At 38.3% G+C, this 71483-nt stretch overlaps 4 protein-coding genes and 1 pseudogene across 5 annotated transcripts; 2 read left to right on the top strand and 3 right to left on the bottom strand.

Moving 5' to 3' along the window:
* The first annotated feature begins 2877 nt into the window (after nt 1–2877).
* LOC126630992 (kinesin-like protein KIN-7N) lies at nt 2878–8016 on the top strand. The gene is made up of 18 exons (XM_050301153.1): nt 2878–3128; nt 3227–3316; nt 3398–3516; nt 3616–3729; nt 3808–3889; nt 3996–4063; nt 4169–4234; nt 4373–4515; nt 4590–4692; nt 4790–4870; nt 4984–5052; nt 5136–5195; nt 5313–5465; nt 5614–5910; nt 6068–6151; nt 6266–6424; nt 6505–6777; nt 7463–8016. The coding sequence occupies exons 1-18, from the start codon at nt 2984–2986 to the stop codon at nt 7898–7900; spliced, it is 2544 nt and encodes an 847-aa protein (XP_050157110.1). The 5' UTR covers nt 2878–2983; the 3' UTR covers nt 7901–8016.
* A 3581-nt stretch (nt 8017–11597) lies between these two features.
* Nucleotides 11598–13538, top strand: LOC126631246 (uncharacterized). The gene is made up of 3 exons (XM_050301419.1): nt 11598–12256; nt 12402–12516; nt 12696–13538. Exons 1-3 carry the CDS (start codon nt 11753–11755, stop codon nt 13238–13240), a joined length of 1164 nt encoding a protein of 387 aa, XP_050157376.1. The 5' UTR covers nt 11598–11752; the 3' UTR covers nt 13241–13538.
* Nucleotides 13539–16230: 2692 nt separating this feature from the next.
* On the bottom strand, nt 16231–27034 carry LOC126632212 (pre-mRNA-processing protein 40A-like). The gene is made up of 29 exons (XM_050302509.1): nt 26869–27034; nt 26418–26476; nt 26044–26106; nt 25634–25945; nt 25349–25540; nt 24901–24974; nt 24610–24679; nt 23011–23063; nt 22830–22887; nt 22384–22751; nt 22203–22278; nt 21939–22037; nt 21766–21834; nt 21609–21686; nt 21335–21421; nt 21192–21226; nt 20972–21077; nt 20047–20127; nt 19839–19931; nt 19717–19770; nt 19532–19648; nt 19309–19407; nt 18523–18570; nt 18348–18440; nt 17534–17641; nt 17387–17451; nt 17193–17286; nt 16623–16925; nt 16231–16527 (listed from the first exon to the last, which is right to left on the bottom strand). The coding sequence occupies exons 2-29, from the start codon at nt 26448–26450 to the stop codon at nt 16396–16398; spliced, it is 3060 nt and encodes a 1019-aa protein (XP_050158466.1). The 5' UTR covers nt 26451–26476; nt 26869–27034; the 3' UTR covers nt 16231–16395.
* Nucleotides 27035–42309: 15275 nt separating this feature from the next.
* Nucleotides 42310–46273, bottom strand: LOC126630986 (uncharacterized). 2 transcript variants are annotated; one of them, XM_050301149.1, is made up of 8 exons: nt 45960–46265; nt 45320–45841; nt 44013–45224; nt 43558–43882; nt 43177–43438; nt 42837–43085; nt 42633–42689; nt 42310–42504 (listed from the first exon to the last, which is right to left on the bottom strand). In XM_050301149.1, the coding sequence occupies exons 1-7, from the start codon at nt 46083–46085 to the stop codon at nt 42641–42643; spliced, it is 2745 nt and encodes a 914-aa protein (XP_050157106.1). In that variant the 5' UTR covers nt 46086–46265; the 3' UTR covers nt 42310–42504; nt 42633–42640. The 2 variants fall into 2 exon arrangements, with proteins under 2 accessions (XP_050157106.1, XP_050157107.1); XM_050301150.1 differs by lacking the exons at nt 42310–42504; nt 42633–42689; nt 42837–43085 and having other exon boundaries at nt 43291–43438; nt 43546–43882; nt 45960–46273.
* An 18061-nt stretch (nt 46274–64334) lies between these two features.
* Nucleotides 64335–70725, bottom strand: LOC126631160 (uncharacterized; annotated as a pseudogene).
* Between the last annotated feature and the right edge of the window lie 758 nt (nt 70726–71483).

The following is a 71483-nucleotide window of genomic DNA, read 5'->3' as shown; positions in this document are numbered from 1 at the left end:
TTTTCCGGGCTAAAATATTTGGCTTTTATCAAGTTAGAGTTAAATAACTAAACATGGCTTTTGATTTGAGTAAACGTTGCATGATCTTCAATTGTTAACCTAAAAATGATTGATTCTGAGAAATATTGTGAAACTAACCTATTCAAGTGGTTAACAACATATTAAATTATTAACTGATTATCGCATGAGCACTCATGTGCAATTCACATGTACCATATATATATATATATTAGCAGTAATTTCTTTTCATAAAAAACACTAGCATATGGGCACACACAAAATGTGTGAGAAATTTTTTTTATTTTTGTTCTTGAAATAGAAGGAGAGAGGAAGGGACTGATAGAGAATGTGAGAGTGGGAAGTTTTTTATTTTATTTTTATAATTAGAGATATATTAGGATCACATGTAGGTGATGCTATGAAAAAAAATGCCTCATATTTTTTATTCATGTTTTGTTTTAATTAGAGGGTTAAACTGGTAATTTTATAAAATTTTAGTTGACAATGAGTGTTTTATTAATTAGTAGAGATATATGTTATTCAAACAAAAGAAATATAAATATAAATAATTTTAGCCTAATATGGAATTCCGAAGCCATGGGAAGTTGGAAAGTGTAGTCAAGAGAGTTAGGCCACTACCATAAAAATAGATATGTGTGTGTGTGTGATTGATGGATAAAGAAAAGGTGCGTGGACAAAACATACGTCGACCTTGTATTGCATGCAATTAATCTTGTTGTGGACTCTTTCAATCCAGATGCAAGGAATGGATTTGAAATTTTGGATTTGTAGCCCCCATCAAATCACCAAAGCATGTATCATTCCGGAGAGCAAATTAAAAAACAAAGAAAGAAAAAGAAAAGCAAACCCCCTAGCTAGGCCGACCGATTTGATTAATTCAACTACATAAAAAGAAAAAGAGATAATTAACACTCTCTAATGCATGCTTAGTTATCATTAATCACTTTTTGGATGCGTTAATCCTTCAAACTCTTGAAAATGGTAGAATCTAAAAGCACTGTATGTACTGTTTCTGTTGTGTTGTCTCTTTCGTGACACTTAGGGCTGGTTTGGTATTGCTGTGCTTTGAAAAAAAGCTGCTGTGAGAATAAGCGGCTGTGCTGTGAGAATAAGCGGCTGTGAAATAAATCAGCAGAGTGTTTGGTAAACTTTTTTGTAAAAGTGCTTTTGGAAAAAAAAGTAGTCTGGTAGTGGATCTTTTCATTAAAGGAGCACAGCAGTTCTATGTGCTTTGAAAAAAAGCCAGTTTTCCAAAGCTACAAATTGCAGCTTCAGCTTTTTCCTTTGATTTCAGCTTATTCTCACAGCAGCTTCCAAAATAAGCCATTTTTTTTAAGTTTACCAAACACCAAAAACACTCCCAGCTTTTTTTCATAGGAGCTTTTTTTAAAATCACCTCAACCCCAAACTGGGGCTTACTTTCTTTGTAAGTTGTCACAACCAAGTTACGTATCAAACCAAATATTACTGTTCTTAGATGTTGACAACTTAATTAATTAACACATGCACAAATACTTGGTAGTAATTAAAACAAAAGTAGTGAAAAAGGTTGGTGAAAGTAAATTTCTTTTTGACTTCTTGCAAAGTATGCATCGTTCATTGATATATTTTTGGATTGGGAAATGCAAGGCAGGTTATCAATTTAAATTATATTTTATAAATCAAGTAATGTGATTATTGATTATTTGATTATTATTTAAATGTTACTTAATTTGTTTATTTATTTTTATTAATAACATATCACATGATTTATAATATAGCCTAAAAAAATTCGTTTGCTCTTTTGAAATTGTAGTTCATGGTTTGGATAATCATGAATCTGTCATCTGAAAAAGGAAACCAGATTATATTCCATATATATTCAGTCTCTTTGATTCTTCCTTCTTCCTATTGCTTTCTTCCTCCTTTTCTTTTGCAGTCAATCTTACAATTTCTTATAGTGGATAGCAAAGATACTTTTATGACGTCCGACCAAAAAAAGGACACGTTTATGTCGACTTATCTAAAGATACGACACCATAGACATACATTAATTTGAAATGATAATGCAAGTAGCTCAATCGATTAATAACATTTATTCTTGAATATGAGGTTCTAATTCTAAGTTCATTATTTTCTTGCCTAACATCGTTTGTATAACAAGAAAGAAAAAAAGAAAAAAAGAAAAAAACAAACTGCTACTAATTTGTGCCATCTTAAGTGGCCACTCAATCGACCACCTCTCTAACGCAAGAGATTGTAGTATAGATAGGGTTATAAACAACTCGACCCAAATTTAATATCATTATACTGAAGTTTAGCTTGTTTAATTTTATTTCCGACCTTAAATTAGGTTTGGCTTCCTTCTTACACGAAATGAGCTTGAGCGAATTTAAATAATACCAAGCTCAAGTTGTTTCGAGCTTTTGAATATAGTAAGTTGGTCAGCTTTTGTAACAAAATTCGCAACCTAGTGACACATTTTAATAATATCATAGCTAGGTAACAAAGTTTCAAACATAATACTCTAAGGTAGTCATCTAGATGTCTTATCTTTTTTGTTGATTGCAACCTAGTGGGAGGTTAGATCATCACGTTTATAGTTTCTTTTGAAAAAAGAAAAAAAAAAAACGGTGGACATAATATAAATATTCGTCATAGAAAAAAAGTATACAGATGAAGACCACAAAAGGCCAACCTTTGGGGCTTCATTTTTTTATTGAATTTGGGCTTCAAACTAGAGAGCCCAAAATTGTATGGGCTTTTCAGCATGGATCGCGCTAAAAATTATTTTTTATTTTTTGGTTCGTCATCCGACCGTTGAAATCTGCGCTAAAAAATTATCAATAAAGGGCATTTTCGTAAACCGAACGAAATTCAAATTTGAACTGTTCCGAAAGGAAGAGAGCATTTGCCGCCTGCGGAAGTTGAATTCCATCAGTCCCTCTCAGACTCTTCGAGAGAAACAAAATCGACGGCTTCAATGGAGAAGATCTGCGTCGCGGTTCGGGTGAGGCCTCCGGTGACTCACGATTCCTCCAGCGGAGCCTTCTGGAAGGTCGACGACAACCGCATTTCGCTCCACAAGTCCCACGGCACGCCGATCTCCGGCATCTCCTACGCTTTCGGTAAGCGAGCACATGAGAGTTCGCGATTTGATTCTGATTTGTTTTGGTTTGGTTTCGGTGTGATTTGGTTGCGAGAAATGAGGTTTTGTTGTTTGCAGACCATGTGTTCGATGAAGGTTGTACGAATTCTAGGGTTTACGAGCTTCTCACCAAGGACATTATTCATGCCGCAGTTGAAGGATTCAATGGTATGTGAAAAGATTGAGACTTTATTAGCTCCGTTTCGTTGGTGTTTTGCGTTTAATGATGTTTGTGTGGAATGTTTACAGGAACTGCGTTTGCTTATGGGCAGACCAGCAGTGGGAAGACTTTCACCATGAATGGTTCCGAAACAGATCCGGGTATCATTCATCGAGCTGTTAGAGATGTATTTGACAGAATCCAGATGGTAGTGAGCTATAGAGGTTCTCTTAATTTGAAATTTGATTTTTGCTAGATTAAATTTGATGCTTGCTGTATTGATTTGGATGCAACTTTATGTTTCCAGATGTCCCATCGGGAGTTTCTGATTCGAGTATCCTACATGGAATTGTACAATGAGGAAATTAACGACCTTTTTGCAGTAGAGAACCAGAAATTGCAGATTCATGAGAGTTTGGAGGTTGGCTACACTGACCCTTTTCACAAATTTAGTTAGCTTCTTTTAAGTGAACTGAATTCACTGATTTTTCGCGTGCAGCGTGGCATATTTGTTGCTGGCCTCAGGGAGGAAATTGTCAGTAACGCTGAACAGGTGTTGAAGCTCATTGAATCCGGAGAAGGTTTGCACTTGGAAACCAAAACTTGAGTTTCTGGGTTTTTTGTTCCACTATGCTTTTTTACTTGAATATTCGTTCTTACATGCACCTGCAAAAATGTGAATTACAGTTAATAGGCACTTTGGAGAAACAAATATGAATGCTCGGAGTAGTAGATCTCACACAATATTCAGAATGGTATGTCCATATTAATATATTATACTTTTCTATGTAGAGCCTCCAACTAAATTTTGGATTTACTACTAACTCACAAGCAATGGTTTCTGTATCTCATGAGTTTAGGTAATTGAAAGCCATTCGAAGGACACTACTTGTTCAAGTACTGATGCTATTCGTGTCTCAGTCTTGGTTCGTATTCTTTCTGCCATTCTCTATCAAAGTTGATAAACAGATCCAGATGATTTGTTCTCTTATGCTTTGCTGTATCTTAATTATTTATTTCTGACTCTGTGAGTGTTGTCGTTAAATTTTAAATGATGGGTGCAGAATTTGGTAGATTTAGCTGGTTCTGAACGGATTGCCAAAACTGGAGCTGGCGGAGTACGTCTGAAGGAGGGAAAGTACATAAACAAGAGCCTAATGATTCTTGGAAATGTAATTAACAAACTTAGTGATGGCGCTAAAAACAGGTATTTATTTCACTTTTGGTAAATCATTTTTAGCTGAACGTGAGCTATTTTTGCTAATGATAACATCTGTGCAGGGGTCACATTCCTTATCGCGATAGTAAGCTTACCCGTATACTTCAACCTGCCCTTGGAGGCAATGCAAAAACTTCAATTATTTGTACTATAGCACCAGAAGAGGTATCATATTATTGTTCCCCTGGTAATATAATTTAGTTTAGCAGCATAACTGAATGCTATATGTATTATAATCATAATATGTTATGGATGCATTTAGATACACATTGAGGAAACAAAGGGGACCCTTCAATTTGCTAGCAGAGCTAAGCGCATCACTAATTGTGCTCAAGTTAATGAGGTATGTTTCTTCTTGGGTGGTATATTCCACTTTGTTGTGCTAATTAGTTCAGGATTTTAGCATCTCATACAGGAAATTTCTAAGTGCATCACTAATGGTCAAATTTATTGCAGATTTTGACAGATGCAGCCTTACTGAAGCGACAAAAACAAGAGATAGAAGAGCTTCGTATGAAACTTCAGGTAGAACTATCTCTTTTATTTTACATGAAAAGTTAGACACAAGCTCACATAACTATCTTGTCTTGAAAAAAATGAATTATCAGGGATCCCATGCTGGGGTGCTGGAGCAAGAAATACTGAAGTTGCGAAACGACTTGCTTCAGGTATGGTATTTCCCCGCAAAATTTCCATACCTAGAGTTTCATCTGCATCACGCACCAACCATTACTTGTGCTTCTTTTACATTTAGTCAACTTAGGTGCTAACTTTCTATGATTCAGTATGAACTAGAACGCGAGAAGCTTGAAATGGAACTGGAACAGCAGCGGAAATCACATAAACAACGCGAACAATGCATCAGGGATCAACAGATGAAAACTGACAATCTCAGTAGTCTTTCTACTATTTCAGACTTTGAGAGAAGTTCTAGTCAGGTATACCTCTAATGCTTTGTTATATGTTGTGCAAATATGTATTCTAACTTACATGTTTCATGTTGTTTTAGGGTCTTCAGGTAGTTCTGTTTGTTTGTAGTGCATGTGTGTGTATGTGAGGTTCTCATATCCATAAATCTTTTTATAGGCACAAGATTCTGGGAGACAAAGCCTTAAGGAAGTTAGTAGTGACAGCAGTAGTAAATCTCAAGGAGATATCTTCAGTACCCCATCTAATTTCAAGGCAGCTCCCCATTCCTTCGTTGTCAAGCGATCAAATTATTCACAGTTGCCCAGCTTTAGCCCTCTTCCAGATGCTTTTAGCAACGTGGTTGATGAAGACACATGGTTTAAAATGAACAAAGGTTTCATAGCTGACCTTGATTCCCTTCAGATAACTCCTGCTAGAAAAGTTCAATCCTTTCCGCCAAGTGATGAAACTCCAGTGAGTTTAATGTTACCTACTATTCTTCACCTTCCCATTTTTTCCATTTTAAAACTTTGAGAAGCTATCATTCTCATTCTATTTTCTCATTTTGCATTTTGCTTGTCGGACATAAGTTTTATGAGTTTTTTTCACTTATCTCATCAATTTTTTGAAGGGCTCAAATGAGAACTACAAGCACGAGGTCCACAATTTGAAGAGACAGCTAGAAATTACTGTTGAAGAGAGAGATGATCTCAAGGTATGTATATGGTATATGGACTTGGATATTGTAGTCCAACTTTAGAGTTTAAAATGCACAAATTAAACTTCTGCCTAGATTTATGGAATTCTGTTTTGATACTTATCTGTGTAGAGGAAACATGCCGAACAAGCTGTATTGAATGATCAATTAGTTCGGGAAATATCTGAACTCCAAAAAGAAGCACAACTAATTCGAGACATCCCTCAAAGGCTTTGTGAATGTGCGGCAACCTGCAAAGATATTTATGTGGATGTTTTATCAAAGACTCAGGTAATAGCTGTTTTCCATTTTGAGCTCCCAACTTTTGTTTGGTGTTACACAGTTTAGTAACATTACAGTTATCTGGACAGAGCTTTATATCTGATGAAAAATCTTCTGCGGCAACATTGCTTTCGAGCATAAGTGAAATTGGCACAAGCCTCTTTACGACTCTTGAAGCCCAATTCTCAGCGGCATTTGATGAGGACCAAAGATTGTTCTCTAGGAATAGTTCTCTAATTGAAGAACAGCGAAAAATTCTCTCCGAGAGGTTGAACAGCACAATCAAATTGTTCGAATCATCAGAACCATCAAATCTTGAGAATGAGCAAGTGAGAAATTCGCTATGCCGCAGTGAATACAAGGTAGCTGGCAGGTCACTACTAAAAAGATATTTTCCATTAGTTATGATTCTATTCTCTGCCTTTCTGTTGAAGATTTCTTACATGTTTTTGAATCATGTTGATGCATAAAGTATTAGTTACAGGGGAGTTCTAAACGGTATTTTAGAATTTTGTGAATACTTGGGGTTTAAGCCAAGTAGTGACGAAGGGCGGGGAAAGGGGTTAGGATACAAGAATAGGAACGATTGCTTCAAATGTAGGCAAAGAAACTCAATTTTTTGTGATATTTTAGGAAACCATCTATGTATAGGAATGATTCAATCTGCTATAATCACACTATGTTTCATATTTATATATATATAAGTCTGCTTTTCAGAGTCTTTCTTGCAGTTTACTTATGTGCACTCTGGCATGCTAAGTTTTAGCTGAACCCACAGAAATCATGAAAGAAGTTTGGTTTGAGAGAAAAGAGAAATATACATGGACATAACGTTGTACGGATTTTTATCAAAATATATAACTTTTTCACTAAAGGAGCGCTAAAAGGCAATAAAACACATTTCAATGTCCTTTTAGTCCTCATTTAGTGAAAAAAAGTTATGTGTTTCATAGAAGATTCGTAAAAAGTTCTGTCTAGGTATATTTCCCGGGAAAAAATGAGCAATTTAGGGTGGCTTTGTTATAAGTTAAAGTTTTTGTGATAAAGGACTGCACAAGGGGAGGAGAAACTGCCTGTTGGGAGGGAAAACTAAGCAATGAGCTCAGCACTATCAAGGAAAGATACAATGGCCTGGAGGAAGAGCTAGATTCGAATAACCAGCTTCTAGAGGAATCCAAGCAAAGATATGATGCCATGGAAGCTGAGTTTCGGCTTTTGAAAGAAGAAAGAGATTCCTTGCACAAAAAGGTATCTGAATCATCTCAAACACTTGCTCTGGTTACTGACCAAAAGGAAAATGTTGTGAAGGATCTGAATCACGAGTTACTGAGAAGGAAAGATCTTGAAGAAAAAATCAAACAGTTCAGTGTCGCTTTTGGGTGTCGGAAGACATCGCTCATGTCTTTCCACAGCGAGTTTAAGTCTAAGATTGAGAGTTTGAGAGCCAAAAATCCAGTTTCAGTACCCAAATCTGTTGGATGTTGAAGATTATCAAGTGGCCTTATTAGTAGTATTTATGTAAGCTGTAACGTTTGTTTCCTTTCTATTCAGAACGACATTTTCTAATTCTTATGATTATGTATAAATGTGGATTTTTAGAATGACGCTTATAATTCTTACAATTATGTATTAGGTGTTGAACTCGTCATTCATGTCAGTCAAACATGAGATGAGACTTCTCATTACTAATATAGAGAAACACCACTAAACTATAGAGTTGCTACATCTACAAAGATCGTTAGCTTGGATTTGCAACTCGAATCGTAGAGCACATCTAAGAAAGAAAGAAAGAAAAAAAATCATCTTCCTCCCCCTTCTTCCATACTTGAAGAGCAAAACAAAATGTCATGGAGTTTCTACAAAGAAATTGTAGTTCAGTTGGTTAAAAGTGTTTACTCTGTATGCAAAGTCCCAAATTTAAATTCCTCTCCCTCAATATTGCTCATATAAAATAGAAAAAAGGCATTTTAGCAAAAATGGTTCTTGAGATTGGATAACTCTTGTTTGGTCTTTGAGATATAAAATCGATAGAACTGTTCTTGGAGTTTGTCTACTGTCAATCATTTTGATCATTCTGTGAAAAATCTCCATTAAATACGGGCTAAAATGACAAAAATATCCTCAATTTAATCTTCAATGGGCCAAAATATTTGACAAAAAAAAAAACAAATTTTTGTCATTTTATCCTTATTTAACGGAGAATTTTTAGTGGAATGACAAACAATTGACGGTGGACAAACTCAATGACCAGTTCTATCGATTTTAAACATCAAAAGACCAAACAAATGAGTTATGTTAATCTCAAAAACCATTTTATCTAAAAATCCATAAAAAATTTGTGGGGTTGCTAGAGTTTCATCTTATACTCCCCCATCTTCCCATTACATTACACCACGCTGACAGTGCCATAGTGGGCTACAAGTAAAGGCACACTTCACATGTTAAGGATTATTCAAAAGGTGTTTAGCCCCAAAAAGTATAAGTAGTTAATGCTTGATTAGGGTTGGAGATAAGATTGTGATGGAAATTGAGGCCCATAAACCATCCCATCATGAACAGTCCCACCACAAGAACAACAAAAGGTCATAATTCTCTATATTTTTTTGGGAGAAAATCTATCACAACATTTAATATTTGAGGAAGTGTGAGCTTCTTTTAGGTGCAACAAACTCCATGATTTTACCTTAAATCACGGAAATGGGGCACTAATCAAATGATGGTACCTTAATCCTAATGATTGTTGGGAATTAATCAAATGTGGCATTCTTTTGTATTATGTGTAATTTGAGAACGTATCTTCTATCTACACAGCACATCATGAGTTTGATTCTCGAAACTTAAAAAGTTATCTGTTTTAGAGAAGCCACCAATTGATCCCTATTTTAAAAAAGAAGATATGAAAAATTGAATTCAATTGTTGAGTTTAATATATAGGTTTGTTGATTTTGAACCTTATATAATATGACTCTTACACAGTCACACCATTAACTAAGCAATGTTATAAGAATCAAACCAAACAACCCGATTCCTATATATAGCGGATCTCACAAAATTCGTTGTTGAAGGTCTATAATGTGTCCTGTCAATACATGGAAGGCCTAGATGTAATGTGTGATGTCAAAATGAAAATAAAATTAGTTGTGTAACCGAAACAAAGTCACGTCACATGATGTCATGTCGAAGATATTTTTCTTTTTAGAAAGAAAGAGAATGGAAGAGTGTTGCATTTGGTTAAATGAGATGATGTTTTGGCCAACCATCCTAAATTATTAAATCAGTGATGTATGAAACACTGAAATTACACATTACTGGTAATACTTTTCTTTGTTAATCCCCAAAATTTCCAAGTCGATGATACCTCAATTTTTTTTTCATTACATCATTTTTGTAATACTATATATTTTTCAGAAGCTACTTTTCCTCGTGATCTCCAAAGATTTCCACGTTGATGATGTCATTTGCATGATCTGTCAAGAAAACTGTTTTATTTATTTATTTATTTTTTTTGATAATATTAGAAAGATAAAATTTATAAACTAAATGATGTATCATTAATAGGAGAAATTTTTTATTGTGACAGAAATACGGATGATACACCACGTATTTTTATATAAGTGATGGAAAATTTTATTTTTTAAGTTATTAACTTTTCAACATACATATCTCATAATTTGTATAGTGACACGTGTTGTATCGCATTGTGTGCCGGTCACACTGAAAAATCTCTCTACTAATAGGAATGAGCATGTTTATCAACGCTTAAGTAATAAATCAACTATCAACTTTCATGTCTTTTAATTTTCAAATTTTTTTCTACAAATTTAATCTCTCAAATGTTACATTTTTTTTCTTTCAGGATAAAATATAAACTAATCTTAAAAAGATGGAGATTGGACATGTTAAAAAGACAAAGATTGAACGTATAAGATGTCACACGATTAGAAAAAGATATGGCAAAGAGGTTGGAATCAAAACTCATTCCATACATACAGGAGAAAATTTTAAATTTTGACTACGACTGATAGATTTCATTGATACTTTTAACATATTGGTTAAGTATAAGAGAAGCACTCTTATATTCCATACACACACACATATATACATGTCAAGACAATATTTGAAAGATGTCGACAATTACAATACATAACAAATACTCTTTTGTTGATTAGTGTGACATGTTGTACTGTTATATATATTTTTTATCTCAAACACTAATTACATGTAACGTTATGACATGTACTGCTATCTCATGCAGAAAGAATAACATTCAAATTTTGGCTCTTGTTATATCAACCTTTAACTTCTTATGGCCACCAGTCACAACAACAATGGGACCATCCATTCGGGAGAAAACCATAGTATTGGTCGAGATAAAAAAAAAAAACGTTGGTTTATTTTAAGGAAAACTAATGAAAAATGTTTGAAAACTTTGAGTTTTAATGATAAGGACAAAATAAAAGGTAAAGTGAATAGTACCATGATTGACTTTTTAGTGTAAAAATGTGATTTTTTGTTAAAGTGAACAGTACCAGGTGCTTTTCGTTAAAGTTCCCTTTATTTTATTGTTTTCGGAAATTGGTCTGAAATATTATTTTTTACATTTCAATTGTTAAAATGATCAATTTCTCATTATGTCGTCAATGTCTGATTTCTATGCCATTTATATTTGGTTCCAATTAATTTAGTAATTGAAAATTTTGATTTTCTAATCATTTTAGTTAATTTTCTATTTCTTTAACGTAAAATGTTCTATCCTAAACTGTTCTAATTTGACGAAAAAGAAAAATTAAGGACTACGAATGCAAAAGTGCAGACACACTGATCTAGGTTAAAAGAACACGTAAGATCTAACTTGCAGCAAGTCAATACCTATAACTTATTGGTCATAACCTCAACCAGTCAATAGATACAGAAAAGGATCATCCATTTCTCCTAATCCATCAAGTTCAGAGATCTAGGCCGTTGAAATTTGATCCAATAGTTACAAACAGAGGTTTACTTTAAAAGTTATGATAAATTTAGTCGTTGAATCAAATTTTAACGGTCTGAATCTTTAAACTTGATGAATTAGAAGGAATAGATCCGGAGATGATCCATTTCCAAAAATACAACCTAGAGATGTTTGAGCTCTCTCTCTCTCTCTCTCTCTCTCTCATGTAATAAATACCAACCCTCCTTCCTTCTGATCTGCTTCTGTCAGTCCCAAAAGCTGACAAATATGATTTGTCCGTCTCAATTAACTTCAATCCAGAACCTCACCACCCTCTCTCATTTGCTGACTTTTCCAGTTTGCACCCAAACTCTATCCCAACCCCTCCCCAATCTTAGAGTTTTCCAATGGCTTCCACCCCCAAGCCGGTAAAACTTGCAGAGCTCCTCCAAGAGCAGCAAGAGCCCTTTGTCCTAGAGGTTTACCTATTTGAAAGGGGTTACATGAGAAAAACCTCGAGTACAAATAGCAGTTCGAGGATTACAAGTAGAACTTCTAGCCAGAAACTCATCAGATCATCCAGTTGGGGTAATCTCAGCTGCCATAAAGTATTGAGATCTGTGTGTAACAAGCTTGTTTCAAGACATAGTGAGACAACAAGCACTAAGGGTTGTGAAAACCTAGAGGGGAAGCCCAATGGTGGCGCCGAGACGCGGAGAAGTCGCCGAGAGAGAGGGGAAACGGATACATTTTCATCTGCCAGCAGTAGGACACAGTATGATTCGTGCTCCGAGGGCGAAAAAGAATCAAAAGAAGAAGCTCCCGCTTCGTTGCGAAATAAGCATGATGCTTCCCCACTTGCTGCAGACGCTACTCAAATTTCGGAATCCTGTAATATGAAAGAGAGAAAGGTAGAAACACCACTTTCCATACAACCCCTTTCATGTTATCGATACATTTTCGACAATATTGATAGTTTGGTAGCGGAAAATCTTCCGATCTCTACAAAAATGTTCATTTGATTTGCTTGCTAACAAAGCCAACAGGATGTTACAGATAGAACGGCTCAACGGACAGTCATCGAAGATTCACCGTAAGCAACAAAACCCCGTTTCAGTACCAGAAGATGAACCTCCCCATGCAAACGCAAGTTCACCTCTTTATAACAACAGTTAGTCCCTCTCTCTCAGTCCGCAGACACGAGTTAGGCCAGTTGGTCAGGATCGTGCACTCAGCTCCTTCACCCATGTTCAAATTTTCCTCCCCGCTAATTAGAGTAGTTTAAAATATCGTCTTAATTACAAGATTTAAGTAATTTTATACTTGTGAATTTCTCTTCTGGCTAAACAGGGTATAAACTGCACACCATGTCTAGAGAGAAGGAAACTTCATGTCCATCCACTTATAGCTTCAACAAGATTACAGAAGACCCAGATTTATCATCTTCTCTCTGGGAACTACTTTTCCACCCGCCATTAGAGAAGCCGAGAGCCTCTGGAATTTCGGAAAAGCTCGAGCCTGTCCGGTCTAGCATCAATCCATCCCCTCATTTCGCAAAATCGAAAAGGGTGTTGCAGCAGAAGAGGCAGCTCCTGTTCGATTGCGTGAGGGAGATGACGGAAAATCACGCAAAGAAATCGAAAGAGCAGCAGCGGCATAACCCCAACGGATTTCTTGGAGCCGAAGAGATTGGGAAGCTGATTTATGAGAAGTTGGGGAGTTGGGGAGGTAAACATGCTGGGCACGAAGCCAACGTCAATGTTTTGTTGGAGTTGGACTTGTTGGGCCCCCGTGAAGAATGGGATGACAGTTACCAAGAGAAAAGAGAAATTGGGTCCGAAATTGGAGACGCCATTTTAGAAGAGATCATCAAAGGCATTGTCTCTGAAGAGTGAAAAATAATTGTATCTGATACCAAAGTTACTCGAGCTAATCGAGTCCTAGACAGAGCAACCTCATCTCATGGAGACTCGCCATCGTGACATCTCAGATCGGCCACATGACGATCCCTTATCGGTCCAGCATGCCATAGACATGTACCGAGAGTGTAAGGAAGTCTTTTTGAGGACTTCCGTTGCGCAGCTGCGTGACTCGTGCTGATGATACAATGTCATGTGTACTCGTGCTTAACCCTGTACATTTTAAGTATCTCCACGTAACATTATAATACAAACACACTACGTTACTATGACATTCCCGTGCCTTGACAGTTCCTCTCCTGCTATTTGATGGATCTTGCAGCCACTCCTGTCTGTCCACATTATATTTGTTGTTTCCCCAACACCAGTAATATTTCTGGTTACCACTAGACGTGGCATTTTGAACCTCACCCGTTAATATTAGTATTTGGATGGATGCTTAACGGGTTGGGTCGCTAACGGGTGAACCCGTTAACTTGTTAAATAACGGGTTACTTTGGGTCAACCTGTTAGCACCTGTCAGTACCCGTTAGTTGAGGATGTTTTAGTAATTTCAGTAAAGTTTTAACAATAACAAATAAACTCTATGCAAAATAATAATAATAATAATAATAATAATAATAATAATAATAATTGTTAATGGATGTTAACGAATGAAAAGGGTGAAACAGGTTGGGTTCGGGTAACCCGTTAACTTAACAGGTCGGATTGAACCCGACTCAAACCCGATAAACCCGACTTGTTTACAAGTCTAGTTACCACAACTCATATAGATTACTACTTGGCTCCTTACAATTAAAGGAGTCACTAGTTCAAACTCGCATTTCATAAACTAACACACGTATATTGAAGTGACATAGAACAACAAAAATAACGTTTATTTGAACCCATATAACCTCTTTCTACACCCAACTTATACTTTAAATATGAAATATCTTTACTATCCTATTGCATAATTACCATTAAGTACAAGATGAAATTAATAATAAAAATAAAATTTATCAATAAACCCACCCAATAATCAAACCCTAACCATCACGTAATCTTTCTCTTACGTTCTTTCCTAGCAAAAATCCTAAGATGCTCTCATAGACCTTTATCATCGTCATCATCAATACCACAACCACCATCCACCAACCCCATCACCACCATCACCATCTCCAACACTACTCATCACTTGCAGGAAACCTGCTTTTACTTCTGCTACTACTGCTGCCAAAAACAAGAAGTAGAAACTGATCAAGAACAACACCTAGTTCTAAATCAATTGTTTTTCTTCAATTTTAACCATCCATTTTATTAAGTAATTAAAGTTCTTTTAATTCTTTAATTAACACGTTTAGATGTTACTCATGTTTAATTAGTAGTCTTGCTATGTAGATGCACTGCAATCATGTGAGAACATGACAATCATTGCACTTCGTTTCATTTTGTTTGCACTATTGAGTGTTTATAATTAGTCCTTTGATCTTTTTATTATTTTATTTTATATATTCTGAAAGAGTTTCCATTTCTCAGTTTATAACTTCCGTGCATGCTTGCTAGCTATTATTCCCAGTACTACAAGTCAGCTTGCAAAATATGCATGCATTTGTTAAACTAACTAGGGTTTGATTAATTTGGTTTGACTCTCATTATCTCATGGCAACTATGTTTAATTAGATTAATGGATTTAATTAACATGGATCTTCATGAGACTGATCCGGGTAGCTTCTAATGTGAAAACATGGGTGTATAAATTTGCATATTGAATTGAGTCGGTGAGGGTAGTATTGATAGTAAATTTGGGTTTAAAGAGAGATTAATAGTTTGATAAAAAAATAATATGGGTATAAAAAATAAGCTGGATGTAGAGATAGGTTATATAGGTTCAAATAAAATTTTCCTGAAATTGTGCGTGTCAAACTGTAATTTATCTTAATGCGGAAATGATTGTTATGCAACAAACCAAATATTTCTCGTCTGGATTTATTGCTAAGCAACACTTAAGAGCATCTCCAATGAGCTCTAAACTAGAATTTAGAGAGGATTTAAAAAAAAAAAAAAGGACTCCAATCATGCTCACTATCCACCCTCTGTGATAGAGAATCATCTTGGAGCTCCTAAATTTATGAAGGGAGAAATGAACTCCTACTTACTCTCTGTAAACAATGCTAACTATTTAAATAAATAAATAAATAATTTCTCTTGATTATTTATTGACTGATAGTTTTATGACTATAATAGAGAGTATAATGCCACTTAGTATTACGGCCTAATGATATTCCTCTTTATTTGTAAGCGAAAGATCTTAAGTTCGATTCTCGTCAAAGTAAATTTTAAACCACATTATTGCTAGCCTATTGTGAGGGTAAACCCCACCCCCTTTCCTCTTTTGTAGATAATATTGTTTGTTTAAAAAAAATAACAAATTACACACACGAGCCAATATAAATGCACACACAGACAGAGTGCAAGGATTAGGAAGGTTAATTTCTTTTTCTGCAGGGGACAAAAGAGAAACAAAAGCAAACAGCGTGACAGGAAGAGGCAATAAGCATTTTAACCCATAGGGTAAACGAGTTGATGTAGATATCCGAACCACCACCGGCATACAACATTAAACCCCAGAATTATTCTGCCGAGTCTCTCTTCTCCTTGCATTTAATGTGAAAACTCAACATCGTTTCGAAAGTTGCCATACGCATCTATCACACGGTCCCAATAAGATTGATGCATATGATTCAGCTATCTTGCAATCGACGACGCACGAAATTTACTAAACACGCGAAAACTGAGAATTATGGTACGATCTACTGCAAAAGAAACTAATCAATCGGTGGTCGGAGAGCTTAATCTTACCAGATCTGATAAATTTTACTACTTGCCCTTCAGCCACTCCGGTGGTCGGAGAGGTTTATGTTAATCTTACCAGATCTGATAAATTTTACTACTCGCCCTCCGGCCACCGCTGAACAAACACAGCATTCAATTAAAATTAATTGTGATGAGTGTCAGCTATCAGATTTCCGTCATGTAAAAGTTATAACCATGAGAAATGCTAAAAGAAAAATAATCTTGGTTATGTTCGGCATGTTTAGACCCTGATAGGCCACAAAACTCACACCTCTATGAAGATAGATCGGCAGGGCTTACTTAATTTCCCCATCTTCACCAAGCTCCCCGTCTTCAAGGTCGACATGTTCACCACTTCGACGGGAACCATCCCGATGCTCTCTCTTATGCCTTCTATGCCGACTTTCACTGTCAGATTCAGGTGTATGCTACCATACAACAACAGGAAAATAATCATACATTTTCCATTCATGAATAGCTTAAAAGTTACCGGCCAAATATATTACGAGATAAGTTCACTTACTTTCCTTGATCTTTTGCGGTCACTACTGTGTCTGTGTTTCTTAGACTCCTCTTTCTCCTCCTTATCGGAACCTACATCATCAATGGAACTTTGATGCCGCTTCCGGTGCTTTCTGTCTTTGTCTTTCTCCCTCTTCTTATCTTCTTTATGCCCATGACTCTCAGTTATGTCTACATTTTCACTATCTGTTTCATCCTTCTTAGATCGGTCCTTTCCCTTTTCTTTTTCACGTTCTCTTTCCTTCTCCTTTCTCTCTTTATCCTTCCGCTTCTCTTTCTCTTCTCTTTCTTTCTCTTTTTTGGCCTGCAATGTACCAGAATCAGTACAAAAATTCCCAACTCAAGATATCAGTTGATAACAATGCATTACATGCCACTCCTATAAAAAAATTAAAGTGAAAATATTTACATAGGCTCAAACTCTGAGATATTGTCTTTTATACAGGTAACATATGGGCAGCACTGCGTTAAAGTAAATTCTTTTTCAGCATAAGCTCTACGCATATTAACATTGCAAGAATTAACGAGCCAAATGACACCAACAGCTTATAGATGACAATAAGATCCATACCTTTTCCTCCTCACGCTTTCGTTCCTTCTCTTTAGCCCTCTCCTGTAAGTTTGTAATATATTCCTCAAAAACTTCCCTACCATCACCAATTGATCTGAAAATAAAAGAAATAATTTTCACTCTGAAAACTAAAAAGTTCGAACAAAAAAAGGCATGTTAAATGTTTTTTTACGGTAAAAGATCAATAGAAAAACCTGTATTCTTGGGTTTCTTCAAAAAGGTGTTTGCTATCTTCCCAATTAGAAGCAGCACTTATTTCCTACAAAGAACATAACAAAGAAGGTCAATACAATCTCTAGCATCACACTTACTTCATACTCTTCCACAAAAGTCCACAGTACCTTGATTGTGTGCAATAGGTTATTGAAGTCATCAACAAGTCGTTGACGCTTCTTTGCCTCTTTCTCCTCCTTCTCCTTGGCTCTCTCTAATAATTCCTCATACACAAGCTTCAAAAGGAGTAAAAGTATTAGCAGACTTTCAAATACACAACACAGGTAAATACTAACAGTCACATCGGTTGTTGATTTAGAAACCAGAACAAAGTTGATCCTTGCATCTGTGTGCATCCGTGAATTGAGTGTAACAGATGATGGCATAACCATGTAATCCAAATCAAATGAAGATAGTGGTTACAGTTTAATTATTTACTGGCTGTCATTTTCAAACCCTTCAGCTTTAATAAGTAAAGAAGCACATAGAAAACAAATGATATTCTTTTTTATCTTGACCATGTACACTGAACCATTTAAGGTTTCTTGCTACAAATGAAACATCAGGATATAAGATGCTCGGGTCAAAATGACAAAGTTTCAAACCAAGAAGTTATGACTGTTTTATTCTCCCCTTTGATGAATATGAATGTATTTCACTAAAAGAAGATACAAGAAACACTGATACTGCTACAACCAAGTAAACTGTATGATTCTCAGTGAACTTGAATACAATACAATATAAAGAGCCACTTCAACATATTTTGAATACACACACAAACTAATTTTATTTGCTTAATGGGGGTAGGAATATACCAGCAACGAGTAAAAAAACACCACCAACTCCTATTATACAGACCTTTATATTTCAAGCATACAAATGAAAGGAAAAAAATATATGAGTTTTAGGCTAGCAACGGACTGAAAATACGCAGGGGTTTACCTTGAAGTTAATGTCTGATATTGGTGGAGAACCAATATCTTCCAGAATAGGAACCTTAAACTCTTCAAATGCCAATGTGGAAGTCATGGTAACCTGGGTAAAGAAATGAATGATATTTGAAATGTTTCCCAAAATGCCACAAGTTTATAAAATTATACAGTTCAAAACAACATACCTTTCCTGACTTCACTGCATCCTTTATCCGAGCTTTATCGTCATGATACTGTCCACAAGAAAAAACAATGTCAGGCATATAGAGTCAGCTGTATTCCAGGTTCAAAGTTGTGTAATGCAATCAAACTCTGAAACTAATATTGTATTTTATCTGTAGAAGTTAGAGCTTTAAACCCACAATCATTTAGCACTGGGGGAGAGGACCGTGATATAATATATTGCTATGCAAGGCTATTAATTTCCGATGTGGCATTTTATTGTCAACACACACCTCATACGTGACATGATGAGCAGTGACAGAGCCAAAACACATGGAGCTTTAGTATTTTGGGTGGTAAGGAGCACGTGAGATCGTTAACCTACGTACGTACATGTAAGAGCATCTCATCCAAACTGTTGAGAATGAATCCCCGCATCATGGAATTACAGGGACCTTGCATGCTAATAAAAGTTGAGACTCCTCATATAGTCAATTGGTTTTATAGTGAAACCTCTACTTCCTTTATAGTATCAGAGCAGGTTAACCCACGTGCTATCACATCACCCAATATGTTGTCCACATGTTACGCTTCCATGACCCCCACACGTGAGGCTGTGTGTTGAGAGTGAATCATACATCGGAGAATTAAGGGACCTAGCATGTTTTTACAAGAAGTTGGGCTACTCCTCATATTGCCAATTGGTTTTATGAAGGAACCTCAACTTCCTTCAATTACATCTCGATGTATTATTAACATTAACCATACAAAATCATTAATGAACCGAGGCATGAGATGTTAGGCATCACCTGTTTCTCTAATTCTTCAAAAACATCATCAAACAATTCTTTTGGTGTTGAACCAGAGGTGTTCAATGCAACAGCTTCATATGGAGGCAAGTCTTTAACCTACTATCCAAAGACAGCACATATCAAACGAATTTCTGATGCAGAAGAAAATAATTAATTGTCTTTTAATTTACTATGCAACTGTTCTAGACATTATCTCTGCGACGATTTTAAGGTTGAGCACCTTCGTACAGTAATCGCGCCAGAGAGTTTTAGCTGTAAGAGTGCCATCAGCAACATGTTCTTCCAACAGCTTGCGGAACTCATCACGGTTTTTCCTCTCTTCCCGCCTCAATTGTTCCTTGAATTCAGAGACAAATATAAGAACATGAACTTGAAAAGGAAAATATCATTTATATGGGATTATACCTTCTGTAACTTTTTTTGCTCCTCTTCCACCTTCTCAAGGTCACGAATATAGTCCTGCACCAAAAATACTGTCTTATAATTCTCCTAAATTAACATGACCAATCATTTTCTGATTGACTTACCTGGAAAATGAGCAACCTAGCAAGCTTTTCAAGGCGCAAGCATCTCTCATCATCCTCCAAGCGATCTTGAACTTTCCGCCACTGGCTGTTCACCTGCAAATGAACAATAACCATGCAAAAGGTTTATAGATACAAGGAATCACAAAAATATAAACAAAAATAAAAAAAATAATACTAATTATGTGCCTGCTCATTTTACAAGACTTACCTTGATAAAGTCACAAGATTCCAGAAATTTCCTGTACTCTACAATATTCTGCTTATGCTCTTCAGCTGCCTTTTGTTTTTCCTGCACATTAAACATTGCAACCTATGCAGTAAGCCAGGCATCCTTTGTGACATACGAGTACCTATTTTTATCCGCAAACTTCAAAAGAGAATGGCAATGAAATAGCAACACATATGGCAACTAAATGCATCTCAGAATTTTTTTATGCTTCTGCTTGAGACTTAAATAACTCAAAAATGTGCACTTTGCTGTCTGGTGATATTCCCTACCATCTATGAACTGTCAATATCTACTTAAGTGGCACATTTAGCGACATGAGGACTCTGAAGTTTAGTACACCGAAAGGACAATGAAAATGAGGAAACCATTTAAGGCAACCTTTACCAATGAGAATAGCCTTAATTCTGAAAAGGGGTCACAAATTGAAGGGATATGGAATGTGTGGGACTGGACTAAGGATCATGGTAAATCAGACAGCCAGTCTATAACCCGATACCCCGATGCCCCATTCCTAATTTCTGGTTCTTCAACATAATTCATACATAAAGCAAGTGGTTCCAAATTTTCAATTCTCCATTCTCTTTATCGGTTACAAAAATAATCTTTTGTTAAAAGGTCGTACCCAATGCACAAGGCTCCTGCTTTACGCAGGGTCTGGGAGAGGTGAATGTCGGCTAGCCTTACCCCCATTTATGGAGAGGCTGCTCCCAAGTCTCGAACCCGAGACCTACCGCTCATGGGCGAAGGCACTTGCCATCGCACCAAGTGCGACCTCTACAAAAATAATCTTTTGTTATGAATAAAAAATCTGGAGTCAAATATGAAGCCCTAATGTACAACATGACATCTCCATCTGGTGGATTGCATAAGTCTGAAAATGTGAAATAAAAATGCAAATTGTTACCTTCCTTTCGAGTTCTACAATGTAGCTCTCATAAAGATCTTCCCGGTCTCTAGCTCGTTCTACAGCCTTGAATCGTTCATCATTTTCAAACATACTCACAGCTTTGCTGATCAGGCAAATGCATCAGTTAGAACATCTAAAACATTTTTTGTTGTAAAAAAATACATATAAAAAGGCTAAAACAATATCAAACTAAGCATGATGCAGGGAGAGACTAAACCTCCATCTGGTTGCTGATGTAAGTTCCCTGGACTCCTTTAGAAAAGAACAAACCACAAAGTCTTTTGTTAAGATCAAGGTACGAGGTATTTCAAAGTTGTTAAAGAAAAATGCAAAACCAACTATGACTTATAAACAACATACTTCCAACATTTTTGTGAATTCTTCCCGAGCTTTTTTCTGCCTCATGCGCCTCTCTTCATTCTCCAGTTTTTTCCTTTGACCCAAGTACTACAATTCAAAACATATAATTAGTTTTAGGTTAAAACAAGAGTCAAAATATTCTTGATGAACATCTTGAATACTAAGCAGAAAGGCATTTGAGCATCACAGGATTCCAATGAGATTAAACTAGTCTTCCATGTAACATAAGAACGCACTGACTCTAAAGCAGTTAAGACATTAACCAAAAGTTTACCTCATTAAATGCTTGCTTCCTCTCACCTAGAGTTTTTAAAGCGCCGTATCTTTTGTCAGTAATGATCTCCCTCATTGTCTGATGTAACATTTCATAAAATGTAAGAAGACTCCTTAATGATACAAGACAGTGATAAAAAGAATGGAAAAGAAGCTACCTGCTCCCAAGTCCAATCAGATTGGACATTTGCAGATTCCAGAAGTGATTTGAAAGCAGTTTTTGCCTCCTAAAAGAGAAAAATTATCAAATTAATTTAGAAAAAAAAAAGAAAAGAAAAAAGCACAACAATGAAACAAAATTGGACAAAGAAATAAAGCCTAAAGTTTTTACCTGCTTATTGGCATACACCAGTGGTTCGTCATCAAATGTTTTCTCCTCTGAAGGAGTCACATTGACTTTTCCAGCAACTGCCATACCTCTTTTGGCTTCCTGCCATAGAGAACTCTCGGAAAAGAATAAGCATTTGGTCTTGTTAATTTCTTTAAACCACAATTTGAAACAGGCAAAAGAAATGCTATGAAAATCAGTCTCACTACGGCAGTCTAGAAAAGGTGTAATTAACGTGCATGTTTCCATTAAGGAAAAAAACCTTACCTCGATATCTTGAGTCAAAGTTCCATCAGCAGCTGAACTTGCAATATCTTGAGATGCTACAGTTTCATAAGTACTCCTGTAATTTTTTGAGACACATAAGACCAATTTGGACTGGAAGATTATACAAATCACAGAAGAATCAACAGACCGTAGGAAATAAAGCACCCTAAAAAGTCCATACACTGAATTTGTAGTGGTGTTGACCGAAGTAGGAGGAACTCCGGTACTTCCTGAAACAGAAGCAGGCACTGGAGTCACAGTTACTGCAGGAGGTTGAACGCCAACAGCACCTGTTATGGAAGACTCTGCACCAGAAGCAACTGATGATCCAGTAGGTGCAGTAGGAGAAGGATTAGAAAAAGAAGACACAGGTGTAACTGCAACAGGGCTCGGGACCATCCCGGGTAGGGCTGAAGAAGTGCTGGGGCCAACTGAACTAGTTCCCATAGGTGTTTCAGCTGAAGCAACAGCAGGAGGGGTATGAGAAGTCAAATTCATTTCTGAATGTGTTCCTTGGATTAGTTCTCTTTGAGCCTGTTCACGAGCCAACTGGAAGCACGTACTTCATAGTGTAAGGAAATTACAAATAAAAGGGAGAAAAAGAATAAACAAGCAATGATATGAAACCTTTAACTCCTCTGGAATTGTCCACTTAGACTCCCTTGTAACCTTGTTGTAATAATACCTGCATCAGTCATTCAAAAATTAATAGTGAACAACAGGGCCCAACAAAAATTCATTGACATGCATATTTAGAAAACAAAAGCAGGAATTGGGGAATTAAACAGAATGATAAGAATAAACGCACTTTTTCCCATCTGCAGACGTATACTCTTTCCAAACAGTTGATGCATCGGCCCTCTATTAGAGTCACAAAAAGTATTTAGTGAAAGATTGCAGCCATTTGTGAAAGAAAACTAAAAGTCGAGCATAATCAGTCAAAAAGAATAGGTTCACTAGAAAATGAAATAACAGTATAAAAAGTTTGTACAAAAGCCTGCCCACCCCCAAAAAATCAACCTGAAATCGATACATGTCTGTAAATGAAGATGCCTGACCTCCTGTAGCGAATTACACACCCAACAGGTGTAGAAAGCAAATAAATGAAGATTGAACCAAATGCATATAACAGGTGAAAAATGAAAACAAAAAGTACTACAACAAAGCAGCAGGGGATAGACTGTTATATACTCTAGTTTCTTAACTTCTATGAAAAAGCAGCAGGAGAGAACTCCTAATAGTTTATTGACAGCAAATTACAAATTACAGTACCCGCTAGAAGTTCTACATATCCTTGAAATCCTTCCATTTTACGCTAGTAAAACGAGGAAACACTTTTGGGCCTTTCTTTGCATACAAATAATGATACTACAGTACACATACAAATATAATGCACATACATAATAATTGTTAAAAGTTAAAAACCCAATCCCAGTGACATAACATTTAATACCTCTGACAGTAGCACAAGAAATGTTGAAAAAGCCCTTATAATCCGTAGACAACAAAAATGTCATATACAACTAAGAAGTGCATGCAGGGACACCTTATTGAGAATAAGATTAAAAATATTGTCCACTATGTGATAACTCTCGTACTAACAAAAAAATTAAGTTAAAAAAAAAATATCAGAAAAGAAATACCACAGCCACAAGAAAACCTGTGACAAGCAGTATCAATGTGGGAGTGTGGGTGCGCATTTCTGTGTGACTCTCTGAGTGGGCGTGCACATGAGGTACATGCACATGTTAATCTACTAATGCAACTGCTTATACAAGGGAGACGGAGAGAAAGGTCGGCTGTCTGCCTGTGTAGTTTATACTTTATTTTATAAAAACCATAACTATAATCACTAACAAGAATAACGGACATAGACTTAGAGGGAAAGACAATAAGAAACAAATAGAAATATGAAACACTCCTCTAAGAAGATACTTAAACAAAATCAACCCCACAGAGGATAGACAAAAATAAATAGACCAAAGTACACTCGTCTCCACCAAGGATAATGGATGATATGGGTAAAGGCAACAATTACTGCTTGGCATTCATTAACCACATCCAGCTACAAGATAAATAAGATGTAAATAGCAATTATTGCCTGACTTGTGAAATGAAACCCCGTCTTCAAAGTGAGCTTACAGAGCAGTCGTAAAATTTCTCCATACTTGCCATGACATCTACAAACCAGTTAAAGCATATGCAAATAAAAGGATAATTCGCATAAAACAATTTCAATCAATTTAAGCATAGTTAAAACCAAAAATTTTCAAACATCCATAAACAGCAATAAATTTTATGGGCAAAATTGCAAATACAAAAACATTTCAAAGGCATGTTCAACAGGTAATTGGAGATTATATACAAAAGTTCAAGCTACTGGTAACCAATCAACAATATGACTCACCTCCATCGGTGTCATCAACTCTAAAGGCTTCTCCCAATTAGATTCTCTTGTTCTTCTGTTGAAATAATATCTGGAAAAGAAAAATGAATCCATAAAAAATAGAAATAAAACAAGTAAGAAAGCATAAGGTCAAGAAGAACTTCAAAATAACTAATACAAAATCAAAGTAACTCTCAAAAATAACGAACCAAACTGTTTGTCATTGAAAAAAAATAATAAATAAACACTGTTAACAACGCATCATATTTCATCAACTGCAAGAAGAAAAGGCAGACAAAATTATAATTTTACCTTCTTCCATCAGCCGCCATATGCTCTTGCCAATCCGAAGAAGACTGCTGTATTTGGCTAGGAACATTTACAGCCTGAAATTTAGGAAAGTAAAAATTACAACACAAATAAGAAAAGCCATTCATTTGTCATTGACACTAAAGATAATGGGTTTGCATGATTCCCAAATCAGGATTCATACAAAATTATCAGTGTCGTATCAGCATCTAAGTGCACCTTATTGTTTCATGGGGCTGTGTAGCATCGCAAAACATGACAAACATAATTTAAAAATGACAATTTAGATGATGAAATAATCAGAAATTCACGCCGATGACACGTCTTTTGGGTTCTGGATTAGTACCAAAAGGAGATATTGAAACATGTTTCCTGAACAAAAGCGATGACCTTAACCTAATGTTTAATGGTGTTACAGGTAACTGAATTGAATTTTACATATAGCACTTACAGAATCTGTGGAAAGAGTGCTTGAAGATTGTTGGCCAGGCTGCTGTACTGGTGAAGGAACTGCTGCACCCTGATTACCAGAGGACACCCAAGGCTGTCCTGTGGCAGATACAACGTGTGCTTGCACTTGAGACATCGGCTGAAATTGTGAACTGACATTATTTTGTTGCTGGACATACGTAGGCGGAGCAAACTGAAACAGTTCAGATGCACGTAAACATTTGAAAAATATGCTCCATCAAATCAAGGAAAACACATACATATAGATAACATTGTGAGAACATACCATATATGAGGAAGAATAAGGCATTCCAGGCATCTGATTATTAAAAGGTGGGACAGGTTGCTGAGACTGAGATGGGACAGTAGGCCTTGTCTGCATGTATTGCATAGGCAACGCCTGTGACGAATGAGCATGACCAGGCTGACTTGGCCTGAGAGGATACGGTTGCATTGGTTGAGAATATTGTAATTGCTGACTTTGACTACCAGGCATCCCAACATTTGGAGAAGGAATACCTTGTCCCACAGGCTGAAATTGTTGGGAAGCTGGTGGAATAAATTGCTGTCCTTGCTGTGTTGGAACCACTGGTCGGTACTGCATTGAAGGGAATTGTACATACACCTCTTATTAATAGTCCGCCGGGAAGTAGAGAATACAAAAAGTCACAGAAGATGAACAGGAAAGGGATTTACTTGAAGTGGGGATGAACCAAAACTTTGAGGACCCATGGAAGCAACTGGGGGAGGACGAAATGGCTAATCCGGATAGATAGGAGAGATCAAAAAAGAAAGACAGATTAAAAATAGGTGCAAACTACATAAACAAGATTACTAAAACACATTTGTTTATGCACTTGAAATGATTAAGGTATTCCGGCCCTTAACAACAATGATGACAGAATACAAAGTTATTTGTCCCCTAACAAGCCAACATAAACATTCAACATCCTTAAAATACTTTCACTGTCTAAACATCTACTATAATCGGAAGTGAATTGCAAAACAGGACAAAAAATAAATTCATATGATTGACTGCTTAAGCCATGACAAGGTTCAAAGTTCGGTACCTGCCCAGCTGAGGACTGAGGGTTATTCGCCATTGCTGCGCATACACAACCGGATCCAACTGCAAAAGTCAAAACAGAATCATATCTTGCCAATTATGTCAACAAGCCGGGGCTAGTACATGCCCAAAAAACAGTAAAATGTGTTTGCAAATGCATCAGAGCAGGTAAAGCACGCTGAATTAATCATGAATTCGGAACATTTTCAAGAATTTACGATTTGATTCCGAATCAACGAGGAGTTGAAATTAACCACTCAAATGTAACCTAAACACATCTTTTCACTGTTCTATTTAGAGTTCTGTACAAATACGAATTCGACCATAAGCGCATACCAAAATTCAACTGGTCTCTGCAATTGGAACCTAGGGCAAAATGTAGCGGAAAGAACGAAGAAGAAAGGGATGACCAATCGTTTCGAATTTTGGGAGGGAGGAGAGGAAGAAATACTTACTGGCGGAGAGACAGGGGGAGGCAATCGGCGGTGCGAGAACCTTTTGCCGTCGACAAGCGGAGGAGCGAGAGGACCTCTGCGACTGTGTGTTCACCACTACACTCAGGTGCTAGGGTTTAAGAAATCGGACGATTTTTGTTAGCAAAGTAAGAGCTGAATAAGACGGAGAGAGTTGTAAGTTTTGGTATCGACGTTTGCCGACTACCGAAAATAACCCTGTCTTTCGCCGAATTTACATGCATTTCACAGTTTAAGAACTGGCTTTAAAGAAAATATTTTTAAATTCTAAAAGTGCTTGAAGTGTTTCTTACAAAAACCACCTATCTGCTTTTAAAATGACTAAAATTGATTTTAGAGAAAATATTTTTGGGTTTTAAAAGTATTTGAAGTGTTTCTTACAAATAACACAAGTCCAATTCTTCTTACAAAAAACACTTGAAATGCTTTTTAAAAATTCACCTATATTTTCATTAAGAATTGATTCAAAAATATTTGAGTAAAGTACAAAAAACTACCTCTACTATTGATGTCACGACACTTTCATACCTCATCTTTTAAAATTGACAATGTCATACCTCATCTTACAAATTTGTGTCAATGTCATACATCCATCAGTTTTTCTGTTAATTTCTCAGTTAAATGCTAACGTGGCTTGATTTGGGACCCACTTTCTATTGAAAAATTAATAAAATATTATTAAAAACTAAAAAAATTCATTTCATATTTTTTAAATATTAAAATAATAAAGAAAGGTTATTAAAAAAAAAAACCAAACAAAACTTCCCCCCTGCACCCTCTCTCTTGTCCCCAATCTTCATCTTCCTTCCTCTTCTTCCTACCTGTTGCAACCCAGAAAAAACAAAAAAACAAAACAAAACTTTGTCCCTTCCCCCCTCCCCCCTGGCACCCTCTCTCTTCTCCCCCATCTTCATCTTCTTTCCTCTTCTTCCCCCTATCTGCTGCAACGCAGAAAAAAGAAAAAAAAAACAAACAAAACTTCCCCCAAACAGGCTGGAAGCCCAGATTCTCACGGCCCAAGGCTTAAGGTCCTAAGGTTCCAAAAAGGGCTGGAGGCCCTGGGTTCTCAAGCAGGCCTGAGCTTGAAGGCCCAACCTAGGGTTTAGGGTTAAAAGGGTTTGCAGGCTTGAAGCCCTAACAAAAACAGGCCAAGGCCCTTTAGTTAAATAAATAAAAATAAAAACAAATTAAGAAAAAAAATGAAATTAGAGATGAGAGGAGAGTGTTTATACCTTTCGTTTGCTGTGGGAGGACCGGAGACGGTCGAAATCTTCCTTGAAACCCACGAGGTTCATCGGAGCTAACTCTCGATTTCTGGGGTTCATTGAGCTCCACAGAGACAAGGGAAAGTGAGAGCGAGCCCACAAAGATGGTGGTGGTGCTGAGACGTCGACGGGGTGGCTCGGGTGGGTAGTTGGGTGCGTAGGTGCGATCGGGAAAAATGGAATGAGACAGATGAGAGTTAGAGCGAAAGAGAGTACTGAGTAGAGAGCGCAAGCTGAAAGTGAGAGAGAGAGAAAAGAAGGTTGACTTAGGGTGAAGGGAAGAGAGAGTTAGTTTAGGGTGGTGCATTGTGGTAAACAGAGTGAGAAAAAGAATCTAAAAAGGTGGGTCCGGATTGGCTAAGAATAAGGGGACCAAAATGCACATTCAATAACTTTTAGGGATAAAGTGAAATTGCAATTTAAAATTGGGGGTGGGGTTTTACAGTGGCGATTTGACGATGTTGCATAGCGAGAGGCTTTGCTCTTCGGCAATGGTGCCAACAAAAGACTATTGAAGCTTATTGAGCTCTTCGATTAAACCAACAATACTAAGCTTGGATTTAACTTAGACTACTCAGTCTGGATTATGCGATTCTACAGGGAAGGGCGTCGTGCTGTAATGATTTATTCCAACCCATCATTGTGCTCGAGCTCAGATCAAGAGCTTACAGTTTCCTTTGCCAATTGTTTTAAAGATGACCAAGTTGCCATCGCTGCATTCTTTTTTGCTTGGCTTTTTTTTTTTGCTCTTGGCAGGTTCCTCTGTAAATGTGATCTCAACCAATTCAACTACCCTGATGAAAATAGGTACGCGGCCAAAGCCAGACCTGAAGGTTTTGTAGTGCGGCAATGGAGACATGTTGCTCGTTACCGTTGTTCAAAATCGTCCTTGTATTGTCGGCGAGCTTCGGGACTATGGTTGGGTACGGTGGGTTCATCATTGATCATTATACTTCAATTTTTTGCATAGCAGAAGTGGTGCGCAACCTTTTCCTTTGAATGGTACTTCAAAACATCATTTCTCAGCGACTCACCCATGCTTGGCAGCTGCAGTGTAAAGAGCCAACATCATATCAATTGTTTTGAGGTATTTGCCAAGGAAATTCGAGACCTAACAACAGTTGAAGATGAGTACTGGAGAGTAATGCTAGGTAAGTAACCAGGCAAAGGTTCCAGGCAATTAGTTCCAAATCGAAAGTTTGATTTCAGCTTCCAACGGATTGCTTTCTTTCTCCTTGTCCAACAGGTAAGAACAAGGACAAAGAAAATGATAGGGAAAAAGCATGATATGAGATACTTTTGCTCTGGTGTGACTCGGTTGAAGAGGTATTCTCGAAGAGGAAGTAAACTGAGTATTTAGAGATGCTTTATTAGAAATGCATTCTCAAATATGGGAAAGAGTTAGGCGTTCTTCCAGGTCTGTCTAGCCATGGAGGATGAGAGGTTGACATATATAGGGATTTTCCAATAGCAAGTAGTGGTGCTATTCCTTTACTCTTGTCAGCAACAATGGTGTAATTGGAACAGTAAAATTCATACGTTTTAAGTTTGTAGGAGATTTTTGACAAAGTTACCCATGATATCTAAAAAGTTGCATTGTGTCTGAAAAGCACTGACAGACTTTATTTAGAAAAATTCGGCTTTTGAAATTCAAAGAGCGGTACCTCTTCGATTTTTGAACAAGTGGCCCTGTTGAAGATGCATTCTCAAAGAAAAGGAAGAGTTAGGCATCCTTGCAAGCCTGCCTTGCCATAGAGGGTGAAGATTGACATATATAGGGATTTCCCAATAGCAAGTAGTGGTGATGTTCCTTTTCTCTTGTCACCGACAATGGCTGGAACAAAATTCACGCATTTTCAACTTTGTCAGAGATTTTTTACAAAGTTTCCCATGATATCCGAAAAGCTGAGATTGCATCTGAAAAAGTGTCGACAAATTTTATTTAGGAAAATCCAGCTTTCGAAATTCAGATAGCGGTGTCTCTCCGATTTCTGATTAAATGGTCATGTTGCCTCTTCTTTTGTAGAGGCATTACTTGTGTTCAAAAGCATGCTTAGAAAGTTGCTACCTGTAGAAATTTCCCCTTTTTGTACTTCTAAGATTATTTGACCTCCTTTTCCTTTATCATTTCTGAAAAATGGCTTGCCTATTTAACCTTCGTTTTGATTTGAATGTTGTGCAAGATGCAAATATGTCTTCTCAAGACAACATATGGCACCTATCATTCTTATCCCTTAATGGTCATCTTACAGTTGGGGACTTTGTGATGAAGAATGACATAAGCGCTACAGTGGTAGCTAGGAATCTTCTCACCCCCAAGGATAACATGATACTTTCCAAACGGTCCGATAAGTTAGCAATTCAAGATTATCTGGCTTTCAGTGTTTAGTGTGCGGGCTTTGTATCCAATATGGGTCAACGCCTACCTATTCGAACTCGTCAAGTTGAATCATTGATGGCTGAGGTGGCAAGTTTTAGACAAGAGATCAGAGGGTTCAAGTACAAAAATAGAAAGCTGCACATACTTACAAACAATTATTCAACGAACATGAAAAGAAAGCTTGACCAGCTGCAGGAATCTGAAAGTCGGATTCAAAGTGATCATCTGAGGTTTGTGGCTTTATATCAAAGGCACATATTGCCTTTGCCATCTGGAGTTTTACCAAGTATTAAGGCTCCAAATAATCAACCTTTGATGCTTCTTCTTTTTGGAGTTTTGCCAAGTATTGAGGCATCACATGATCAATCTCTAGTGTTTCTCCCTTCTGAGGTTCTTCCAAGTACTGAGGCTTCACATGAGCAACGTTTCTTGTTTGTTTGTTTTAACTCATGTGTATGCACATATCTAGAATTTCTTGGAGATATCAATAAATAAGCTTTATTTCATTTGCCTTATATGTCCTTCAGGCAGAAGTGGTAGTTTTTTTAGCTGAAGTTTTTCCTTAAGATGATGTATCATTTGCACTTATGGTTGCACCGCCTCCAAGACTCTCTGCTTCAACATTGCTCTTACCACTTATTTGTTCGTGGAAGACACCAATGCATTGAAGACATTAGAAGGCTTGCTCATGATTCAGCGACATGGCTTGGACTTAGTTTTTTTAGTAGCGTCTTTAATGTATTTTTTTTCTTTTTTTTATTGTTACCTTTGTAATAAAATTGACTTTCATTAGTCGAACCTTTAACAAACCCTTATTTTCTTATTTTGATGTGATTGAACTCGAAGTTGAATGTTCGAGCTGCCTACGTACCCTTGATTGGGGAAAGATCAAGTTATCACGTAGTTCAATTTTTTTTCTTCGGCCGTACGCATTTTATGCTCTTGCGGGCCAAGTGTATGTCTTTTTTCTCAGGCATAGTATCACTTCAAGAACTTGTCATTTATAGGGCCAATCCTTAAGCCATCTTCCTCCACGATCTTATAAGCACTATTTGTGTAAACCTCTTGTACTATGTAAAGTCAATCCCACTTCGAGGTGAATTTGCTTCCTGTATTGTCTGTCATGATGATAGGCCTACGCAATGCAAGGACAAGATCTCCAATTTGAAAAGAACAAGGGCGAACTTTCTTGTTGAAGGCCTTAGAGAGTCGTGCTTAATAACACTCTAAGTGCTGCTAAGCTTCGAGCCTTCTCTCATCCAGTGCTTCCAACTCTTGAAGATGCAACTTTGCATTCTCTTCATCAGTCAGACCTTCTTGTATAACCATCTTTAGTGAGGGAATTTGGCTTTCTAGTGGCAAAACAGCCTCCACGCCATACACGAGCAAATACGGTGTAGCTTAAGTAGAAGTCTGGTGCGTCGTCTTGTATGTGTAAAGCACTTCGCTTACTTTCTTGTGCCAGTCTCACTTGGTCCTGCCAACAATCTTGTTCAAGAGGTTGCATAGAGTATTGTTAAATACTTTTAGGATGTCATTGGCTGGGGCGTGATACATTGAAGACTTGTGTTGTTTGAATTTGAACTTCTCGCAAAGCTCATCCATTAGGCGATTGAAGAACTGCTTCCTATTATCCTTAATTATGTAACGGGGAACACCATACATTGAAAATTTGTGCTATTTAAATTTGAACTTCTCGCAAACCTTATCCATTAGGCGATTGGAGAATTGCTTCCTATTATCCTTAATTATGTAACGGGGAACACCATATCAATGAATAATATGCGCCTTTATGAAATAAACCATCGTCTTCTTCTTTACTTTCTTCAGTGGAATAGCTTTCACCTACTTGGAAAAGTAATCTGTCGTTGCCAAAATGTAGGTTTCCCTCACGGACGACTTTGGTGAAATTGGTCCAATGATGTCCAAACCCCATACGTCAAAAGGCCATGAAGCAACAGTCAGGTGTAATGGCTCTGACGGCTAATGTATGAAATTAGCAAGCTTTGCACATTTTTTTGTAGTTAAGGCAGTCATTCACCATGGTCAATCAATAGTATCTCATTCTCTTCAATTAGAAATGCAGCTTAGGTCTGGACTGATGAGCTCCGCATACTCCTGAATAAGCTTATTTCATTGCCTGGCTGGCTTCTTCTTCTCCCAAGCATCTGAGAAGCATTCATTCAAAAGAACGTTGATAAAACGTCTTCTTGTAGTAAAGGAAGTGAGGTGCTCATTGTCTAACTTCCGTACGGTGCCTGAGATCGTCCAATAGCTTTCCATGTTCCAAGTAGTCAATCAATGGTTACCTCCATTCTTCTATATCAACATGAAACACATAGATGATATTTGCATCTTCTAATGTTAACTCAGTGATGAACGGGATCATTTACTGCTGGAAAACTGGAATGTTTACAACTTCTTCTTCTTTCAGCGTTACGTTTGAAGCTAAGTTGGCAAGAGCATCTGCCATTTGGTTCTCCTTCCTTAGAATGTGCTATAGTGTGATGGCATCGAACCTTTGAAGCAGTTGCATAACCAACCGATAGTATGGGACAAGATCATCATTTCTTACTTTATATTCGGTTAAGAGCTGATTGATTTAAAATCCCCATATACCTCTAGCATCGGGATCTTCATCTCTACTGTTATTTGGAGTCCAATGATCAAGGCTTGGTATTCTGCGACATTGTTGGAACACACTCACTTAGGCAAAAAGAGTAAAGTAAAACTTGTCTTTGTGGTGATACAAACACCACGCCTGCCCCCGTTCCATATGCTCGTGTTAACCCATCAAAGAACATTATCCATGCTGGAAAGAGATTGGCATAAAACACTTTTTCATCTGATAGGTCATCTGAAACGTCTTAATCGACTGGGATCAGGTGGTCTGCCAAGAGGTCTGCTAGAGCTTGCCCCTTGACGGCCTTTGCTGAGATGTAGATAATCTCGTATTGATTCAGAAGAAACGCCCATTTATCCAGTCACCCTGTCAAGACTGGCTTTGACATTACATACTTAACTGGGTCGGCCCATGTAATTAGGTGTATTGTGTATGCATGCATGTAATGTTTGAGCTTCTGGATGGCGAACACAAGGGCAAGACACATTTTTTCTATTGGGGAGTAGTTCAACTCAGCGCCAGTGAGAGTCCAATTGAGGTAGTAAATCGCTTCTTATTTCTGGGATTCATTCTCTTGCGCCAAGAGTGCTCCAAATGAACTTTCCTAAGCGACGATGTATAATCTAAGCAGTATTCCAGGCATATGCACCCCTAAGACAGGTGTATTTGATAAATACATTTTTATGCTTTCAAAGGCATTGTGGCAGGTTTTGTCCCACATGAACGGAACATCCCTCTTCATGAGTCGACTAAACGGTTAACAACGCCCTGCTAAGTTAGAAATAAACCGTTTGATGAAGGCGAGTCGTCCTTGCAAGCTTTTCAACTCACGTAGGTTCATTGGATATGGCATACTTTAGATGGCCTTGATCTTGGATTGATCGACCTCAATGCCACGATGTTTGACAATGAAGTCGAGGAACTTCCCTGACATAACACCAAATACGCGTTTTAAAAGGTTCATTTTAAGGTTGTATTTTCGAAGCCTGTTGAACACTATTCGCAAATCCATCAAGTGATATGTCAATTTTTTGGTTTTGACTACCACATCATCGACACAACATTCAACATTCTTGTGAAGCATGTCATTAAAGAGTTTCTGCATGGCACGTTGATACGTTGCTCCGACATTTTTTAGGCCAAAATGGCATCACCTTGTAGCAATAGATACCTTTCGAGGTGAGAAAAAAAGTTGACTCTTCATCCTCTGGTCCCATTCTTATTTGGTTGTAACCTGAATAACCATCCATGAAAGATAACGCTTCGTGGCCTGTGGTCCCGTCCACTATGATTTCGATGATTGGGAGAGGAAAATCATCTTTCGACCAAACATCGTTCAAGTCACGGAAGTCCATGCAAACCTAGATTTGTCCTGATTTCTTATGAACAATGACAATGTTTGAGATCCACCTAGGGTATTGTACTTCTCGAATGAAACCTGCCTCGATCAATTTATCAATCTCAGCTTCAATTTGCGGGATGAACTCCGATCGAAAACGCCACTGAGCTTGCTTCATCGGTCATACCCCCGGCTTGACTGCGAAGTGGTGTATAGCGATGACGAGATCCAGACATAGCATTTCTTTGTATGTCCATGCGAAAATGTCTTTTGTACTCTAGCAACAATTTGTGGTATTCCTCCGATTCATCCGAATTCAATAGTGCACTCACGAAGATAGGCTTTGGTTCTTCGCTTGTGCCCAAATTGAGTTCCTTCAAGTTATCAATAATTGCCTGCCCCTAATCTTCGAGTTGCGGTGGAGCTTCTTTGATGTCTTCTTTAGAGACTTCATCCACATTGGCCTCTTCAACTGTAATGTGGTAGACACATTGGACCATCTCCTCTTCGTCATCCTCTTGGGCTCGTTGGTTCGAGGATTGGCCTCTGTGTATGATCGTGCGTCGTTTCACCTTTAACTGGCCATCTGTACTCACGTCCAATGTTAACAGACGCTTCATGTGTGATAGGATTAGGCTTCGAATCTCATCGTCATTGGCTATGTCAACGGGGTATTCTCTTTTCAGAAATTGAATTTTTTTCTTTCTAGAAGACTCTTTTACCATTCTGAGTCTTTTTAAGGCTGATCTTCATGGAGGAAAGACAGCTTCTCTTTCTTGTCCATTAGGGTTGGTCAGTCTACCAAACACGAAACTTCGAGAGATGATTGTGCCGAGTCAATTGAAGATAAAAGTCCAGACTTGACCATCAATGTAATGCAATGCCAATGCTTAGGACGTTGAACCAACCAAGCGATCAAATATTGAAGTTCATGGAACGGGCTTCGACTCTTCCTTATATTCCATCACATTCACTCTAATGTGTTGAGTACTAACCTTATTGTCTTTTCCTTTACCTGAAATCTTGATAGGTGCAACAGGTATGAAGCCAAGGCCTACCTTTGTGAGGTCGACTTTGTAACCGTGCTCCTTCAACTTTTTCTAGGTTTCAGTGAGGTCGCACCTCATTTCTTCGATGATGCCCAAGTTTTTCTTTTTGAGCTTAGAAAAGGAAGCGAAGCCATATGATGTGGTAGAAACTAACACACAAATTAAACCCTATAAATTATGTAATCGTAGTACGAGTAAGTAGGGATCGTTCTATTCAGGGGATTAGAAGAGATGCTAATCAACGCAAACTAAACTTATAAAACTGAAAACTAAATTAAACTAACATTAAAACAATGAGGGGGGAGATTTTGGACGAATTTAATTAAAACAAAAGTAAAGGGCAACAAGTAAATTAAGTTGTGAATAAAATATGGATGAAATGATAGCTAAAGGTTCTTCTCCACACATGAAACATATGCATACAAATCGATTTCCAATTATTCTTCCATCGAATTGACAATAGTTGAGCTGGAGAGTTCGTTTTGTTCTCAAATTTGTCCCATGAATTATGCGATCTATCCAAGTTGATTTTTCAATTCGACCATCTCTTTAGCTTGATTTTCTAGATTCTGAGTCAAAGAAGCACAATAAGTATTTAGTATTTGAAGAATTTGAACATGATCCATGCACATGCTTGAATTTGGTTGGAATAGTTGTGGGGGAATTTGTGGTGGCTGAATAGGTCTTGAATAAAACTCTTGAGATGGCTGCCAATATCCTTCTTGTTGAACTTGTTGAGGTTCCCTCCACATAAAATTTGGATGATCTCACCAACCTGGATTGTAAGTGTTGAAAAACAAGTCGTTCCTTGATTGATTATAGCCTTAATAACCCTAAGCATTGACCTTATCCCAACCTCCATTCTCAATTAATTGAGGATGTTGATTAGTTTGATATCCTTGCCTATAGGACACACCAAATGTAGGGACACTTTGAATTGTGGACCTTTCAACATACTGCAGCATAAGAGAAGTAAGATTCGCCATTTGAGCTTGAAGATTAGCAATTTCCATGTCTTGCTTATCTAGTACCTGAAATCAAAGAAATAAAACTAAATCAAATATCAAAAGAAAAATAAACAAAAAACTGAGTGATTAGCAATTTTACTAATCCCCGACAATGGCGCCATAATTTGATGTGATAGAAACTAACACAAAAATTAAACCCTATAAATTATGCAATCGTAGTACGAGTAAGTAGGGATCGTTCTATTCCGGAGATTAGAAGTGATGCTAATCAATGCAACCTAAACTTATAAAACTGAAAACTAAATTAAACTAACATTAAAACAATGAGGGGGAGATTTTGGACGAATTTAATTAAAACAAAAGTAAAGGGCAACAAGTAAATTAAGTTGTGAATAAAATATGGATGAAATGATAGCTAAAGGTTCTTCTCCACACATGAAACATATGCATACAAATCGATTTCCAGTTATTCTTCCTATAAACCATAAATGACAATGCCACAAATTAACTGTGAACAGCACTAATTAACTTTAAGATTTTCCTAAGTTCATTAAATTGGACTCAGCGACGCAACCAAATTATTCTTCTCAAGTTCCCTAACTATGAAATGCATGATAGAGATACATCTCGAAGATCATTAAGTTATGTGAAAATCATAAGCATTGACGAAACATTCGTAACAATGAAAAGCATGATACTCCTGCCAAGAATTTACATAACTCAATCATGACTAGTGACTTTTACTACTTGCAAATATAAGTTCATAACGATTAGGTGAAATTCCCTTATATTCTAGCATCAAATCCCTGCATACAAACTAAGTGTCCCTTAATAAACATACAAGAATAAGTTCTCTATAAAGTAGATAAGTAAATCGCATTCATGTTTTACGAAATAATAACTAGATGTAATCAATTCATATAAAACATTTTATCATGACTTTGAATTCACATCTAGCTAAAAGAAACTTAGTTGCACATGTTCATCATAACTAAAAAATAATATAAAATAAACATTGACACTTAAAATAAAGTTAGAAAGAACCCAGAAAACTCCAACGACTTCAATGAATGATTGCAGGTTACGGCACACTTCTTCCTTCTCTAATTTACGGCAATAATGTATATACAGGGTAAAGGCATAGTTGAATCCCAGGAGGAAAAATATTAGGTAGTTTGAATTATTTTAGGACTCCTAGAATCAGATAGGAAGTGTTGAAATATGATAAGGATTTCTCCTTGCAGTTGGAGATAAGATAAGGTAAGATTGGATAAGATAGGATAAGATAAGGTTCCTCTCCAACTAGGATTCCTCTTTCTTGTGTAATTCCTTGTCTTCCAAGCCTCAACTTTAATTTCACCAGATTTTAGCACATATCTAGCACCATTTAAACACCAAAAACGTCAGCCCATATGCTATCCAAGCCTGCTGTCCAATCTAAGTCCAAAACTGCTCTAAATTGCTCCATTTTGCCATTTATTGTCATCTTTACCAATTGGACCTAAAATAATACAAAAATAACTTAAATTACTACAATAAATAGAAATTATCTAAATAAATGCAAAGAAATAAGATAACAAAATCACATAAACATGCTCCTATCATCATACTCGGCCCTTGCTATAAGCTTGTAAGCATTAGGGTCAAAGTCGACCTCAGTCCTCTTGGTAGGAAGCAAACCACGCTCTGTCATGTTTTGTATCGGTCTAACGAAACTTTGCAATGATGGCTTTGAAACATTTGAATTATCTAGCTTTGATAACGGCACAACTGTGGTTACCTTCAGGAGCTTTACATCTCATTTCACCAGTTTTCTTTAATGCTCATTGTTTGTCTCTTTCTCAAATGGGGATTACCCATACTTTCTTCGCGACACTGGAATGTATCAAATGAATGGTATGTTCTATCCTTTTAGGGATGCTTCATTCTCCTCTAATGTCGAGCGCTTTGAATGTTTGTCGCCACTTTTCTTAGGAGATGACACTGCCTGCAACTTTTCCTTCATAGGCACGGCTTTGCCTGTTGATTGGATCTCCTTGGGGAAGGCTTCTGGCATCATGTCTTCATCCATGTAAAACTTGGCATCAACGAAATACGACTCTACTTTGGTGAATGGCTTAGTATCACCATGTATTGTTTTCACTTCTCATCTGTAGAATTTCAAGCATTGATGCAAAGTTGACGATACGACTCTATTCTTATGAATCCAAGGTCTCCCCAATAGTAGGCTGAAAGAAGTCATTGCATCGATCATGTGAAATAGCGTATTCGACTTTAGTTATTCAATCACCATCTCAACCCTAATCATGCCCATCGCCATTTGCCCACCTTGGTTAAAACCTTAGATTAGAAGGCGGCTCCGAGACAGCTCATCTATTTTGATTCCTATCTTTATCATTGTTAACTTCAGAATGAGGTTTATGGCTGAGCCTCTATCAACAAGCATGCGCCCGACCTTCTGCTTTCTTGCGTAGCCTAAGACAAAAAAAGGATGATTGTGTGGTTTCGACCCTAAAAGTAGGTCTTAATCAGTGAAGTTGATGGTAGCATATGTGGCATAGCACATAGCGTACTTATGAGGTCGAAGTTCTAAACCGTCAACTTTGCATGCCTTCGATGAGTAACTGTCAAGATCCATTAATGCTTTCGCTAATGCCCTTCGTATTTCTTCGGGCAGTTGTAATGCTTTTTACATGCCAAAATGCAAAGGTAGTCATTCTATTTGTGGAGAAACCTCCTCTTGCTTATTGGTATAATTTTTTTCACTTGAAGATTCTTCCTCCTCAACCATGTAACAAGCGACTATGATTGGACTGTGTTTAAGGAAGCCTTTAGGAGAGTACTCTTACAGGGCCATTCAAGCTTGCGGCTTCCAAACCTTTGGCTATTCTCTACTTGTCAGCTTTGTCATCCTAACGGTAGCTCTTGGCTGGGTCTTCGCATCATGACAGTGAGAACTTCCTTCTTGCCCTAGCTTTCTTGCTTAAGCAATTTGCGTTCGCGGTTGACGTGCCTTTCTCCTTGTCACCAATGTCCATTCTTCATTGTCATTAGTTGACGAACCATTAGGGAGATCCATGTTACTGAAGCGACTTGCTTCGTTCATGGTGCTTGCTTTTCTCACATGAAGCACTTCATGTTTCCCCTTTGACGATTGTGGCCGAGACTTGATTGGCAATACACAAACAGGCATCAGATCAAAGGATCCAAACACAATGTTCGTCATGTTTGTCGTTGCGGCATCCTCAAGGTCTAGCATGAGCAAGTTTCATGATCAACTTCTTTAGCACAAAGCACTTGCCTATTGGATGAGCAACGATGCGATGGTACTTGCAGTATTTTGGATTATTCACCTGGTTCATTTCTTCTGGTCATTTACACTCAGGTAGCTCAATCACCTTTTTGTCGAGCAAATCTTCCAGCATGGCAACCACTTCAGTGTCAGGGAATGGGTAGGTCTTTTCTTTGAGCCCCTTCAAGGTGCGCTTATGTCTCTCTTGGTCACGAAAATGTTTATTCCATTTTTCTTCCTTCTTTTTATCTTTTGAGGAAATATTGACAGGAGCTGTGTCTTGTGTAAAGATTTTGATGGGCTCTAAATTGATGGGTTTCCTTGTAGCCTTCTCCACCTTTGGCCCAAAAAACTTTGTTCTTCTTGTAGTCGGCGATCAACTCTTTCTTTCCATGGTTGGCGATGCTCAACTCCATGTCATGGGAGTGGGTAGCCAACTCTTCAAGGGTTCGGGGCTTAATGCCTTAAAGAATGTAATGTAATTCCTAATGCATGCCATGTACACGCATCTTGATCGAGGAGATTTCCGAGAGTCTGTATTTGCAGTCGAGACTTAGAGTGCGCCATCAGTTGATGTAGTCAAGGACTGGTTCATCCTTCCATTGCTTTGTATTTGTAAGCTTCATCATGCTGAGTGTAGTCAATGACTTAGAGTGCTACACCCCCAACTTGTCCATGAGTGTAGCAATCTGCAAGTCTTTTAATTTGAGAGTTCTGGTCATCCTTGCAATCACCTCAATCATCTAAGCCATCTATTCTTCAATTGAGGTAGCGACAAGGGTCATGACTTGCGCAACCAAATAATGTGACTCTCTTTTAGACATCGAGGATGTTGGTGAAGTCTCATTCATCCGTGCAGCAGTTGTTGGTTGGTGATTTGCAGTAGGCTCTAACGCTTGAGTATGTGTCTAAAACTGGTGACAATGAGCACTCTCATGAACCTTTAACGTGAACAAACCTTGCTCGCCGTTCTGAGGCATCCTCGTGCTTGCCATAGCAGCATGCTTTGGTGCACCCAACAAGAACACGTGTACAAAGAATATGTTTTTGCAAATAAATTTGTAGGGCTACAATCTCTTTACAACTTGATCATCTGATTCGATCTCGGAGGCTTGTAGATGTGTAATGTTGTTGATCCAAGGGTCACGATGACTTGATCTTGGACGAACGAGGGCCGTAAGGTTTTGGCTCTTGGCAATGGATGTAACATCCCACATCGACCAACGAAGAGGGGGTGATGTGTCTTATATGTACATGCCCACCTCCATATAGCACGAGGCATTTTGGGAACTCATTGGTTTCGGGCAAGTTCGGACGAGAGCAATCCTAAGATGGGTGACCCACTGGGAAGTTCTCGTCTGAGTTCCCAGAAACAAACATGTGAAGGCGTGATAAGGGCCTAAAACGGACAATATCGTGCTACGGTGGAGCTGGTTTGGGATATGACAGAACGGTATGAGAGCCACTCTACCGTGTGGTGCAAGTGTGCCGACGAGGACGTCGGGCCCCTAAGGGTGGTGGATTGTAACATCCCACATCGACCAACGAAGATGGGGTGATATGCCTTATATGTACATGCCCACCTACATATAGCATAAGGCATTTTGGAAACTTATTGGCTTCGAGTAAGTTAAGCAAGTTTGGGCGAGAGCAATCCTAGGATGGGTGACCCACTGGGAAGTTCTCGTTTGAGTTCCCAGAAACAAAACTGTGAGGGCATGGTTGGGGCCCAAAACGAAAAATATCGTGCTATAGCGGAGCTAGTCTAGGATGTGACAATGGAGGAACCGGCACATGTAAGGGTGTCTGGTGGTTCTTATGATGTAGAGGTTGTTGATCCAAGGGTCACGATGACTTGATCTTGGATAAACGAGGGCCACAAGGTTTTGGCTCTTAGCAAGGAAACTAGAGTAGCCAAATAATGCGTTTGCTTCTTTTTGGTTGCCTTGCTTTGAATGTGTGATTTTGGGATGTTTGATACCTTGATGGAGAAGCCTATTTATAGGCTTTGAAAATGAATCACCACCACAATTTTTTTTTCTTCCCAGCCATTTGTGGCCTAATTTTCCCACTTCATACAATTTTAAACTTGAAGTGGCCTAACTTATGACCTAATTTTCCCACTTAATACAATTTTAAACTTGAAGTGTGCTTGCTTTGTCATTGCTCAAATGAGAAAAACTTGTTTTGATCCGTAATGGATTGAAGTGTGCTTGCCTTGTCATAGCCCAAAAATGAGAAAAAAACTTTTTAATCCTCCAAGGGTATTTCTTCCGATACCCTTCATGCACCCCTTTTCAATATGAGATGTTCCGTCTAATTTCGTTGGGTCACACGCTTGTATGACAAGTGGCGTATACCATGTTATACCCTAGCACGTTGGAACTTTAACACGTTGGTAAACATTCATATCACCAAAATTTCGATGTCTATGAATTTCACCCTACATTTTAACTTAAGGGCTGGAGGAGTGAACAATGCAACCCAACAGATGCCACTGAGTAATATAATAAAATCCGGATCATATACTTCGATAATAACTGTTTCGTTCGTTGAATTGCAAAATCAAGCTACGAAAGATACAATAAAATTCTACTATTTTACATCCGGCAATGACAAAGATCTTCCCAAATCATACGATGTGTAATGGCTACAACTTCCGTCCTGGAGCCACGCACAATACTTGCTGCAGCTGCTCTAAACTGTTCATAAGGTTCAATTGTTTGTCAATTGTCATACACCAAAGTACTTTCAGGAAAGTAAGATGGCTTAAAAGGAAATGCACTTCAATCTAATGTTTGTACATGAAAACTAGGAATTATTAATATACCTCTTTAGTCACCACCTTATCACTCTGCTGGACCTAGCTCCGCGCCGAAAATTGTTTCTGGTACAAATTAAAGACAAATAATAATTACTACTTAAATTACAACAATCAATGAAATCAAATTAGAGGGTTGTGTTTATCATTAATTACGTATAATAATCGGTCATGCTACAAATATAGAATTTGTGAAGTAAATGGCGCACACACCTGTAAGTTGGAGTTGATGTTTCAGCTGTCCGATCAGTCAGCCTGAGTGAAGAAAGTGGTCTTGCAAGGAGCTCCATTGGATCATCTTCATCGCAACTCGATTGGGCTGCGGCAATAGCCTGAGCCAACTTCTCATCCTCATCAGCATTAAAAAAACATTCTCGTTTCTTCGCGTCAAGAATTAGCTTCTTCCAAACTGAGTTACTGTTAATCAAGGTCAATTCGTGCCCCAGTATCCAAAGACAATGCCTACACAGACACAAGAACGAGTAATTAACTTTTAAAACCACCAAATACTCAGACAGTACTACACCTGAGCTGCACTTCGTCAAAGAAGTACCTTGCGCGTGTTAGAACCACATTTGCTCGTTGACGATTGGAGAGGAATCCCACAGAGCCCTTTCCATTACATCTGACAGTGGATATAATTATCAAATCCTCTTCACCACCTTGGAATCCATCAACAGATCGCACGCTCATGGAGAAGTCTGAGCCAGCCGAAACTTCACTATACTCTTTGACTCTCTCTTGAATTGCATTAACTTGAGCCGTGTAAGGTGATATTACCCCAACACTAACCTTCTTTTTTGTGCGAGTGAATTCTGTCAAAAACAAGAAAAAATTAAGAAAACTAAATGGTATACTCTAACAATGTTTCGAGCAGCATATATATTCTAAGAAAAATTAAGAACATAATCAACTAGCTTACAACAATAGTAACCTTTGTAAAGCCTAGAAACTATCTCATAAACCACAGCAACCTCAGCCACGTTTTTCGGACTACGCCCGCCATCAAATTCTTCTTTCCCATTTGCTATGTTTATAAATGAGTAGGATCCGTACATTTTTCCATCAAGGAAGCACTTGTTGTAGCTCACTTCACTGACATTTGGACCATCTAATATCTGATTGTCGTAAAACTCCATTTTCGGAAACAAGCTGATTGAAGGATGCATCCTATACTGGACATTGAGAAGGTGCTTCTTGTGTCCCAACTGCACAAGTCTTTCAAACAAACTTCTTCCAAATCCAGCCTTCTCGGAGATCTAGCAGTTCGATGATCAAATATATTCAGTTGTTAAGACAAATTATATATATATATATATATATATATATATAAGCTTCTAATTAATAATATGAATACCAAAGAGCATGTAAAAAGGATAAAACTGAAACCTGGCTTTTAACCACTGCAGGGAGTTGCCTCTCATCTCCTATGAGAATAGCATGCCGAAGACCTGGTAATTGTAATGGAATTGTTGACTCACATTCTTTAAGCTGAGCAGCTTCATCAATGACTAACAATTCCAGGGGCACCATTCCATCTGTATGCAGTCTGGCAGAGCTTGATGCGGTGCAAAATATTAGGCAAGCCTTCGCCAGGCACAAATTTCTTATTGTTTGTGCATCATTCAAACTCGGAACTGCAAACGCACGAAGTGACTTGAGAGTGCGAGTGCAATCTTCTTGAAGTAATTTTAACTGCTTGTTAGTAACGCCAGCCCACCTAAATATAGATTTAATCGACTTAAGCAACCCTGCAACTCTGATCATGTCTTTCACCACCTCAAGTGAAATGCAAGCTGTTGGCAAGTGAGTGTACAAATTTACCATACAAACTGTCAAATGCTGACCAATGAAATCAAGACGGTTATTCACAAACTCCTCGAACGCCAGAATAACATTCTTATCATCACTTGATGAGCTGCTATTTTCACTCTCTTCATCTTGCTTGTCATCCTTAATGTGTTTTTCCTTCACAGACTTCTCAAATGTCAGAAAGTTGTTCTCATCATCGCTTGATGAGTTGCTGTTTTCACTTTCTTTATGTTGCTCGTCATGCTTCTGTTTTTCCCTTATGTACAATGAGTACTGCTCCTCTGGATTCTCAAGCAAACTTATCATCAATTCTAACCAATGATTCCATCCACTCAACGGGGAAAAACACTTGGTCAGAATACTAATACGCCTATCAAGAAATACCTCAAAAAGATCATTATAACTACCAATCTTCATTCGCTCACCATTCCCAAATAGAATTATGTCCCCAAGCCCGTACTTATCATACTCAAGAGACTGGTTAACCAACCTCACGAGTCGATCTGTAACTTCTAACACAGCGACATTGGTTGGGGCACATGTTAGTGTTCTGCACTTGAACTTATAGAGGGCAAAGAGTGAGATGCCGACTGTCTTCGTTTTCCCAGTCCCAGGAGGACCCCAAATTAGATTGATGGAATTTTGGTGTTTGCATCTACTCAAACTGATAGAGTTTAAAACTGCAGCTTTTTGGGATTCATTTAGATCACACAACATTTCTGGCCATTTATTCGAAAGGGAATCGAAGCACTTTTCTTTTGAAAAGCAAATTGTACATGAACTCCCACCCTGTAAGACACAAACATAAAAGAATTAGTAACAATCTAAAATGGATAAGTAGGTTTAATGTACATGGTGTCGAAGGAATGACAGAAGATTAATACATGTGATGAACTGGGTTGCAGTTGCAACACAGTCTTAATTAGATTTGTGTTTGCGTCATCTGAATTCAAGGCTTTCCATACACGAATATTTGTTGTCATGTTCATCAAATAGACAGCAAACATTGTTTCTCTCTTGCCCGCAGCATGCGTGTATCCTCTTGTATCGATATGCTTGGACGAGAGTACTGAGAGATTATTGTCTCTAATTTGATGAACATACGCAATGAGATACGAATTTCTGGACCTGTACAAATGATCAACGCATTTTGGTTTAATGTCAGTCAAGGCAATGAGATCTCCAACCTGTGGCACATACGTTCCTACACAAGTAACATCATAAAACAAGTCCTTAGGAGGTCTATGATTCTCAGAAGCCGTAACAGTCCGAAGTTCGCAAGTAGGTGCCTTCGATAGATTCGTCATGCTTGATAGTAGATCAGCATGTGTTTCCTCAACAAGTGAAGGGATGAAAGATTTCATGTAACTCGTCGTGGTAGAAAATGTCTCAGGAATCTTTGTCACCTGTAAGTTGAAATGAAAGGAAAATTGTCGTTGTAATTTTACAATACGAGCGACAAGTACATGATCGAATAAGAAAGAAGTTAGTAAGCACAGGACAGTGGACACAGTACAAATTAACCTGATTTTCGTAAAGCTTTGCATTGAGAACATCCTTAGGTGACCAAGAGAATACGACATTGATTAAGCCTCGACCTGCTGCAACTCCATAATTGTTCAACTTATTGCTCTCCTCCTGACGATTCATTACGTACAAATTGATCGATCTTCGGATGATAGTCGCAATGACTCGAGTTTAAGGAATATTGATGAAGCCAATGGCTTCAATTAGCGTGGCTCTCCTTTTTATTTAAAGTTTGTAATGAAATATTTTGCTTAGCAAGTAACTTGACCAAGACTAATAGTGTACAGGCTACAGAGAGAGAGAGAGAAAACTTGACAGCCACTGGGTATCAATGTTTTCATTTACTTTATGATATATGTGCTTTTTCTTTTTCTTCCTTTTTAGGGGAAAATGGCACAGACACCTGGACACCTTTAGTTGATATTTTGCTTAGCAACCAAGTAGAGGACTCAGGAAAACTTGACCAAGACTCGTGGTCTACAGAGAAAGAAAACTTGCCAGCCGCTAGGTATCAATGTTCTTTCGCTTTCCAACAAATTGATTGTACTATTGTTCGTTGTGGAAATTTCCAGTGGGGAATGCTTCCTGTCCGACGAGCACACAGCTCCCCGAGAGGTTTGGCGCCGGTTGATGCTTTTCTGTCGGGCTCCTGCTTTACTGGCGGGCTTGTCGGACAAGGCTTGTCGGGCAAGGCTGAAAAAGAATGATAGAGTTAACTTTGAAATGTGCCTTCGTGAGGCCTTAGGTGTAGGCCTTGAGGCTCACAATCAAGATTAACTTATAAGTGTTCAGGCGTGCCACTGCCATCTTCAGAGAACGGATGTTTGAGTTTAATTATATATTCGAAAGACTATGTTAGTTATTGACAGGTGCCTTTGTGGGGCCTTAGGTATAGGCCTTGAGGCTTCCCATAAATAACTAACTTAGTATTTGAACATATAAGGTTCCTTTTCTTGGTTATGTAGATCTTATAACCATCATACTTCTGATTACCTGAACTTAAAGAGCAGAATGGATCCAAATAGGTGCCTTTGCGGGGCATTGAATAGGCCTTGAGGCTTCCCATTAGAACCCCTTCCATTCTCAATGTTCTTGCCCGAGAAACAGGATGAATCCAAATAGGTGCCTTTGTAGGGCCTTAGGTGTAGGCCTTGAGGCTTCCCATCAGAATTCATCCCGTCCCCGAACGTTATATGGTAATCATAATATCACAGCAATAAAACTAAGTGACAGGTCAATTACTTGTGCCCCAAGTAACTTCGGACTTCTTGTTATCAAAGCTTGTAGTGGATGGGTTAAGTCCACATCAGGTTCTTTTTTATGCCTTGAGGCCAAGGACTTTTAGGGTGATCAAATCTTATATGCCCAAGGGCTTAGAACTTAGATCTGACTTGAACTGTGGAGACATATTCAAATCGGATCTAAGCACTGAGAGAATCTTTTGATAGCCATATTACTAGAAATAACTTGGATATAACTTGTAGTATACAACATATTGCTAGGCTAATGAATGCACAGACAAAAACAAAGAGGGTCGGGCAAGGTTTAACCTTGTTGGGCAAGGCTGATCGTCTTGCAAGAGGTTTGAAAGCTTAGAAAAAGGGTAGGGAGGTGAGTTTACAGGAGGAATCGATACTACAGCAAGAGTTGAGCAGGGTAGCAGAGTGATCGGATCATATTTATATATATTTTTACTTCAAATTCACTCGTCTTTTCTTAGTTAGTTCCTTATATTTTTGAGCTATTTACGCTATTTTTGTGTTTATAGGATTTGTTATGCAAAGAAAATAAAAATAGCACAAATGAGTTTTAAATAATAAACAGAAAATAGTGGAACACGGGTGGACCACTAGAAAAATAATGGAGAGCATAAAATATATATATATATATAATATATATACATATAAATAGATATAGATATATAAATAATATATATATATATATATATCACATATATATCTATATATAGAGGGAGTTGGTGAATGGCATTTGTGAAGTGCGGTAGGTGTGTGTGCAGCTAATAAACAAAAGAAATGAAAGCTGCACTTGCAGCTAGTGTAAGAAAAGAGGATTAAACAAAACTCTTGAGTGCAGTGTGGTTGGTGAGCACAGAAAATAAGAAGAGCTTGGCAGCATTTGAAGAAGCAGCACGTGGAGAAATATAAGCTGCCTTTGCAGCTGAGGCTCGGGGGGGAACGAAAGGAATCGCTGCCTTGGCAGCAAGGGAAAGGCCGAGAGCCTCGGGGGACTGTCTTGCGCAGGAAATAAACAATCTGCCTTTGGGCAGCGAGAGAGAGCACAAACCGAGCAAAACTGCTGCCCTTGCAGCAATTGAGAGGGCACTGCTGCCTTGCAGCTTGTGCACGAGAAAAGACTGAAAAACGCTGCTTGGGCAGCGTGAAACAAGGGAGAGCACGTGGACTTGGCTGCTGTGCAGCCTTGAAAATAGAAGGACCTTGCAGCTCGGCAATTGCTGCTGCGTGGCAGCTTGTGTTCGAGAGGAAACCGAGCAGAAAGAAGCTGAGAAGGCAGGCGCACGTGGACAGAAACAGAAGCTGCAAGCCTCTTCTCTCTCGGTTAAATCTTTCCCACTTATATTTTACTTTTGGTTTATTTGTGTTTTAATAATGTGTAATTAAACTTATTTTGGCTAGAGGTTAATTCAAAGCCATGAATATATTTGTAATATGAATTGATTACCTTCAGTTGTGATTTAATTTGCTTAACTGCTTGATAGATAACTTATTTTTGTATGTCGATTAAGGATGCATACTTAATTTACATGCATGAATTTGATGCTAGAATATAAGTGAATTTCACCTAATCGTTATGAACTTATATTCACAAGTAGTGAAGGTTGTTATCCACAATCGTGTTAAGTGAATTTTTGGCATAAGTTTCATGCAAATCATAGTAACGAGTGCCTCGTCAATGCTTATGTTTTTCATAGAACTTAATGATTCTTGCTTGTATCTCTATTATGCAATTCATGTAGGGAACTTGTAGGGAATGTTTTGGGTTGTCGTATGCAATCATCCAACCCAATAACTTGTGGAAAAACTGAGGGTTAATTAGTGCAATTCACGGTTAATTTGGGGCGTTGAGATTTACAATTTATTGAAAGAACAACTGAAAATCAATTTAGGTTGCATATGTGTCATGTGTGGAGAAGAACCCTCTAGCTAGTCTGTCATTTATCATTTTACCTTACTTTTATGTTTTTGTCAATTCTGTAATTTATTTACGTTTAATTTAGTTCTCGTCAAAACCAAACACCCACCCATTATTAAATTATATTATTTAATTAGTTTTCATTGTTGTTAGTCTTTTAATTCAATTTCCGTCCATTTCAGTTCCTAGTGTCTAATTTGATTGTTTTCATTATTTTGAGTCATTCTAAGTGTGTTTCGAGTTATTAGAGTTTTTAGCCTAGTTTTGTGTCCTTGAGTCTTGTTTAATATTTTTAAATTAATTTAGAATAGATTAGCAATCCCTCCTAATCCCCGGCCTAGAACGATACCCTACTTACATCTATACTACAACTATCAACAAGAGGATTTAATTTGTGTGTCAAGTAATTTACCACATCACAGAGCTATTACAAAAGGTTTATCCCGAAAAGGATGAAGGCTTGGGCTGACTACAACTTCGTTTTGAAGGCAAATCTGGCTTTGAGCAGAGTTTGTGCTTGTATTTGTTTGTTTGAGTGTCCTTGATTCTGACCTCTCCTGCTCATTTTATAGACACCTTGGCTTGGCATCCTGTAGCAACAATCTTGCCCGAATGCAATTTGAAGGGTAGTGAATCATCAACTATTTTACTTGTACTGCCATGTAAAAGTACTTTTTGGGCTGTATAGCTGGCTGGTCTATACCACTTGGCCTTTGGGTAGGTAAGCAAATGGTCTGCATGGTCTGCACCTAGTCAGAAACGGGTTTCTCCTATCTTCTAGACTTCGGCTGGGTTCTGACTGGGCCTCCGAGTACCTTTCCCCTTTAGGCTGCTCTTTGGGCCAACTTCCCCCAAGCCCAAAGTTTAAGTTTTGATCCAAACATTGCCCCATTCAATTGATATTTAGCCTGGAATTTCAGGCGCCAATATTAATTGAATAGCTGCATGCGTCTGCACCCTTGCTCTCGGAATTTGTATCTTTTGATTGAGATTGACGTCACCCGGAGTCTCTTGATCTTCCCACGACCCTTGAACTACCTTCTGGCATTCCTATAAATTCTGGTTCTCCCCACAAATCATCCTCAATCTTATCTTTTATCCGATTTAAGTTTTTCTCCCAAAACTGTGAAATGAGTTCTTCAGAGTTTAAGTGGGGTTTCTTAAAACTCCCTTTTCGTGAGAAAAAGAGTCATCACTAGACAACTACTATCCCCAACACCTTTGGTCGATCACCCTGCTATCTCCAACACCCTTGGTCAGACGGTTTCCTCATGATGGCTTGCCTTCCTGCTTGCCGTCGTGATAAATCAGGCTTCACCATCACACGTGGTGGTAATTCTGCCTGAGGATCTCATACCAGGCACGTGTTGGCCGCACAACCCGATCACCTGATCAGGTCCTATCCAAGGAGACATCAGAAAACCAGTTGAAAATAACATTGTATCCAGAAGGAATCGAATGTAGTACTTCGATTTTTAGATCTTTTTGTAAATATCACAAATTTGTCGAAATGAAATAAACATTTGTTTTTAGCAACTTTTTGTTTTTCTGTCTTCTTGAATGGTTGGTGATCATACCCTGCACCTTGATATTCTGATATCTGCTCTACCTTGCATCCTCTTCAATGTAACAATCTCTAACATCCCATAATGTAGGACAATACTTTTTCAAGAATTTAACATTAATGGGATGTTTCTGCTCATTCCCTTCAAGGTCTGCCAAGTAGTATCCCCCTTTGCTCAACACTTGACTAACAGTGAAAAGACCTTCCCATGTCGGGCTCCACTTTCCAAAGCCCCTAAGCTGAGCTCCTAGAGGGAGGATTGTCTTCCATACTAAATCTCCCTCTTTAAAAGATTTCATCTTCACCTTCTTGTTATAAGCTCGGGCAACAGCCTTCTTTCCTTCTTGAATCTGATTCAAGGCTTCAATTCGGGCTATATCTAAGTCTTCAATTCCTTGACACATGGCTTCGATATATTCCTCGCTGTGTAACCCAAACTGATTTTGAATTCTGACAGAACTTACGTTGATCTCCATGGGAAGTACTGCATCTTGCCCGAAGGTTAAAGCATAAGGAGTTGTCCCTGTTCCTGCCCTCTTGGAAGTTCTATATGCCCACAAAGTGTTTCCCAACTTTTCATGCCAATTTTCCGGACTCTCAATCACCATTTTTTTAATAATGTTTACCAAAATCTTGTTACTGGATTCTGCTTGGCCATTTGACTGTGGGTAGTAAGGACTGGACTGGACCATTTTTATTTTGTATTTACTTGCAAATTCTTCAACTTCCTTTGAAATGAAAGATGGCCCTCGATCAGTCACAATAGTTTCAGGTACCCCAAATCTGTATAGAATCTTGGTCTCAATGAAATTCTTGACTGTGGCTGAGGTTATGGACTTTACTGCTGATGTTTCCACCCATTTGGTGAAGTAATCTGTTGCCACAATTATGAAAATGTGCCACTTACTAGAAGCTGGATATATCTGCCCGATGAAGTCCATCGTCCATCCTCGGAAGGGCCACGGCTTGACTACTGGATTCAAAGGTACATAGGGTACATGTTGGAGAGGACCATGCCTTTGACATTATTCACACCCTCGGGCATAGAACTTGCAATCTTTTTCCATGTCGGGCCAGAAATATCCATACCTTCTGAGCAGCCACATCATCTTTGTTCCGCCCTGATGTGCTCCACATACTCCTTCATGTACTTCGGCCATCATTCTCATGGATTCCTCTTGGCCTAAGCATTTCAATAATAACCCGTCTGGAATCTTCCTTAGCAGGTCTTTCGCCCACAAGACATACTTAGTTGCTTGCTGTCGGTTCTTCTTGCTGGTAGGTGAAGAGGGATCCTTCAAATGATGGATGATGGGCGATCTCCAATCTTCTACCTTGGTTTCCTGAACCATTACATCCTGGTTGAATCCTCTTTCCAGGATAGAAGGAAGATTTCTCCTTTGAATCTCGACATCCAACCCATATCTTCTCTCCTGTACTGATATACCTGAGGCCAATTGCGCCATCTCATTGGCTGCTAAGTTGGTTCCCCGGGGAACATGACTCACCGATATCTCAGAATCCCAATATCTCAGCAACTACGTGACTGCCAAATAATATCCGGCCATGGCGATATGTCTGCACTTGAACTCCCCTTTTAGCTGGTTTATCACCAATTCTGAATCACCAAACACCTCAACTTCCATTGCCCCCAGCTCCATCAAGATTTCCAAACCAATTATTAAGGCCTCGTACTCTGCCCGATTGTTGGTATTCCCTTGATAGTCTAAGAGAAATAAGTAATAATGATAAATTCCCTGAGGGTTGATAATCACAATCCTAGTTCCTGAAGCCTTCTGAGTATAAGAACCATCAAAATACAACTTCCAATGAGTAAACCACAAACCAGCCACTCTTCTTATCTCCTGCTGGATCCACTCCTCCTTGCCCGATATCCCTTTGCCTGGCGGGATCCAAACATTAATAACTTCCAGGGTTCCTGGTATATTGATTATCTCATCTCGAGATTCTTGATGCTCTGCCAAGAAGTCAGCAATTGCTTGGCCTTTTACTGCCCTTTGGGGAACATACTGGAAGCTGAACTCTGATAATGCTAGAATCCATTTCCTGATCCTCCCTGTTAACATTGGTTTTGACAACATGTACTTTATCACATCTGTCTTGGCGATGATGTGCACGTGACAAGGTAACATGTAATGCCTCAGCTTATTGGCAGTAAAATACAGAGCTAGGCACAATCTCTCTACTGGGGAATATCTTGTTTCTACCTCGGTCAGAATTCTACTGAGGGAGTACACTGCCTGCTCTTTCCCGCCTTCGTTGTTCTGAGCCAGCAAACTCCTAATTGATTTATCTGAAGCGGAGATATATAGTTTTAAGGGTTTTCCCCTCTGAGGTGGTACCAATACCGGTGGAGAAGTCAAATAAGCTTTGATACTATCGAAAGCCTCTTGGTGTGGTGGTCCCCACTCAAAATTCTCCTTATCCTTCAGTCTTAATAAAGGAGTCAGTGGCTGGATCTTGCCCGCTAGGTTGGCAATGAATCTTCTTAAGAAATTAATTTTTCCCAGCAGCCTCTGAAGTTGCACTTTGTTAGTGGGTGAAAGTGACTCCATTATTGCCCGAGCTTTATTCTTGTCCACTTCTACCCCTCGTTGATGAACTAGGAATCCCAAGAAATTGCCCGTTCTTACTCCAAACGCACACTTCTTTGGATTCATTTTCAATTTGTGGACCCTCATTCTTGTTAAGGCATGCCTGAGGTCTATCAGATGCTGCTTTTCCGTCTTGGATTTTGTTTGTACCATACTTGACCAATCCCGAAACTACTGAGCACCGATCAACGTTATACCGTCAATGACCCAAAAGAGCTTCCCTTCAACCAGGATGCCAATCACAATGCGACATGTGTCGACATCAGAAGCCAATCACAGCGCGACACGTGTCAACATTAGAAGCCAATCACAACACGACACGTGTCAATGTTAGAACAAAACTAGAAACTCTCTTCTATAAATAGAGATCATTCTCCCACAATAATCTCTAATGTCATTTTGTACTAAACTATTCACTAGAACTCACAAAATGAGAGCTTGAATCTATGTATTTGTGTAAACTCTTCACAATTAATGAGAACTCCTCTACCCCGTGGACGTAGCCGATCTGGGTGAACCACGTACATCTTGTGTTTGCTTCCATGTCCCTATTCATTTACGTACTTATCTTCACTAGTGATCGAAGCAACCAAGCGAAGGTCACAAACCTGACACTTTCTGTTGTACTAAAGTCCTCGCTGATTTTGTGCATCAACAGATTTCACCACAATGTCATCAATATACACCTCCATGTTATGGCCAATCAGATCATGAAAGATGGTATTCATCGCCCTTTGGTAGGTTGCACCAACATTCTTGAGCCCGAAGGGCATGACCAGATATTCATATGCCCCCACATGCCCAGGGCACCTAAAAGCTGTTTTATGTATATCTTCCGGAGTCATCTTTATCTGATTATACCCGGCATTTCCATCCATAAAAGATAAGACTTTGTTTTTTGCTACCGCATCTATGGAAAGATCTGCCATAAGCATAGGATATTCGTCTTTAGGTGTAGCGCCATTAATATTTCTATAATCAACACAACATCGTACTGCTTTTGTTACAGCTTTTAAAACGGGTACAGTGTTGGCTAACCACTCCACATATTTGGCTGGCCTGATAAATCCGGCTTTTACGAGCCTTTCAATCTCTTCTTTGACCTTCTCTTCTATCTCCTTCGACATCCTTCATGGTGCTTGCATAACCGGCTTATATCCTTCCTTGATGGGCATTCTATGTTCCACCAAGGTTGCATCTAAACCCGGCATCTCAGTGTAATGCCAAGCAAAACAATCTCTGAATTCTTGCAAGAGACAGATAATTTGTGCCCGATCTTCTTTCTCCAATAAACCATTGATTTGTATTGGTCTTGGGTCCTCCTTTGTTCCTAGCTCAATAACTTCCAAAGGATCTTGGACCTCCGGTGGTGGCTTATCAGGTTCTGCACACAAAAATTCAACTAGCTCCTGGCTCTCGGGCAAGTCGTCTGGTTTATCCAGGTCATATATACATTCGGCCATTTGAATGGCCCTTTCCAATTCTTTTTGACAATATTCCTCACTGCTTTCATCCTGGCTGGTTGAAACTTCCACCTGCCATTCATGCTCTTTTCTGTCTAAGAACTCTTTTTCTTGTCTTCTTTCTTTCCCATACACCAATAGTCTTTTAATCAGGGATCTGACTGCCATTACCTGATCTTTCCTTTTTTGTTCTATCATTGATGATGTAGGGGTGTTGGGATAATAAAAGGTCTATCCCACTATTCTCTAGTAAGGAGCATTCCTTGTTCTAGAAGCTTTTGGGCCGTCACCTTGGTAGGGCAGTCGTTCTCATCTGCTCCCAAACACTTCAAGATTCCTACGTTGGGATTGTAGAAACTTGCTTCCGCTATATTGGTTGTGGGAAGAAATAGCCGTGATTCGGCCTCTACCATCTCCCAAAAGCCTGGCTCTTTTGCGCTTACTTCATGATACACAGCCACTTGTTGATGTAGGGTGGAGGGCACAACAAGACTTTGGTGGATCTAATCCCTTCCAAGTAAGGCTTCATAAGTGAAGGTGCAGTCCACTACAAAAAACGCCAGCATGATCTGTTTAGACCCCAGATCTACTTCCAAAGGCAATATTCCAAGAGTCTTGGTGATAGCGCCCGAAAAATTAGAAACTGTGAGGTCTGTAGAAATAAGATCTTCTGTGCCTCTCCCCAACTTCTTCATCTCCTTTGCTGGTAATACATTAACAGCTGCCCCTTCATCAATCAACATCCTTCTGAAGGGCACCCCCTCCAAATGAGCTGTCACATATATGGGTTTCAGATGATTGGCAAGTGAAATATTCGGGCGACTGAACACCATTTTGTCTGTATAGATCCTTACAGGACCTTCTTTGGATGTTTCAGATGATGCAGTTTTTCCCGATGCTTTTTCTTCCGCTACCTCCATATTAACATGAGCCATCATTGGTTCAGTTGTGACATAATCTCCTTCCATGGCGGCGGGCTGATCAGGTTGGGCAACAAACATAGCAGATAGCACATATGCCATGTTTATATGAAAGTTGTTAGGCTCTGGCCGTTCCTCTTTTTGCTTCCAGTCTGGTCCATGAATTCATCCAACCATGCCATAGCATCTAGTGGAAGCAGTGGTTCTGGTGCCCCCTCGAGTTGATTTACACTTGGACATGGTGTTTGTTTTGGAACTTCTCCGAAGGGATCCCCCAATGATGGAGAAGGTTGTTTTTTCTCAGGGGAGAGAGTCCCAAAGCAAATAGGTTGCTCTGCCTTCCATCCGGGAGTTGGTACCATAACCATATCTTCTTGAGCTCTCCTCAAGATTCTATATTTCCCAGGGTGCAGGCTTTGTGGCACATGATTTCCTTCGCCTTCAATTTTGCTGTTAGCCCTCTCCACCTCCTTCTTACTTCTCCAGCGGAGCTGACTGCTTCCTCAAGACGACGTTTTCTCTACCTTTTGATTTTTTGAAGCTTCTGACGTCGCTGGGGTTTTCAAGGAATTCATGTAGGCTTTATGTTGCCTCTGAACCCTTCTGACCATGGAGGCTCCCATTTGTTTAACGGGCTGTCCGTTCTTCCCGACCACATACCATTTTCGCCCGAGGCGGGCAGGATTATCTTTTGTAACAGGGTTTGTTATCCTGTCATTCCGCCTGACCTCTCTTCCCATATGGCCATACTGAGAGTGCCTTGTACTTCTTTCTTTTGGCTTCTTGGCATCTTTATCTTCTGCTTCCTCAGAAACCTCATGGTTACGAAAGATTTCTGATAAAGCCCTTGGTTGGGAATCGCCTCTTAACCGCTGAAAGACACTTCAAGAGGTATCCCTTCCTGCAGTCTGCCGAGCCTTCTCTTGTGCCTCTTTTCTCTTTTGCTCATCATTCCTTCTGATCAATTCATGATCTATGAAGGTTCCAGTGGGTGGTATTTCGAGCTCACATTCGCATTGGCACTTACTGCACAGCACCATTCCTTTGAATATGGCGGCTTTTGGATATTCGGGCAAGTTAACCACCCCCTTTATGGGTTTGTCAATCAATCTTCTTTCTTCATCTCTTGTGACCTTCTCTTTTCCCTTCTCTGCCCAGGCCATACTGATCATATTGATAGGGGCTTCTGAGAAGGGATCCGTATGTTTATTAGTCACCGCAGCTTCTTCTAGTTGATTGGTTTTAAGCCCCTTTTTTTCCCTATCACTTTTCTCCCCAAGATAAGGTAAAGACATAGGAATAGGTGGTCTGAGAACCAGATTATCTTCTTTTCTGGAGCCTGCAGAAGTGTTCTCCAGTCTTTGTAGCATGTGCAACAAAGCAGTTTGGAAATCTTCTGATCCTCTTGACATATTGCTTTGATCAGCGGATCCCACCGGGCGTGCCAAAACTATGTTCGTTGTGGAAATTTCCCGTGAGGAATGCTTCTTGTCCGACGAGCACACAGCTCCCCGAGAGGTTTGGGGCCAGTTGATACTTTTCTGTCGGGCTCCTGCTTTACTGGCGGGTTTGTCGGGCAAGGCTGAAAGAGAAGGACAGAGTTAACTTTGAAAGGTGCCTTCGTGAAGCCTTAGGTGTAGGCCTTGAGGCTCACAATCAAGATTAACTTATAAGTGTTCAGGCGTGCCACTGCCATCTTCAGTATGGCAGATGTAGAACCAATGTTTGAGTTTAATTATATATTCGAAAGACTATGTTAGTTATTGACAGGTGCCTTTGTGAGGCCTTAGGTATAGGCCTTGAGGCTTCCCATAAATAACTAACTTAGTATTTGAACATATAAAGTTCCTTTTCTTGGTTATGTAGATCTTATAACCATCATACTTCTGATTACCTGAACTTAAAGAGCAGAATGGATCCAAATAGGTGCCTTTGCGGGGCCTTGAATAGGCCTTGAGGCTTCCCATTAGAACCCATTCCATTCTCAATGTTCTTGCCCGAGAAACAGGATGAATCCAAATAGGTGCCTTTGTGGGGCCTTAGGTGTAGGCCTTGAGGCTTCCCATCAGAATTCATCCCGTCCCCGAACGTTATATGGTAATCATAATATCACAGCAATAAAACTAAGTGACAGGTCAATTACTTGCGCCCCAAGTAACTTTGAACTTCTTGTTATCAAAGCTTGTAGTGGATGGGTTAAGTCCACATCAGGTTCTTTTTTATGCCTTGAGGCCAAAGACTTTTGGGGTGATCAAATCTTATATGCCCGAGGGCTTAGAACTTAGATCTGACTTGAACTGTGGAGACATATTCAAATCGGATCTAAGCACTGAGAGAATCTTTTGATAGCCATATTACTAGAAATAACTTGGATATAACTTGTAGTATACAACATATTGCTAGGCTAATGAATGCACAGACAAAAACAAAGAGGGTCGGGCAAGGTTTAACCTTGTTGGGCAAGGCTGATCGTCTTGCAAGAGGTTTGAAAGCTTAGAAAAAGGGTAGGGATGTGAGTTTACAGGAGGAATCGATACTACAGCAAGAGTTGAGCAGGGTAGCAGAGCTATTACAAAAGGTTTATCCCGAAAGGGATGAAGGCTTGGGCTGACTACAGCTTCGTTTTGAAGGCAAATCGGGCTTTAAGCAGAGTTTGTGCTTGTATTTGTTTGTTTGAGTGTCCTTGATTCTGACCTTTCCTGCTCCTTTTATAGACACCTTGGCTCGTCATCCTGTAGCAACAATCTTGCCCGAATGCAATTTGAAGGATAGTGAATCATCAGCTATTTTACTTGTACTGCCATCTAAAAGTACTTTTTGGGCTGTATATCTGGCTGGTCTATACCACTTGGCCTTTGGGTAGGTAAGCAAGTGGTCTGCACCTAGTCAGAAACGGGCTTCTCCTATCTTCTGGACTTCAGCTGGGTTTTGACTGGGCCTCCGAGTACCTTTCCCCTTTAGGCTGCTCTTTGGGCCAACTTCCCCCAAGCCCAAAGTTTAAGTTTTGATCCAAACAACTATAATACTAATCAATGAAAACATACATACATACATATATATATATATATATATATATATATATATATATATATATATATATATATATCAATGTTTTAAAAAGTAAAGGCGAAGCTAAGGCGTTTAATGGATAGCTTCATCTCGGCTAATGCGATAACCTAACAGTACCTAAAATTATTATAATACCGCAACAACAACAACGAAACTTTACCCTACTAAATGGGATTGGCTATATGAATCTTCGAAAGTAACTTTGCTCAGTTTTGCTCCAAGTCTTCCGCTAGCTCCAAGTATTCCATATCTTTTCTTAAAGTCACTTTCCAAGTCTTTGTAGATCCTCATCTACCCATTTTTCCCTGAGCCTCCCTTTCATAGTCGCATCTTCTAATCGGAGCATCTATAGGTCTTCAGTTTAGGTGTCAAAACCACCTTAACTGATGTTTTCTCATCTGATCTTCAATTGAGGCCCTCCTACTTTATCTCGGATATCCTCGTTCGTCGTCACATCCTTTATGTGTGCCCACAAATCCAATGAAGCATTTTCATCTCTACTACACTCATTTTTTGCACGTGTTGATTTTTGATCGTCCAACATTTTGTGCCATAAAGCATTGATGGTCTTATTTGCCATCCTATAAAATTTTCCTTTGAACTTTAGTAGCATACGATGATCGCACAACACATCTGATGCACTCATCCATCCAACTTGTATTCTATGGTTGAGATCTCCATCTAAATCTCCGTTCTTTTGCAAGATAGATTCAAGATAACGCTTCACTCTTTGGTACTTCCTGATCTCCAATCGTCATCCTATCTCATTTGGACTTCTATTGGCACTGAACTTGCACTCCACATACTATGTCTTTGACCTACTTAGGTGAAAACCTTTAGATTCCAATCCTCATCCACATCTCATAGGGACTTTAAGTCCTTACCTTTTTGTGTTGGTAGTGGACGAGTTAACGGGACATACTCAAGATGATATCATTTGGTTATGCTTTTCGCAAATGATATAGTGCTGATAGATAAAATGCAGGAGAGAGTAAATGCAAAGCTTAACCTTTGGCGGGAAGTGTTAGAATACATATATATATATATGGTAAAACAATCAAACAAGCATGCCAAGCAATCAAATATTTGACTATTGTTATTATTTCTCTAATTCACATCATAAAGTCATAATAAACTAATAGAAATTACGTTAGAAATATAAATTAGAATGAATTTTATAAAACTCTTGCGCAAAACGAAGATGTTTTCGGTTTGGGCTTTTTTTTTATTTTTTTATTTTTATATATATAAATGCTCAGCTAGGGCCCAGGTTATCACTTTAGGCGTCTAGGCTGGTTTATAGCCAACTCCTTGGCATAAGTATTTTCTTGATCGCCCCACCCAAAAACTCGCTTAGTTTAATCTCAATGTTCTTGTAGTCTTTGTTCTCTTTCCATAAATATATATAGGGTCTTAGTGACAAGCTAAGTAGTAGGTCAAAGCAAAGCCAGTTTGAATTTCCCTCTTCCCGCTCTTCTCCACAAGTGAATAGTTCGACTTCATCTCAAACTCTCTAGCACATAGATCATTACCACAGTCCATCTTTATCTACAACTCCTCCACAATCGTTAGTTTCTCTTAGTTTTTTAAGTTTTGTGTATATTTGAGTTATTTGTAATAAGAGATAACTCTCTTCTGTAACAACCTGATCATTTGTAACTCTATATATTCAACATGAAGCCTAACTCATTAATTCATTCAATTGAGTTTACTCATTCAAGCATTCTTACTATACTGAGCATTGATGTTTTTCATGGCACCAACGAAATAAAGTCTTACGACATCATTTGAATTTTCAATTTTTTATTCTTTCTCGATCAAAATAGTGGAATGGAAGGCACTACAAGAAAGATATACCCCTTTTCAAATCGCCCCTCAAAGACGGACATTCAGAAAGGTTATCAAGATCATCAATCTTTTTAGTGGGGAAGAATAATGTGGGTGCCCTATTCACTCTCTTCCTTCTCATTCATTGATCTAAGACAACTCTTGCTTGAAAGCACAGTTGAATTAAGATTAATAAGGTGTTATATGAGTCATCAGAAAACAAAACTCCTAGTAGGCCATGAACTCCCTTTCAAGCTTTAACCGACTCGAATCAAATCCAGATGCCTCACCAGATAGTTCTCCTTTCATTTGTCTAATCAAGTAGCCAATTCTATGCCGATAATATATGATTCTTCAAGCTCTTCCTTCTCTATCCATCTTCCTACCTTATCCAATGTTTCAAACTTTCTTACTGTGAAGCTGGATCGTACCAATTACCCTCTATGGCAGGCCCTGATGCTTCCCTTGCTTCAAAGCAGGTTTTTAGTTTCGTATGTTGATGAAACTAGCAAATGTTCATTTATGTTTCTCAAGGATGACCAAGGCAATGTTAACAAGATGCTATCGTTATGTCCTGGATCATCAATTTTGTTCATTCCACTTGTTGAAAATGTGTTCTAAAGCCAATCATGAAATGATACCTTACGAATATTTCACATATTAAACTAATCTAGTTTGAGTTAAGGGCAAACATTATTGTTTAAACGATAAGTCCAAGGAATATGTAACTAAGAGAATGCAATCTAAATATGTTAGATTCATGAGAACTTTATCTCTTATAGACATATTATAAACGTTTCTTATCTTAGGATTGATTATTGGGCATTGACAGTCTGAATAGATTAGTACATACTATGTCTTCTCTTCAAAGAGGGATTGGTCTCAAGTCATTGGTGTAAATGACACCAACACAAGTATGTAGTTGATCAATAAAGAATGAGTCCCCTAAATGCAATCAACTATGAGTTCTCGTACTCATGTCATATGAGAATTGATAATATTGCTTACAACTTGACTATCGAAAAGCCTTTGACCAGCACACCCCCTGGTCTCTGGCTACTTACAGTTGTTTGTTCTTTTACATGTAAATTGATTTGTGCATCTTCAATTACATATGGCGGTGTGCGAATTTGGTTCCAATAGTAATCATATAAACAAGAGAATCACATTGGATAGTAGACATGAATAAACTATCAACCAAACAATGTGATCAAGAGTATTTGATATAGAGAAAGACCATATTGCATTGTAATCTCCCACTAAATAGGTACTCCACCTCTTTTACTTAGCTTGGGAAGCTATGACATACTTCTAAGTGTCACTCATGGCTTGTGGAAGCCCTGAAGATTAATAATCATTAAAGAGAGAACTGGAAGTAAGTTTCAATCCACTATAGATTAGCAAGAGTTCTAATTGCCCACAACCTCCCTAAATAAAACCTAAAAGATAGCATACCGTGTAGGTTGGAAAAAATTCCTAAAAATTCCAAACCAAACCAAAAAATTCAGGAACCCAAACCGAAAAATCCCAAAACCAAAACAATCCCAAAGTTTGGTAATCCCGTCCCGAAAAATACTAAAGTATTCGGTATGGGATTGGTTTCCAAATCTTATTTGTTCGGTAATCCCGAAATCCTGAAATCTTTTGTTTCCTATTGGCTTTTGGCTTTCGGTTCCCACTTCCCAACTCAAAAGCAAGAGCCCTTTGGCTCCCACTAACAAAAGGCAGAAAAATAATATAAAAAGGAAAGGCATAAATATAATAAGTACAAAGAAGAAAAATAAGGCGTGCGGACTGGGCTTTTGTTTTGGTTTTGACTTTTGAGGCAGAAAGCAGCAATCTTCTTTGTGTTGAGAAGCAGAGAGATGAAAGAGCTACTGCCGAAAGCTCTCTCAAATCTTCGAAGCTCTCTCGCCTCTAGTATCGATTCATCTCCTTCTCTATCATCTCTGAAGCTTTCTCTGAATTAGGGTTCGAATGAGGATTTACAAATTAAGGATTTACGATTTAGAGCTTTTGATTGTTTCGATTTGGATTTCTTGATTAATTTTCTGGGATTTCTGGATTAATTTTATGTGGATTTGGATTTCTGCTTTTCCATGGTCGGTTTCTGCTTTACATGTTTGATTTCTTTTCTACTTTGCATGTTCGATTTCTTTTCTGCTTTGCATGTTCGATTTCTTTTATGCTTTGCCTGCTCGATCTGCAAGTTTAATGCAAGTTTGAATTGAATTTATCAGCTACTTCCATTAACAAGAAGCCAAATTTCTATTCAATTGAAATCCCGAAATCCCAAAAATATTTCGAGAATACCGAAATTTCGGTTTAGGATCGGGATTCGGATTTCCATCCCAAAAAGGATCGGTTTGGGATTCGGGATCCCATTTTTGGGTCAGGATCTCATCCCGAACCAGCCTTATTACCATGTAAGGTAATGATTGAAGAATTCAACAGAGTTAAGTAAGGACAATTAAATGGTTTAATTGCTTATGGAAATGAATAATTAATATGTTAATTAATCAAAAGAATAAGTTCGTTTTTCGGTTCAAGATCTCATTCCAAACTAGCCTTATTTACGTACATTGAGTTTTAATGATAAAGACAAAATAAAAAGTAAAGTGAATATTACCATGATTGACTTTTTAGTGTACAAATGTGATTTTTCGTTAAAGTGAACAGTACCAGGAGCTTTTCGTTAGAGTTCCCTTAAAATAAAAAAGAATTTTAATGAAACACTAAACTAAAGTTTGTTTAAACTTTTCGTTAGTTTTCCTTTAAAAAAATGGACCTATTTTCATTAAAAAAAAAACTGCAACAAACTAAAGCCCAAAACTATTTTTTTTTAAATAAAAATAGGCTTTGAAACTGAAGGGCCTAAAACCGAATTGGACTTGTCTTCATATGGAACAGAACCAAACCCAATAGGTTCGGTACTAATTTGGTACTTTCAAGCATACCGAACCATAACGAAATGGGTTCAGGCCTACTCCTAATAGAACATGTCCTATCTAAGACTTGTGTCCTTCGTAAAGCTAGCAAATTAAGAACTGTCATGTATAAAAAATAAAATAAAATAAAATAAATAAAATTTAATGTTGTTTAATTGTATTGTATATATAACTCAGGTCAAAGTGTAAAAAAAAAAATTGACTACGGTACATGCATTTACTTAATACATTGTATCAAAGGTAACATAACGATCAACATATCATTGAAATTCATCTACTCACATGAGCTTCAGAAAATCATGAAATTGAAGTTTAACAAATATGTTTCAATGGTACCGTAGTGCATGGACATTTTTACCCGACCCTAGTCAAAGTCTACCTTCCAAAAATTGGTGTGGGATATCGAGTGTGCTGAGCTGAATTTAGAAACATGCAATTATCAGGGGGAGCAACCATAAAGTATGCTGTTTCACTCTCTTTTTTTTCATTTGATTAGGTTCCTAGAAAGATTTTAACGAGCCAGCATTAGAGAGTCCAACGTGATATCAATAATCTCAACAAGGGTTACACTCTTCTAAGTTGTAACTTAGCTACGATGGTTTTTAATGAGGTCACTAATTATTGAATAGGAAGAAGTGTCATAAAATATAGATGGTTGATGACTTTAATCAAGCTAGTGATTAGGGCAATCAGTAATATGAAAGGAGCAATTACCGTTGTTACCATTTACATTAGCTTAATTGATGAACAAGCATCCATTTCGGCCAAATTTTAACGGTGTCGGTTGTAGTGGGATAAGTGGAGTAGATATTATTATAATCTCACCAAACGTTTACCTTAGTAGTTGCAGTGATCAATCAAATATTACAGCAAGTAATATGAACCACCTAGTATTAGGTGTGAGGTTTTAGCCTCGGTGTTTTCTAATTATTCATGCATCATCAACTAAGCAAGCTTAAGTGCTTAATCACTGCCTTGGCTTTAAGCTCATCTATAACTACTTGATGATGTCTGTGGCTCTTCTGTTAGACTGAGAGAAGATAACGGTTTTGAAAGGAACTCCGCAGGATCAACTTCCCGGTAACAGATCGCACACTTAGGGCAAAGTCACTAGTTCCAGAATTTGCACTGCATTTTCTGACCCTCGCTTGAATTGCATCAACCTGAGCTTTGTAAGGTGATATTACTCCGACACTAACCTTCTTCTTTGTGCGAGTGAACTCTGCGATCCAGATATAAAAATTACGCACAGAAGAACCTTCAAGAACTCATAACCATAAAATCTACTGACTTGCAATAAAATGTACCTCTGTATAGGCTTGCAACTTTCTCATAGACCACAGCAACCTCAGCCATATTTTTCTGGCTACTCCCGCGATCAAATTCTTCTTTTCCATTGGCTATATTAATAAACCAGTAGCATCCCAACTGTACAAGTCTTTCAAACAAACTTCTCCCAAATACAGCCTTCTCGGAGATCTAACAAGTTTATGTACTAAACTGTTAGATAATGTGTGTGTGGGTGTGTTTGTGTGTGTGTGTGTGTATTCAAAAACCTGAAAAACACAGAGGAGAGGACGAAATGAAGACCTTGCTTTTCACCATAGCGGGGAGTTGCCTTTCATCTCCAATGAGAATAGCATGGCAAAGACCAGGGAGTTGCAAAGGAATTAACGATTCACATTCTTTAAGCTGAGCAGCTTCATCAACCATCAATATTTCTACCGGTTTCATTCCTTTTGTGTACAATTTAGAAGTGCTCGAGACAGTGCAACATATTAATCAATCATTTGGATCCTCAAGTAAATAAATCATTGATGCTAACCGATGTTTCCATCCACTCAAAGGGGCAAAACACTCGGCCAGAATTTTAGTACGATAATCAAGAAATACATCAACAAGGTCATCATGATCATGAATCTTCATCCTCTCCTCATTCCTAAATAGAATTACATCCCCAAGCCCGTACTTACCATAATCAAGTGACTGATTTACCAATCTCAGCACGCGTGCTGTTACTTCTAACACAGCAATATTGGTTGGAGCACATGTTAATGTTCTGCACTTCAATTTAACCATGGCAAAGAGTGACGTACCAACTGTCTTCGTTTTTCCAGTTCCAGGAGGTCCCCATATTAGTTTTATGGTATTACGGTGGTTGCATTTACTTAAACTGATACAATTCAAAACTGCAGCTTTTTGGGAATCATTTAGATCAGAGCACATTGCACGAAATGTAGCAGATAGGTAGCATTTTTCGTTGTCAAAGCAAATTGAACAAGAATTCTACCCTGTAAGAGACAAAGACAAAACATTAGTGAGGTTAACCATGTGGAGAAAAACATACACACTTTATCGGGGAATAGACTATTTCTGTTACAGATTTACAAACTAAACATAGTCAGCAATCCAATCAGAGTAGGTCATCACATCAGTATTGCAAAAGCATGAAAATGGGTTAATTCGTAAAAGATGTTAAAGTAGAGAGAGCCCAGTAAAAATACTTGTGATGAATTGGCTTGCGGTTGCAGCAAGTTTTTAGTTAAACTTGTATTTGCCCCTTTTGAGTTCAAAGCTTTCCATACGAGAACAGTTGTTGTCATGTTCATGAGATGGACTGCAAAAAGTGTATCTGTCTTGCTCTTAATATGCGTGTATCTTCCTGTATCGATATTCTTTGACGAGAGTACTGAGAGATTACTGTCTCTACTTTGATGAACATATGCAATGAGATAGGAAATTCTGGGCCCGTTCAAATGATCAACGCATTTTGGTTTAAATCAGTTAAGGCAATAAGATCTATAACCTGTGGCACGTATGTTCCTACACAAGTAACATCATAAAACGACGCTTTAGGAGGTCCATGATTCTTCGAAGTTTGAACAGTCAGAATTTCGAGAGTAGGGGCCTGTGATAGATTCATCATGCTTGAGAGTAGATCAGCATGTGTTTCCTCAACAAGTGAAGGAATGAAAGATTTCATGTAACTCGTCACGGTAGAAAATGTCTCAGGAATTTTTGTCACCTGCAAGTTGACGAAATGAAAGGAAAACTGATGTTGTAATTTTACAATACTACTGACAAGTACATGATCGAATAGGAAAGAAATTAGAAGCCCTGTCAATAGACACAGTACAAATTAACCTGATTTCGGTAAAGATGTGCATTGAGAACATCCTCAAGTGACCTAGAGAAGACGATATTGATTAAGAGTCGAGCTGCTGCAACTCCATAGTTGTTCAACTTATTACTCTCCTTCTGACGATCCATTACGTACAAACTGATCGATCTTCGGATGATATTCGCAGTGACTTGAGTTTAAGGACTAGTGATGAAGTCAATGGCATCAATTAGCTTAGTTCTCCTTTTTGTTTAAGTACGTACTTAAATATTTTGCTTAGCAATCAAGTAGGGGACAACTTGACCAAGACGCTAGTGTACAGGCTACAGAGAAAGAAACAAAGCTTTATGATTGAAGTGCTTTTTCCTTTTCTTCTGATTGAAGTGCTTTTTCATTTTTAAAATCACAGCTCTATTGGAACTTGGAAGTGAGAAATGAAGTCACTTGAGGTAAATTATCAGACCTGATTAAAAATAAAGACAAAAGATAAATAATAAGAAGAAAATGAGAATAAAATGTGTATGCCTAAAACCAAGGAACAATTTCAATCCATACAGGTTGTGATTAGGGATTTCCGGTTTCAATTTGGATCTGTCCTGAAAAAATGGTATATGGATTTCGAGACTTGGTTGATAGCTTCATCTAGACCTGGCATTTTGGATCCGACCAGTTAATATTAGTATTTAGGTGGATGCTTAACTGGTCGGGTCGTTAACAGGTGAATCTGTTAACAACCCGTTAAATAACGGGTCACTTTGGGTCAACCCGTTAGACCCGTTAACACCCGTTAGTTGAGGATGTTTTAGTAATTTCAATAAAGTCTTAACAACAAAATATAAACTCTATGCAAAAATAAAAAATAAAAATAATTGTTAACGGGTCGGGTTCGGGTGACCCGTTAGGTTAACGGGTTGAGTTTGGATGATCCGTTAACTTAATGGGTCGGGTTGAACCCAACCCAAACCCAATAAACCCGACCCGTTTACAGGTCTAGCTTCATCTACATGTCTTCATGGCCACTGTGATCAGTACATGAATGCTGCTGATTAACATAATTGAGAATCCTGCTGCTCTGCTGCTACTAGTTCTACTTGTGCCACTGGGCGATAATCTTGAGAGTTTCGAATTGGCCATTGTTTTCTGCTCCCTGTACTAGTACATATTGTGTCAATTAATGATTTGTATACCAATTAATATTTCACCCGACATTTTAACTTAAGGGCCGGAGGAGTACTGAAAAATTATGATGAATCCAGCGATGAAAGATATCAATGTAAAATTCTACTCTTTTACATCAGGCAATGACGATGATCTTCACGAATCAAGTGATGAATAATATACCTCTTTTAGTCACCAACTAGAAATCTTAATTACCACCTTGTCACTCTGCAACTTAACTCAGTTCCTAAAATAAAAAACAGTTAGTACTTAAATTACAACCATCAATGAAACCAAAATAGAGAGTTTTGTTTATCATTAATTACATATAGTAATCGGTCTTGCTAATATGTGAAGTAAATGGAGCACACACCTGTAAGTTTTAGTTGATGTTTCAGCTGTCCGATCAGTCACTCTGAGTGAAGATAATGGTCTTGAAAGGAACTCGATTGGTCAGCTTCATCGCAACTGCATGAATCTGCTGGCCATATATTCGGAACAGCATTGACCCTGTAGCATTAATCCAGCAACAAAAAGAAGGATTATTTGTGAACAACTCTATACTTTACAACTGAGTTTTTCTTTGCCAAATTCGGAGGAATAAAAAGTTAAAAGGACTATACGTACCCATTAACACATATGTGCTTGCAATGGTTCATCTTATCGACTGTATAGCTCTAAAAATGGTGTCAAGGGACTTTGCAAGTGTAGGAATGTCAGAAAGTGGAAGGATTTCCCAAATCTTCATAACCTGGATAAAAACTGAATTCTGCTGCATAACGTCTACACTCCAAATGAGATACAGCAGACCGTTGACTTCATACTTATATAACAGTTGAGCAGAAGTCAAAAGTTGCAGCATTACCTTCCATTTTGCATTTTTGAACAACAAAGAATCTGGATCAAGTGGAATATGTAATTGGTCAAGTTCCAGCAGGGCTTCTGCAATAGCCTGAGCCAACTTCTTTTCCTCATCGGCATTAAAAAAACGTTATTGTTTCTTCGCGTCAAGAACTAGCTTCTTCCAAATTGAGTTACTGTTAATCAAGGTCGATCCATGCCCCGGTATCCAAAGACAATACCTACGGACACAAGAACGAGTAATTAACTTTTAAACCACCGATTACTAAGACATACTACAACTGAGCTGCACTTCGTCAAAGAAGTACATTGGCTCGTTGCCGATTGGAGAGGAATCCCACAGAGCCCTTTCTATTACATCTGACAGTGGATATAATTATCACATCCTCTTCACCTTGGAATCCATCAACAGATCACACACTTATGGAGAAGTCTGAGCCAGCTGAAACATCACTGTATTCTTTGACTCTATCTTGAATTGCATTAACTTGAGCCTTGTAAGGTGATATCACCCCAACACTAACCATCTTTTTGGTTCGAGTAAATTCTGTCGTGAACAAGAAAAAATTAAGACAACTAAAGAGTAGTATACCACAAGAATGTTTCAAGCAGCATATATATATTACAAGAAAAATTAAGAACATAATCAACTAGCTTACAACAATAATAACCTTTGTAAAGGCTAGAAACTATTTCATGAACCACAGCAACCTCAACCATGTTTTTCTGACTATGCCCACGAACAAATTCTTCTTTCCCATTTGCTATAATTATAAATGAGTAGGATCCTTAAATTTTTTCATCAAGGAAGCACTTCTTGTAGCTCATTTCATTGAGATTTGGACCATCTAATATCTGATTGTCGTAAAATTCCCTTTTCAGAAACAAGCTGATTGAAGGATGCATCGTATACTGGACATTGAGCAGGTGCTTCTCGTGTCCTAACAGTACAAGTCTGTGGAACAAACTTCTTCCAAATTCAGCCTTCTCAGAGATCTAATAGTTCATTGATCAAATATACTCAGTTGCTAGGATAAAATATGTATATGCTTCTAATTAATAATCTGAAAAACCAAAAGAGCATGTAAGAAGGATAAAACTCAAACCTTGCTTTCAACCAATGCAGGGAGTTGCCTCTCACCTCCCATGAGAATAGCATGGCGAAGACCTGGTAGTTGTAACAGAATTGCTGATTCGCATTCTTTAAGCTGAGCAGCTTCATCCATGACTAACAATTCCAGGGGCACCATTCCGTCTGTATACAGTTTGGCAGAACTTGATGCGGTACAAGTTGATTTTAAACCCTCTATTTAATTAATACTAGTGAAACCCTAAACCGGCCCTATATAAATATCCATATATAACTAGTCAGTCAAAGTGAAAAGTGAAAACAAACCTGGTGTTTGTAAAGATCTCTACTGAGAACATCCCAAAGAGACCAAAAGAAGACCAAATCGATCAAGCTTCTACCGGCAACTCCTTCCATCTTCACTGTAGTCTCCCCATCACGATCCATTAACTACGTACTTAAGAGTTCTTCTGGTATATATGATTGTTTCTCGCACTGGCAACGATTACTATCTGCAAATACAGGGTGCATATGCATGCAGAATTGCAGATGCAGTACTCTCTAGCTACTACTATCTGCAAATTTATAATAAGTTTGAGCTCTTGGGTTTCCCATTCCAATTTAAAGGGAGGGAGAGAGACTTTTTTGTAGGAAGAAAACGAAAGGCCACCACCTTATATAATTAAGAGTATTCATGATTCGCATTGCTAACACCAATAGTCACTCAGTCTAGAGACGTTGCAAGCTCTTAATTTCAGACAACCCAACCAATGCATTGCTCTAATAACCCTTCTTATTTGGGAGGTCTTTTATGAATCCATATTCAGTCCGAGTGGTATGCAACATTAGGTAAATTTACCCATAAAAAATGAGAACAACAATATGAATCTGCGCTTTTATGATTTGAGAATGCGTTTGGTAGTTTTATTTGAGATTTATTTTTGAGACTTAAAACGTTGAAATTCGTCTGGTACTAATATCTAAATGTCAAAATAAAAATTCATGTTTGGTTGTAATGGTGGTGGTGGTGGTGGTGGTAGTGGTTGAGACAAGAGTGGTGTTGTTAGCAATGGTGGTAGTAGTGGTGACAATAAAAGTTGTTGGAACCAAATTTGCACACCACCGTGTGTAGATGAGATGCACAAACTCGACAGCTTGTAAAAGAGTAAACACACGTAAGACAACCTTGGCACCGATGGGGTACCGGCCAAAGGCTGTCCGACGGTCAAGTTAGTAAGCAATATATGAGACTTCATTGGGCAAGAGAATAGAGTATGCGATCACTAGAGATGAACCCTAGAAAGGTGTATTTATACTAGTCGAGAGAGATCTTTTAAGATATGGAATCTATATTAAACTGAGAGAATCCAAGAGGATATCTAGGAATAGATATTGCATCCTCTTAGGAGTGTGATTACTTGTGGCGCATGTCATTTCCTATAAGAATCTCCGAAAATATAGGAAACTAATTTGATTCCCAATCGGATCAAGTTTCTATGTCTTGAGGAACAAGAAAGGTCAATCTCAGCGAAGTCAACGAACTTCACCTACCTTTCCGGAACACTGGATGATGGTGGCATCACTGGTCCATTTGTGCAGCTCAATCTGATCGAAGTTGTGGAGTCCATGACTAGACTTTTAAGGTATACATATTATGATTCGTCTTACTCCAGCTCTAGAAAATTATGGTCCACAAGGGTGTTAGTAGTGTTAAGATATAAATGGTGACAATAGC

Source organism: Malus sylvestris, chromosome 8, assembly GCF_916048215.2.
Source record: "Malus sylvestris chromosome 8, drMalSylv7.2, whole genome shotgun sequence".
Classification (NCBI taxonomy): Eukaryota; Viridiplantae; Streptophyta; class Magnoliopsida; order Rosales; family Rosaceae; genus Malus; species Malus sylvestris.
This window is presented reverse-complemented; position numbering and strand designations above follow the sequence as displayed.

Excerpts from the sequence above, each read along its gene's own strand:
- LOC126631246 (XM_050301419.1), top strand. The coding sequence starts at position 11,753 with ATGGCTTCCACCCCCAAGCCGGTAAAACTTGCAGAGCTCCTCCAAGAG. Across the intron at positions 12,257-12,401 it reads GTAATATGAAAGAGAGAAAG|ATAGAACGGCTCAACGGACA; the intron begins GTAGAAACACCA and ends AGGATGTTACAG. Across the intron at positions 12,517-12,695 it reads TTCACCTCTTTATAACAACA|GGTATAAACTGCACACCATG; the intron begins GTTAGTCCCTCT and ends CTGGCTAAACAG.
- LOC126630986 (XM_050301149.1), bottom strand. The coding sequence starts at position 46,085 with ATGAATCGTCAGGAGGAGAGCAATAAGTTGAACAATTATGGAGTTGCA. Across the intron at positions 45,842-45,959 it reads CAAAGCTTTACGAAAATCAG|GTGACAAAGATTCCTGAGAC; the intron begins GTTAATTTGTAC and ends TTCAACTTACAG. Across the intron at positions 43,439-43,557 it reads AGTTTCTAGGCTTTACAAAG|AATTCACTCGCACAAAAAAG; the intron begins GTTACTATTGTT and ends TGTTTTTGACAG.
- LOC126630992 (XM_050301153.1), top strand. The coding sequence starts at position 2,984 with ATGGAGAAGATCTGCGTCGCGGTTCGGGTGAGGCCTCCGGTGACTCAC. Across the intron at positions 4,235-4,372 it reads CTATTCGTGTCTCAGTCTTG|AATTTGGTAGATTTAGCTGG; the intron begins GTTCGTATTCTT and ends TGATGGGTGCAG. Across the intron at positions 6,425-6,504 it reads ATGTTTTATCAAAGACTCAG|AGCTTTATATCTGATGAAAA; the intron begins GTAATAGCTGTT and ends TTATCTGGACAG.
- LOC126632212 (XM_050302509.1), bottom strand. The coding sequence starts at position 26,450 with ATGGCGAATAACCCTCAGTCCTCAGCTGGGCAG. Across the intron at positions 26,107-26,417 it reads CTCAGTCCTCAGCTGGGCAG|CCATTTCGTCCTCCCCCAGT; the intron begins GTACCGAACTTT and ends TATCCGGATTAG. Across the intron at positions 22,279-22,383 it reads AACACCACTACAAATTCAGT|GAGTACTTATGAAACTGTAG; the intron begins GTATGGACTTTT and ends AAAAAATTACAG.